The sequence below is a fragment of the Cetorhinus maximus genome, chromosome 34, assembly GCF_964194155.1.
Source record: "Cetorhinus maximus chromosome 34, sCetMax3.hap1.1, whole genome shotgun sequence".
Classification (NCBI taxonomy): Eukaryota; Metazoa; Chordata; class Chondrichthyes; order Lamniformes; family Cetorhinidae; genus Cetorhinus; species Cetorhinus maximus.
In genome coordinates, this window is record NC_135912.1 from 1,180,229 (window position 1) to 1,251,457 (window position 71,229).

At 46.5% G+C, this 71,229-nt stretch overlaps 2 protein-coding genes and 1 non-coding gene across 4 annotated transcripts in view; all 3 read left to right on the forward strand.

Moving 5' to 3' along the window:
• The first annotated feature begins 6,080 nt into the window (after positions 1–6,080).
• Positions 6,081–57,463, forward strand: LOC144671774 (uncharacterized). Of its 2 annotated transcripts, none has more exons than XM_078533806.1 (11): positions 6,081–6,137; positions 15,810–17,234; positions 32,331–32,678; positions 33,247–33,358; positions 34,055–34,202; positions 38,545–38,592; positions 39,472–39,549; positions 40,129–40,266; positions 44,563–44,646; positions 48,514–48,564; positions 51,893–57,463. In XM_078533806.1, exons 2-11 carry the CDS (start codon positions 15,920–15,922, stop codon positions 52,001–52,003), a joined length of 2,433 nt encoding a protein of 810 aa, XP_078389932.1. In that variant the 5' UTR covers positions 6,081–6,137; positions 15,810–15,919; the 3' UTR covers positions 52,004–57,463. The 2 variants fall into 2 exon arrangements, with proteins under 2 accessions (XP_078389932.1, XP_078389933.1); XM_078533807.1 differs by lacking the exon at positions 6,081–6,137 and adding an exon at positions 14,720–14,815.
• Positions 57,464–64,394: 6,931 nt separating this feature from the next.
• LOC144671771 (eukaryotic initiation factor 4A-I-like) overlaps positions 64,395–71,229 on the forward strand; it is an 8,671-nt gene continuing 1,836 nt past the window's right edge. The window contains exons 1-9 of the mRNA XM_078533799.1: positions 64,395–64,506; positions 66,501–66,552; positions 67,401–67,533; positions 68,383–68,522; positions 68,827–68,995; positions 69,633–69,742; positions 70,287–70,430; positions 70,793–70,930; positions 71,148–71,229. The exon at positions 71,148–71,229 is cut by the window's right edge and continues 8 nt beyond it. Coding sequence (XP_078389925.1) covers positions 64,481–64,506; positions 66,501–66,552; positions 67,401–67,533; positions 68,383–68,522; positions 68,827–68,995; positions 69,633–69,742; positions 70,287–70,430; positions 70,793–70,930; positions 71,148–71,229 — 994 coding nt within the window. The 5' untranslated portion in view covers positions 64,395–64,480. The remainder of the gene's footprint in view (positions 64,507–66,500; positions 66,553–67,400; positions 67,534–68,382; positions 68,523–68,826; positions 68,996–69,632; positions 69,743–70,286; positions 70,431–70,792; positions 70,931–71,147) is intronic.
• On the forward strand, positions 70,036–70,211 carry LOC144671862 (small nucleolar RNA SNORA81). Its single transcript, XR_013574033.1, has one exon. It is a non-coding gene; the product is annotated as a small nucleolar RNA SNORA81 (small nucleolar RNA).

The window sequence follows — 71,229 nt, forward strand, 5'->3', positions numbered from 1 at the left end:
CTCTCTCCGAGGGTCATTAGTCTGTGGAATTCTCTTCCCCAGAGAGCAGTAGAAGCTGGCTCATTGAATATATTCAAGGCTGAGTTAAATGGGTTCCCGATTGACAAGGGAGTCAATGGGTATTGGGAGCTGAGGCCACAATCAGATCAGCCATGATCTTATCGAACAGTGGAGCAGGCTCGAGAAGCCAAATGGCCTGCTCCTGCTCCCAATTCATATGTTCGTATGAAGAAGAACATCTTCCCGGTGTCCACCCTGTCAAGACCCCTCAGGATCTGAAAAGCAAAATACCGCGGACGCTGACGATCTGAAATAAAAACAGAAAGTGCTAGAAAAACTCAGCAAGTCTGACAGAATCTGTGCAGAGAGAAACAGAGTTAACATTTCGAGTCCAATGTGACACTTCTTCGGATACCCTCAGAATCTTACACGTTTCAATAAGATCACCTCTTGTTCTTTGAAACTCCAGTGAGTACAGGCAAAACCTGCTCAACCTTACCTCATAAGATAAACTCTTAATCCTAGGAATCAGCCAAGTGAACTACCTCTACACTTCCTACAAGTAAATCCATCCTTACGTAATAAAGAGAGCAGAACTGTACAGAGCCATGCCTGGCCATTCTCTCCTTGACCATTCTCTCCCTGACCATTCTCTCCCTGACCATTCTCTCCTGACCATTCTCTCCTTGACCATCCTCTCCCTGACCATTCTCTCCCTGACCATTCTCTCCTGACCATTCTCTTCCTGACCATTCTCTTCCTGACCATTCTCTCCTGACCATTCTCTTCCTGACCATTCTCTCCTGACCATTCTCTCCTTGACCATTCTCTCCTTGACCATCCTCTCCCTGACTATTCTCTCCTGACCATTCTCTCCTTGACCATCCTCTCCCTGACCATCCTCTCCCTGACCATTCTCTCCTGACGATCCCTTCTTGATCATTCCTTCCTGGCCATTCCCTCTTGACCATTCCTTCCTTGACCATTCCCTCCTGACCATTCGTTCCTGGCAATTCTGGAAAAATCAGATGGGCAAAGGTAGCCTAGATGAGGGATTCATGGAATGTTTTTGGGATTGTTTCTTAGGAAAGCATGTTCTGGAGCCAACCAGAGAGCAGACTATTCTAGACCTGGTATTGTGCAATAAGATAGGTTTAATTAATGACTTCATAGTGAAGGCGCCCCGAGGTAGCAGCGATCATAATATGATTGAGTTTTACATTCAGTTTGAGGGACAGAAGAGTGGGTCCAAGACTAGTATTTTAAACTTAAATAAGGGTCATTATGAGAGCACAAAAGCAGAGCTAGCTAAAGTGAACAGGCAAATTAGGTTAAAGAATAGGTCAATAGAGATGTAGTGGCAGACATTTAAGGGGATATTTCAGAATACACAGGATAGACACATTCCAACGAAAAAGAAAAATTCCAAGGGGAGAACCAATCACCTGTGATTAACTAAAAAAAGTTAAAGATAGTATCAAACTTAAAGAAAAAGCATATAATTGTGCAAAGATGAGTGGCAGGTCAAAAGATTGGATAGAATATAAAAAACAGCAAAGAATGACCAAAAGAGCGATAAGGAAGGAAAAACTAGAGTATGAGAGAAAGCTAGATAGAAATATAAAAACACATAGTAAGAGTTTCTATAGATATTTAAAAAATGAAGAGTTAACAAAGTGAGTATTGGCCCTATAGAAAGTGAGTCTGGGGAATTAATAATGAAACATAAGGAGATGGCAGATGAATTGAACAGGTATTTTGCATCAGTCTTCACTATAGAGGATATAAGTAACATCCCAGAAATAGCTGTAAACCAGCAAATGGAAGGGAGGGAGGAACTCAAGAAAATAACAATCACCAGGGAAGTGGTACAGAGCAAATTGTTGGAGCTGCGGGGCTGACAAATCCTCGGGTCCTGGTGGACTTCATCCTAGGGTCTTAAAAGAAGTGACTCGAGAGATAGTTGATGCGTTGGTTTTAATTTTGCAGAATTCCCCAGATTTAGGGAAGGTTCCACTAGATTGGAAAACAGCAAAAATGTAATTTCTTTATTCAAAAAGGGTGCGGTGGGGAGTAGCAGGGAAAACAGAAAGCAGGAAACTACAGGCCGGTTAGCTTAACATCTGTCATAGGGAAAATGTTAAAAGCTATTATTAGAGATTTTATAGCAGGTGTTACAATCCCAGCTGATGTTACTACTGGACAAGTCAGGTCCCAGGGGGGAGCCTGCCTTGATAGATCCTAACTTTTGTTCCGTTTAGATACATGGAGAGTGGCTACTGAACAGAGTCACATGAGTCAGCTGATGAACTTTTAACGAAAGAATAAAACATTTATGAAAGAAGAAAAAAATGAACTTATTACAATACTCCTTCCCTCACAAATATACCTTCACACATATACACAGATTTGTAAGGATAACACAAGTTACAAAAGCTTTCTTATACTCTAATGTTCACAGTGAGTACCCAGTTTATGTAAACCAATAGATGACCTGTGGTCATACAGACCACACTATAAAACAAGTGACAGGTGCCACCCCAAACAGATGCTATGGATCTCTCGTCAACTCCCCCGCGAGTCAACCGGTCTCACTGAACTTCATCTTTTACACGAGGGTTTCCAATCTTCACGCTCGAAGAACTTGCTTTGGTATCTTCTCCCAATCCGACGCTTTCTCTCCGATGCCTTCCGCAAGGGTCCACCTCTAGGGTTTTGAACTCTCCTTCTGATGTTCCTCTCCCCTGGATCGCCACATGCCTTCAAATTTTTTACCACACACCCTTTCTCACTGACTCAGCCATCAACAGTACACACCATTGCTTCACATGCCCAGTGAAGAGTTACAGAGCTTCAGCTGTCACCATGAACCTTCCAGTTTCTCGCACACCCATATCGCTTTAAATCTGCTTCTTGTAGATTTCTCCCTTTACGCTTGAAACTTGGGAGCCTTCCTCTCTGATCCTTACTGTCACTTCCACAGAACAGGACCTTTTTCTGACTCCTGCTCTTCCTTTGACTAGGTCTTCTTGGGACCTTTCAGTTCTTTTGGGCAATTTGCTCTCTCTGCAGTTCCTTCTCCCAGTATCCAGTCCCTCTGGAATCCTGGCTTCCACTTCAGTTTGGGACTTGCTATCTGTCCCTCTGCTGTCCAGTCCCTTCCAACTTCCAACTGAACTCAAACTGCTTTGACGAAGGGTCATACGGACTCGAAACGATAACTCTGTTTCTCTCTCCACAGATGCTGCTAGACCTGCTGAGTTTTTTCCAGCATTTTCTGTTTTTGAACTCAAACCGATTTCAGTTTGTGTGTGTGTGTGTGTGTGTGTGTGTGGGTGGGTGGGTAGGTGGGTGGATGGGGCCTCCCTCTCTGTGCCCCTGCTGCTAGGCAACAACACAGTTTTTTTTTTCTCTACTCTGTTAGCTTTAACTCTCTTTCAAGAGCCATAAAAATGTCGTTGGAATTTCAGGTGTACAAAAACAGAGCTTTAGACCCATTGTCTCCACTCAAAAATGAAACTAGATCTCAGGTTTCGCCTTTTAACCCACAAATAGAAAAAATATATAAATTAAACTTAAGGATATACCTTGTTCTTAACACACCCAAATACAACTTACTCAAACCATCTCTATTTCCTATCACAGGCCACTTGGAAAAATTGAAGTAATCAGGCAGAGTCAACATGGTTTTGTGAAAGGGAAATCATGTTTAACCAATTTATTGGAGTTCTTTGAAGAAGTAACAAATGCTGTGGATAAAGGTGAACTGGTGGATGTACTGTACTTAGATTTCCAGGAGGCATTTGATAAGGTGCCACACCAAAGGTTATTGTGAAAAATAAAAGCTCATGGTGTAGGGGGTAACATATTGGCATGGATAGAGGATTGGCTGGCTGGCAGAAAACAGAGAGTAGGCATAAATGGGTCTTTATCTGGTTGGCAAAATGTAACGAGTGGAGTGCCACAGGGACCAGTGCCAGGGCCTCAAGTTTTTACAATTTATGTAAATGACTTGGATGAAGGGACCAGAGGTATGGTTGTTAAATTTGCTGATGACACAAAGATAGGTAGGAAAGAAAGATGTGAGGAGGACATAAGGAAGCTACAAAGGGGATATAGAGAGGTGAGGTGAATGGGCAAAGATCTGACAAATGGAGTATAATTTGGGAAAATGTAAAGTTGTCCATTTTGGCAGGAAAAATAAAAAAGAAGCATATATCTAATTGGTGAGAGATTACAGAGCCCTGAGATGGAGAGGGATCTGGGTGTCCTAGTGCATGAATCACAAAAGGTTAGTATGCAGGTCCAGCAAGTAGTTAGGAAAGTTAATAGAATGTTATTGCTTATTGTGAGCGGAATTGAATACAAAAGTAGGGATGCTTCAGTTGTACAAGGCATTAGTGAGACCACATCTGGAGTATTAGTAGAGTATTAGTCTCTTTATTTAAGGAAGGATGTAAGTGCATTGGAAGCAGTTCAGAGAAGGTTTACCAGACTAATACCTGGAATGGGTGGGTTGTCTTATGAGGAAAGGTTGGACAGATTAGACTTTTATCCGCTGGAGTTTAGAAGAGTAAGAGGTGCCTTGATTGAAACATATAAGATCCTGAGGGGTCTTGACAGGGTGGATGTGGAGAGGATGTTTCCTCTTGTGGGGGAATCTAGAACTAGGGGGTTACTGTTTAAAAATAAGGGGTCGGCCATTTAAGACAGTTTTAGGAGAAATTTTTCTCTCAGGTGGTGGTGAGCCTTTGGAACTCTCTTCCTTATAAGGCGGTGGAAGCAGAGTCTTTGAACATTTTTAAGGCAGAGCTAGATAGATTCTTGATTAACAAGGGGTGAAAGGTTATAGGGGTAGGTAACAATATGGGGTTGAGGTTACAATCAGATGAACCATGATCTTATTAAATAGCTGAGCAGGCTCGAGGGGCCGAGTGGCCTACTCCTGCTCCTAATTCATTTGTTTGTATTCCTTGATCATTCTTTCCTGGTCATTCCCTCTTGACCATTCCCTCCTGACCACTCCATCTTGACCATTTCCTCCTTGCCATTCCCTCTTGACCATTCCCTCTTGACCACTCCATCTTGACCATTCCCTCCTGACCACTCCATCTTGACCATTTCCTCCTGGCCACTCCGACCAGACCATTCCCTCCAGACCAATCCATCTGGCTCCTGACCATTACCTCTTTGACCATTCTTTCCTGCTCCAGACCATTCCCCCCTTGACCATTCCTTCCTGATCCTGATCATTCCCTCCCGCTCCTGACAATTACCTCCTTGACCATTCCCTCCTGATCTGGACCATCCCTCCTTGGCCATTTCCTTGGGCTCCAGACCATTCCCTCCTTCACCATTCCATCCTGCTCCAGACCATTCCCTCCTTGACCGCTCCATCCTGCTCCAGACCATTCCCTCCTTGACCGCTCCATTCTGCTCCAGACTATTCCCTCCTTGACCGCCCCATACTGCTCCAGACCATTCCCTCCTTGGCCGCTCCATCCTGCTCCAGACCATTCCCTCCTTGACCGCCCCATCCTGCTCCAGACCATTCCCTCATTGACCGCTCCATCCTGCTCCAGACCATTCCCTCCCTTGACCGCTCCATCCTGCTCCAGACCATTCCCTCCTTGACCGCTCCATTCTGCTCCAGACTATTCCCTCCTTGACCGCCCCATACTGCTCCAGACCATTCCCTCCTTGACCGCTCCATCCTGCTCCAGACCATTCCCTCCTTGACCGCTCCATCCTGCTCCAGACCATTCCCTCCCTGACCGCTCCATCCTGCTCCAGACCATTCCCTCCTTGACCGCTCCATCCTGCTCCAGACCATTCCCTCCTTGACCGCTCCATCCTGCTCCAGACCATTCCCTCCTTGAACATTTCCACCTCACTATTGGTTGTTCCCCAGTGTCCGGCTGCGCCACGTGGTCAGGAGGGTGGGGGGAGGGGGGCGCTCGCTCGCGCTCGCGCTCAGGCAGCCGCACCAGGCGCTCGCGCGCGTTGTGCACAGGAAGCGACGAGCAGAGACGGGGACGCGCAACGCTGGACGCTGCGTCGTGACGTCAGAGGGAGCGCGCCGGTGACGTAGGGGAGAGCGCGACCGAGAGAAGGAGAGAGAGAGAGAAACCATGATGGTGAGGAGATAAATAGAGAGAAAGAGGGTGGGGGGCAGCGGAGAGGGAGGGGGGACGTGAGTGGGGGGAGGGGGAGGGGGAGGGGGGACGTGAGTGGGGGAGGGGGGACGTGAGTGGGGGAGGGGGGACGTGAGTGGGGGAGGGGGGACGTGAGTGGGGGGAGGGGGAGGGGGAGGGGGAGGGGGAGGGGGAGGGGGAGGGGGGACGTGAGTGGGGGGAGGGGGAGGGGGAGGGGGAGGGGGGACGTGAGTGGGGGGAGGGGGAGGGGGAGGGGGAGGGGGAGGGGGAGGGGGAGGGGGGACGTGAGTGGGGGGAGGGGGAGGGGGGACGTGAGTGGGGGGAGGGGGAGGGGGGACGTGAGTGGGGGGAGGGGGAGGGGGAGGGGGAGGGGGAGGGGGGACGTGAGTGGGGGGAGGGGGAGGGGGAGGGGGACGTGAGTGGGGGGAGGGGGAGGGGGAGGGGGGACGTGAGTGGGGGGAGGGGGAGGGGGAGGGGGAGGGGGGACGTGAGTGGGGGGAGGGGGAGGGGGGACGTGAGTGGGGGGAGGGGGAGGGGGGACGTGAGTGGGGGGAGGGGGAGGGGGGACGTGAGTGGGGGAGGGGGAGGGGGGACGTGAGTGGGGGGAGGGGGAGGGGGGACGTGAGTGGGGGGAGGGGGAGGGGGGACGTGAGTGGGGGGAGGGGGGAGGGGGGACGTGAGTGGGGGGAGGGGGAGGGGGGACGTGAGTGGGGGGAGGGGGAGGGGGGACGTGAGTGGGGGGAGGGGGAGGGGGGACGTGAGTGGGGGGAGGGGGAGGGGGAGGGGGGACGTGAGTGGGGGGAGGGGGAGGGGGAGGGGGGACGTGAGTGGGGGGAGGGGGAGGGGGAGGGGGGACGTGAGTGGGGGGAGGGGGAGGGGGAGGGGGGACGTGAGTGGGGGGAGGGGGAGGGGGGACGTGAGTGGGGGGAGGGGGAGGGGGGACGTGAGTGGGGGGAGGGGGAGGGGGGACGTGAGTGGGGGGACGTGAGTGGGGGGAGGGGGAGGGGGGACGTGAGTGGGGGGAGGGGGAGGGGGGACGTGAGTGGGGGGAGGGGGAGGGGGGACGTGAGTGGGGGGAGGGGGAGGGGGGACGTGAGTGGGGGGAGGGGGAGGGGGAGGGGGGACGTGAGTGGGGGGAGGGGGAGGGGGAGGGGGGACGTGAGTGGGGGGAGGGGGAGGGGGGACGTGAGTGGGGGGAGGGGGAGGTGGGACGTGAGTGGGGGGAGGGGGAGGGGGGACGTGAGTGGGGGGAGGGGGAGGGGGGACGTGAGTGGGGGGAGGGGGAGGGGGACGTGAGTGGGGGGAGGGGGAGGGGGACGTGAGTGGGGGAGGGGGAGGGGGGACGTGAGTGGGGGGAGGGGGAGGGGGGACGTGAGGGGGAGGGGGAGGGGGGACGTGAGGGGGAGGGGGGACGTGAGGGGAGGGGGGACATGAGGGGGGGGGGAGGGGGGACGTGAGTGGGGGGAGGGGGAGGGGGGACGTGAGTGGGGGAGGGGAGGGGGACGTGAGTGGGGGGAGGGGGAGGGGGGACGTGAGTGGGGGGAGGGGGAGGGGGGACGTGAGTGGGGGGAGGGGGAGGGGGGACGTGAGTGGGGGGAGGGGGGGGAGGGGGAGGGGGGACGTGAGTGGGGGGAGGGGGAGGGGGGACGTGAGTGGGGGGAGGGGGAGGGGGGACGTGAGTGGGGGGAGGGGGAGGGGGGACGTGAGTGGGGGAGGGGGAGGGGGACGTGAGTGGGGGGAGGGGGAGGGGGACGTGAGTGGGGGGAGGGGGAGGGGGACGTGAGTGGGGGGAGGGGGAGGGGGACGTGAGTGGGGGGAGGGGGAGGGGGGACGTGAGTGGGGGGAGGGGGAGGGGGGACGTGAGGGGGAGGGGGAGGGGGGACGTGAGGGGGGGGAGGGGGGACGTGAGGGGGAGGGGGAGGGGGGACATGAGGGGGAGGGGGAGGGGGGGACGTGAGTGGGGGGAGGGGGGAGGTGAGTGGGGGGGAGGGGGAGGTGAGACGTGAGGGGGGTTGGGGGGAGGTGAGACGTGAGGGGGGGTTGGGGGGAGGTGAGGGGGGGTTGGGGGGAGGGGGGACGTGAGTGGGGGGAGGGGGGACGTGAGTGGGGGAGGGGGACGTGAGTGGGGGGAGGGGGGACGTGAGTGGGGGGAGGGGGGACGTGAGGGGGGAGGTGGGACGTGAGGGGGGAGGTGGGACGTGGGGGGGAGGGGGACGTGAGGGGGAGGGGGACGTGAGGGGGGGTTGGGGGGAGGTGAGGGGGGTTGGGGGGACGTGAGACGTGAGGGGGGGGTTGGGGGGAGGTGAGGGGGGGTTGGGGGGAGGGGGGACGTGAGGGGGGAGGGGAGACATGGTGGGGGTTGGGGGGAGGGATGAGGGGAGGTTGGGGGAGGGGGGACGTTGGGGGGTTGGGGGGACGTGATGGGGGAACGGGGAACATGTGGGGGGTTTGGGGGGAGGGGTGACGTGAGGGGGTGGGGGGGACGTGAGGGGAGTTGGTGTGAGGGGAGAGGGGGACGTGAGGGGGGTTTGGGGGGAGGGGGGACGTGAGCGGGGGTTGGGAGGTGACGTGAGGGGGGGTTTTGGTGGGGGGGACGTGAGGGGGGTTTTGGGGGGAGGGGGACGTGGGGGGGGGTGTTGTGGGGAGGGGGGACATGAGTGGGGGTTGTGGGGAGGGGGATGTGAGGCGGGAGGGGGCACGTGAGGGGAGTGGGGGGGAGGGGGACGTGAGGGGGGGTTGGAGGGAGGGGGGACGTGAGGGGAGTTGGGGGGAGGGGGACGTTAGGGGGGGTTGGAGGGAGGGGGACGTGAGTTGGGGTTGGGGGGAGGGTGGTACGTGAGTGGGGGTTGGGGGGAGGGGGACGTGGGGGGGAGGGGGGACGTAAGGGGGGGTTGGGAGGAGGGGGGACGTGGGGGTAGTGCGGGGGGTTTGCGGGAGGGGGACATGGGGGTGGTTGGGGCGAGGGGGGACGGTTGGGGGGAGGGGGGACGTGGGGCGGGTGGGGGGGAGGGGGCTGTGGGCGGGTTGGGGAGGGGGGACTTGGGGGAGGGGGGACGTGGGGGGGATTTGGGGGGAGGGGGAAGTGTGGGGGGGTTTGAGGGGAGGGGGGACTTCAGGGGGGGTTGGGGCCAACCGGGGAGGGGGGACTTCAGGCGGGGGAGGGGGGACGTAGGCGGGGACGAGGGGTTGTGGGGACGGGGGGATGGGGGGACGGTGGGGGAGGGGGGACGGGGACGGCGTGGGGGGGCGACCTGGGTGGGAGGGGGACGTTGGGGGAGGGGGGACAGGGAGACGACGTGGGTGGGGCGACTTGGCTGGGAGGGGGATGTGGGGGAGACGACTTGGTGGGCAGGGGGACGTGTGGGTTTTTTTTGGGGGTTGGGGGATGTGTGGGAGGTGACTTGGTGGGCAGGGGGACGTGTGGGTTTTTTTTTGGGGGTTGGGGGATGTGGGAGAGGTGACTTGGTGGGCAGGGGGAACGTGGGGTTTTTTCTTGGGGGTTGGGGGATGTGGGAGAGGCGACTTGGTGGGCAGGGGGACGTGGGGTTTTTTTTTTGGGGGGGTTGGGGGGATGTGGGGTTGGTGGACGTGGGGGTTGTTGGGGGGAGGGGGTACGTGGGAGGGTGTGGGGGAAAAGGGGATTGGCGACAGGGTAATGGAGGCGTGGGAAAGGGGTGATGGTGAGAGGGTAATGGAGGCGTGGGAGAGGGGTGATGGTGAGAGGGATGCTTGGGGAGAGGAGAGAGAGGGAGGGTGGGGTAGAAGGTGGGTGGGTTGGAAATGGAGGGAGGGTGGGGTAGAAGGTGGGTGGGTTGAAAATGGATGGTGGAGAGGAAGCGGAATGAGTTGGGAAGAGAGAGGGAGGACGGGAGAGTGGGAAGGGTGAGGGGAGGGGTGACGGGAAAGGAGGTGTGGAGGGAGTGAGAGTGGGGAAGAGGGGAGGGGGAGGGAGGGTGGTGGGGGGTGTTCTGATAATGTACCCCACTGCGCCCTGGTCAGGACACCAACACGCCCACCCCGTCCGCCGCCAACCCCACCCCCTGTATTCCCCACCCCTGGTATTCCCCTCCCCCGGTATCTCCCCTCCCTCCCCCGGTATCCCCCCCCCTGCAAAGAGTTGGGGAAATTGCACTATACTTTGTTCGCTGGACAGATTAGGCTTCATGTGGAAACGTTTAAACATAACCTCAAAAAATAACTGTTTCCAGCTGCAATATATTTTGGGGGAAAACTGAAATTAAAATGTGTAACTGATGCCATTCTGGTTGAGTGTAAGTTCAGATTTTGCAGGTTTTCGATTCCAGCAAACTAACCAAGAGGCTGGGCTGGGCGATTCTTTCCTGTCAGGATTAATGATGTTTTCATTTTGTGATTAAGGTGCTTTGTATCCTGTTGATTTGAAGCAGTGTTTTTGGTGGTTTACTTGTTCACGGGATCTCTTCAGGTTCTGTGTTATGTAAGGGTGAGTCTGTTTAGAGAACCTGAGAAGCTCACAACAGCCAGTGTGGCATTGCACTGATCCAGGTAGATCAACAAGGTCTGAGATTTGATTGCAGGCTGCTTTCAGTTGGAGTGGCAGAGAGGGTATCTGAATTGGCTTCTGCCCCTCTGAGGTAGGGAGTGGGCAAATGGTTGGAAGAACTCCATTCCTGGCAGCACAGTGGGTGTTTTTTTAATTCATTCATGGGATGTGGGCGTCAATGGCTGGGCCCAGCATTTATTGCCCATTCCGAGTTGCCCTTGAGAAGGTGGTGGTGGTGAGCTGCTGCCTTCTTGAGCCGCTGCAGTCCATGTGCTGTAGGTACTCCCACCGTGCTGTTAGGGAGAGAGTTCCAGGATTTTGACCCAGTGACAGTGAAGGAACGGCCGATATATTTCCAAGTCAGGATGGTGTGGAGGGGAACTTGCAGGTGGTGGTGTCCCCATGTGTCTGCTGCCCTTGTCCTTCTAGATGGTAGTGGTCGTGGGTTTGGAAGGTGCTGCCTAAGGAGCCTTGGTGAGTTGCTGCAGTGCACCTTGTAGATGGTACACACACTGCTGCTACTGTGTGTCAGTGGTGGAGGGAGTGAATGTTGAAGATGGTGGGTGGGGTGCCAATCAAGCGGGGCTGCTTTATCCTGGACGATGTCAAGCTTCTTGAGTGTTGTGGGAGCTGCACTCTTCCAAGCAAGTGGGGAGTATTCCATCACACTCCTGGCTTGTGCCTTGTCGATGGTGGACAGGCTTTGGGGAGTCAGGAGGTGAGTTACTCACTGCAGGATTCCCAGCCTCTGACCTGCTCTTGTAGCCACAATATTTATATGGCTGGTCCAGTTCAGTTTCTGGTCAATGGTAAACCCCAGGACATTGATGGTGGCCCTGCACCACACGGACTGAGGCAGCTCACCACCATCTTCTCGTGAGCAATTAGGGGTGGACAATAAATGGCCGTCTAGCCAGTGACATCCCATGAATGAAAAAAGAAAAAAGTATAAACACTGGAGAAAGCTACAAGTTTGAATATGCCTGTTCCTGTTCCTCAGCCGTCTCTAACTCACAGTCACTCATGATAAAACATTCCATACTCACATAGCCCAGTTTGGAATAAATCTTCTATCTCCCTTAAATCTCTTTCACTTGGTTACCACTTCATCAACCAGTGAAAGCAAACTTTCTTTGTTCAGCTTTCCAAAGTGCTTCATTTAGACCATCTCCACTTTCTCAGTGTAAGTGTGGGTAGAGGAAGCACTCCGGTTTCCTGAGCTTTCCTTCAAGATGATAACCTCGAGTGACTCTTCACGTCCACCTTCTATGTAAATGGACAGGGAAGAGGATCTTGTGATCGCATATCACACAGAATTTCCAGCACCGAAACAGGCCATTCGGCCCATCTGCTCCGTGCTGGTGTTTCTGCTGCATTCGCGCCTCCTCCCACCCCCTCTTCCATCTCGCCCTAACAGTATATCATTCCATTCTGTTCCCCCTCATGTTTATCAAACTTCCCCCCGCGCAAACGTCTCTGTACTATTCATCTCAACCACTCCCTGTGGTTGGTAACGAGCTCCACATTCTCCCCATTCTCTGGGTAAAGAAGTTTTTCCTGAATTCCCCATTGGATTTATTAATAATTATCTTATATCTATGGCCTCTGGTTCTAGTTTCACCAGGAAGTGGAAACATCTTCCCTAAGTTCAGCCTTCCATATGTGTGTAAATTTGTGTGACTGCTGTAATAGTGTCCCCAATATTGTAGGGCTGATGGTCTGAAACGGTTGCTTTGCTCTGCATCCTCTCAGCGTTACTCCTGGTTGTGTGTTGAGAAGCTTGTCAATCTGTCTCAATGATGAGGATGCACGTATAATTACAGTTAAAAGTGATTGAATGTTGCTCCTGTAGCTGATTGCCCCTCGGCCATGTTTTAGTGGGTAGCACAACCCCTCACGTCTGAATCGGACGGCCATGAGTTCAAATCCCACTCCAGAGACTAGGGCGTAAAATCCATGCCAACATTCCCAGTGCAGTACTGAGTGAGTGCTGCATTGTCGGAGGTGCTGTCTTTTGGATGAGGCATTAAACCGAAGCACCATCTTCTAATCTTGGGCAAACATAAAAGGCCCCACTGCACTATTTTGGAGAAGAGCAGGAAGCCTTCTCCTGAGAGAATATTTACCCCTCAGCTAATGTTGCTGAAAAAGACTGTCCTGAGGAGACGAGAGGTGCTGCAGAAACACAGGTTATTCTTTATAAAACTGTGGAGAATCCTCGTCTGTACAGGTTGATATATTGGAGCTCGGTTGATACTGTGGTTTTGGTCCCTGTTCTTAACGCATGCTGTAAAGAGCTAGTAGCGTTGTACTGTGTAATACCGTACTCAGCCATGCAGGCAATAAGTTGCTGAGTTTTATCTCTGGCCTGCGCAGAAGTAGTTGGTGTCAGTTAGATGGAAAGAAAGTCTGTCATCTATACAGGGCTTCTCACCAGCCCCAGGATGTCCCAAAGCACATTGCAGCAAATTAAGTACTTTTAGCATTTAGTCACTGTTGTAAGGTAGGAAACATGGCAGCCAATCTGTGCACAGCAAGTTGCCGTGAACCGATAATCTGACCAGATGACCTTTTTTTGTTGGTGTTGTTGGAGGGATCAATATTAGCCCAGGGCTCTGGTGAGAACTGTCCTGGGCCATTTCCTGTAAATGCTACCTAAGGGTCAGTGCGTAGTTTTCAGCAAGAAACCCCAATTGCAGAGCCATGTTCATTGGAGATGGCATGGATTCCTGCCTCTTCCAAAAAAAAAAGTGGAAAATTGGCAGACTGATGGAATAGGCTAAACCCACTGAAGTCAGATTTATTTATGCATTGGTTAATACACGGTAATCAAATCTTACAACAAGATACGGGAGCTGCAAATTCTCAAAAGCATAAAATTAGAATCGTTCTACACTGGGTGAGTTTAGAACGTTCGGATCTCAGTATGCCAGTCGTTTAGATGAAAGACAGATGTGTCTCTTGGTAGACTGTCCAGAGGTGACATTGTACACGGATGATGTGAATCCAGTTCGTCCACAAAAGTTTGGAACTTGTTGCAGAATTGAAGCTGAGCTACCTGAAATGGAATTATGCCATGGCTGGTTTGTAACACTCTCGCCGTTCCTTTAATGTAAACAGGCTGAGGGTTTAATGGATCTCATATTCTGCCAGACGTTAATGACTGGACCCTCGCTATTACCTCCATGAATTGAGAAGCCTCTTCAACTATCCATCAGTTAACATTTCAAATAACTATTCCAGTCACTAAGCAATTGTTGATATAATTGGCTTCTGAACAAGGAATTGAAAGACAAGAAACCTATTGAGGACAGGCAGTTTGCATTGTATATGCTAAATAGGTTTTTGATTCATTCAGGCCCTTTAGTGTATTGCTTAGGACTGCCGCAGAACATTAACTCCAGAGACACTGTTGACTGAAGCCAGTATTACAGTCAGATTGATCTTAGAATCGTATCTTAGAATCACAGAATAGTTACAATACAGTAGGCCATTCAGCCCATTGTGTCTGTGCTGGCCCTCTGAAGGGGCAGTTCACCTGGTGCCACTGCCCTGCTTTTTCACCTGCAAATGGTTTCATTTCAGATAATGATCTAGTTCCCTTTAGAAAGCCTCAATTGACCCCACCTCGACCACACTCTTAGGCAGCGCATTCCAGATGCATTCCACTCGCTGCGTGAGAAAGTTTTTCCACATGTCGCCATTACTTCTTTTGCCAATTACATTAAACCTGTGCCCTCTGGTTCTCAATCCTTCCACCAATGGGAACAGTTTCTCCCCATCTGTCCAGACCCCTCGTGATTTTGAATGTTGTTATCAAATCTCCTCAGGAGAACAGTTCCAGCCTCTCCACAGAACTTATTTGATATCACATTGTATACAGGAATTTCCTTAATAAAGCACTTGTACCCAGCATCCAAGAGCGTTTGGTGCAAGTAAGGTAGTGATAATTAATGGCCGCATCTTGTAAGCATTTTATTGGCTGACTCGGGCAGCTTTGGCAGAGGCTTGAAGAGTGATTGGTTCCCCGCTGATTTTGGCAGAAGAGTAATATGGAACAGGCGTTGGAGAGCAACACAACTACAACTTGTGTTTATACACAAGCTTCACAGGAATATATTTTCAGACAAAAACTGACGTAAGGTATTAGGACAGGTGCACGAAAGCTTGGTCAAAGTGGTGGGCCTTAAGGAGGAGAGTGTGTGGTCAGGAGAGGTGAGTTTAGTACTAGGGGTCGTAGTCTCAGTGTAAGGGGTTAGCCTGAGCTGAGAACTTGTTCACCCAGAGGGTTGTGAATCCTTAGAGCTGTAGATGTTGAGTCATTGAGTGTATTCAAGACTGAGTTGGATAGATTCTTCGACACTGAAGGACATGGCGATAGGGCAGGAAAGTGGATTTGATGGTCGTAGATCAGCCAGGATCTGATTGAAAAGGACGGGTTTGAGGCGCCGAATGGCCTACTCCTGCTCCTATTTCTTATGTTCCTTTAAGAGGTTTAGGGAGGGAATTCCAGAGCTCGGGACCTAGGCAGATGAAGGCATAGTCACCAATGGCAAAGCGGTATAAATCAGGGATGTGTAAGAGGCTCGAAATGGAGGAGAGCTGAGCTCTCGGAGAGAGGGGGGTTAGGAGGGGAGTGCATGTTCTGTAAGGCTGGAGGAGGTTACAGAGATGGCAAGGAGGAGCGACCATTAGAGTATGGTAGAAATAAACTCTGGAATCATGTCAAGGCCATGGCTGAATTTTGATGTGGTTAGAGGTTCAAAACTGATTCAAACTCCGGTCTGTCGCATGAGTTTCTGGGTTTGGGTTAAAGGGTGGCTCCTCTACTCATGTTCAGCTGCTTTTAATTCTAAATGATCAGAATGGGCTACCGCTTGTAGGTGACATTCCTGGTACTCTATTCGGTGAGCTCTGCCGGAAAGCTAGGAACGTGATCGGACTGGGCTGTGATGCCATGCACAGTCAAGTTGCCTGCTGGCACAAGCTGTCTAGGGTGACACAGGAAGGATGGCCACCTGAGGGTTAGTGGCACCTTTAGAATTGTACCCAATATGCCAATACTCTTAGAGGAATGAGGGAGGTGGGGGAGAATGAAATCTGTACTAAAAACCACAATTTCTCACCTTCAGGTAGCTATAAAGTATGCGAGATAACATCCAAGGAAGGAAACACTGTGAGCAGGCTTCAACCTGACACCCCATCATTCATAAAGTAAGAGCAACTTTGATCCAGGAGGAAAATGGACTTCACAGGGAGAAGGGCGAAGACTCGATCGGCTGAGGGCTGGTTCCAGGGACACAAAGGATACGGTGCCTCAGACTTGATGGCAGGGCGGCTGCAGAAAAATGGAAGCCACTTCTTGGCAAATCACTCCACCTGGAACAATCTGTCGAGGAAGAGGAAAGCAGCCTTTGAAGAGCTGTCTGGAAAAGCTACGAGCGACTGGGGTGCGGCACCTGAATGGGAAATGCCAGAATGCAGTGTCCCGTGTGAGGAGGTCTCGGACACTAGGGTTAGTTCCAAGCAAATGGAGAGCAATTGTAACTCTTCCAGCAACCGTGCAAGGTGCAGCCGCTATGCTCTGGGCGGAGGCGTGGATCACCAAGGGACCCTGCTGAGGAATCAAAGCGGGTGCAAGATTGCGTCGGCCACTAAATCTTGTAGAAGCCTGAAGCGAAGGCGATTTCGGAAGAGGTGGAAGCTGATGCAGGCTTTCCACATGCTCCTCTATCGCCGGATTTCTCCCCTGACGTTCCACTGGAGGATCTGGAACTTGTTCAGGAAGCGGCGAGCGCCTCGGCTTTACGGGGGCAAACACGGGCAGCCCGATGCTTGCCGGTCGGCTGATGAAGGATCCGAGAGTGTAGGGAACGCTCGACCGCAGGATTGGGAAGCCCGGCCAAAGTATCAGGAGGAAGGTGAGGTGTTGCGGACTGGGATGGTTTCCGGCTTTCGCCTGGGTGCCTCCAGCCCGTGCTCGGAAAGCCACAAAGCCGCCCATTCCCTGGAGGGAAGCAACAACCTGTGGCTGAAACCTGGAAGCAAAAGCCCAAACGTGAGGCTGCAGGGCCTGTCTATCACCAATTGTCAATCCTTGCCCAAGGACTTCAGACTCTTAAATCAAAGGAGCACCTTGGAAAATGCCAGCAACCCGACTGCAGCGCCCATCTCGTTCAGGGGAAGCATTCCAGCTGATTTTTCAGAGAAACCAAAGGAGGGCTTGAATACTTTAATGCAGACCAACAGCCACGGTCTTTCTGGGCCCAGCCGAACATTGGGTGGCATGGACCACGGAGAAAGTGCTCACCAGACCCACGGTGCGAGGCTGTTGGCAAAGCTGCCCATGGACCGAGAGCACCCCTTGTATTCCCGGTACGTGGCACGGCAGAAGGACATGCTGCAGGTTTGTCGAGATGAAGCCGGTGGCGACACTTTGACCCACAGTTCGATTCACCTCAGCGCTCAGGAGCAGGCGAGAGGACTTTTGCCCAGTCGCTCGAAGCCAGCAGAGGCGGGCATCTCCGTTGGCCAAATGCCATTCGGTGGCGTTGGAGGTAACTGTTGAGTTCAATGTGCTTGTTTAGGAAAAGATTCAGGGCAGCTGTTTAAACGTCCCTATTGGCTGAGTAGGATTAATGCACTGTATGTGGAGGCATGTGCCACACTGATCAGAAGGACGGTGCATGGAGATACAAACACCAAGGTATATTGGCTGCCTTCAATTCATTCCCATTGACACTTGAGATTGAAGATGGAATATAATTTACAGCACAGAAACAGGCCTTTCAGCCCATCTGGTCCATGCCAGCATTCAGACCCCACGTGAATCTCCTCCCACCCCTCTATCTCACCCCATCAACATAATCCTTCAGTTACTTTCTCCCTTCTCCAACTTCCCCTTAAACGTATTTGTGCTATATCCTCAAGTACCCCACGTCGAATCATAGACTGGTTACAACACAAAAGGAAGCCATTCAGCCCGTCGTATTTGTGCAAGCTCTCACTGCCCTGTAGTCCTGTCAATATTTTTTTCAGGTATTTATCCGATACCCTTTTTCAAGCCTCAGTTAAATCTGCCTCCGCCACACTTTCAGGCAGTGCATTCCACCTTCTCAAGGAAGGACAGTTGGGGCTGGGCAACAAATACTGGTTCCTCATGTGCCTCTGGTTCTTCTGCCAATCACCTGAATCTGTGCCCTCTGAACCTTCCACCAATGGGAACAGTTCCTCCCTATCGACTCGTGTCCTGACCTGTCATGGTTTTGAACAGCTCTATCAAATCTGCTCTCAACCGTGTCTTCCCTCAGGAGAGCAACCCCCCCAGCTTCTCCAGTCTGCCCTTGTAACTCAAGCTCCTCATCCCTGGGACCATGCTGGTAAATCTTTACTGGACCCTCTCTAATGCCTTCACATCCACCCTTAAAGGGGGCCCAGAATTGTACACAATAGTCCAGTGGAGGCCGAACATGTGTTTTATAAAGCCTCACCATAACCTGCCTGCTTTTGTGCGCACAGTCTCTATTTATAAAGCCCAGGATCCTGTATGCCTTATTAAACGCTTTCTTAACCTGCCCTGTCACCTGCACTAGAGCCCCCACCATTGCATTCACCAGAGTCCTGGTTTTATAGTCACAACAGTCCTCCCCGCAATCTCCTCAAAGCTCCCACTATTTACACCATTCACAACCTCAAACATTAAAAGCCACTGTAGCCCCACCCTTTCCAGTTACCAGAAACACCGCTATTTATATTAGCACCAGAACTTTAACCATTTTAAACTCAGTACGGTTCCTACGATTTTCAGTTACCACAAACCCCAGCCCCTATTATAGTCACGTGGATGGTGCGCTGCTTTCTCACGGATCAGTAAAGGCCCGGTTTGTCATCTAATTAATCCAGGCCAGAGTGCTTGGGACCGGGATCACACCATGAGGTGGTACGTGAGCTTGAATCTGCTGTCTCCGCTGTCAGGGTCTGAGATGAAATGAGCTCTCAACCTACTGCAGAATGTTGCTCCTGGTACTCCAGTGGTGTACCGCAGGGTTCGGTGCTACGACCCTCGCTGTTTGTAGTGTACATTAATGATTTAGACATGAATATAGGAGGGGTGATCAGTAAGCTCGCAGATGGCACGAAAATTGGTGGTGCCGTAAATAGAATGGAGGAAAGCCTTAGATTACAGGACGATAGAGATGGGCTGGTAAGATGGGCAGAGCTGCGGCAAATGGAATTTAATCCTGAGCAGTGTGAGGTGATGCATTTTGGGGGGGACTAACATGGCAAGGGAGTACACAATGAATGGTGGGACCCTAGGAAGTACAGAGGATCAGAGGGACCTTGGTGTACATGTCCATAGATCACTGAAGGCAGCAGCACAGGTAGATAAGGTGGTTAAGAAGGCATATGGGATACTTGCCTTTATTAGCTGAGGCATAGGATACAAGAGCAGGGAGGTTATGTTGGAGCTGTATAAAACACTAGTTAGGCCACAGCTGGAGTACTGTGTGCAGTTCTGGTTGCCGCACTATAGGAAGGATGTGATTGCACTGGAGAGGGTGTAGAGGAGATTTACCAGGATGTTGCCTGGGCTGGAGCGTTTCAGCTATGAAGAGAGACTGGATAGGCTGAGGTTGTTTTCCTTAGAGCAGAGAAGGCTGAAGGGGGACCTGATAGAGGTATTCAAAATTATGAGAGGCATAGATAGGATAGACAGGAAGAAACTTTTCCCCTTAGCGGAGGGGTCAATAACCAGGGGGCACAGATTTAAGGTAAGGGGCAGGAGGTTTAGAGGGGATGTGAAGAAACTTTTTTTCACCCAGAGGGTGGTTGGAATCTGGAACACGCTGCCTAAGGGGGTGGTAGAGGCAGGAACCCTCACAACATTTAAAGAAGTATTTAGATGAGCACTTGAAACGCCACAGCATACAGGGCTACGGGCCAAGTGCTGGAAAATGGGATTAGAATAGATAGGGGCTTGATGGCCGGCATGGACACGATGGGCCGAAGGGCCTGTTTCTGTGCTGTATAACTCTATAACTTGTACTATACTGTAGCTTTATTGAGTGGTAGTCTGAAGTTAGATCCTAGGATATAGTAGCGTTGGGCTGATTATATTTGAAATATTGCAATCGGAAGTCAGTGGGGAATCATTTCTTCATCCTATTGTTAGACACCCGAAGGAGATGAAGGTTGGCACTCGGGAATGGAAAATCTCTCCTTTCTGACACCGAGTGTCAGCCCCACGAGCAAGTGATACAGGCTCATCCTGGCAAGAAACGTGATTCTGAGTGAGGACACAGCGGCTGAATCAGATCAGGAGCTTGAGGCAGCGGAGGGGGTGGGCACATTGAGAAATAGAGGAAGCTGGGATCGTGGAACTGAAAATTTGGATGGGCGAAGGGCATTCAGGCTGGTTTTTGAAAGGAGGGAGTGAGCAGGCCTGCTGAGCAGAGGAAGCTGTGAGGTTAGTGGCAGGGTAGGATTGGAGTGTCTGACTCCAGTGTTCACCTGAAGACAGGAAAATATAGCTGAATGCAATCAGATTCAGAGTAAAGCATTCCATCAGGTATAATTTAATAGTTAAGTTCAGATAAAACACTCCATTATGTAGAGTTTAATACAGTTCTATTCAGAATAAAGCACTCCATCAGGTATAGTATAATACAACTAGATTCAGAATGAAGCACTCCATTAGGTATAGTTTAATACAGTTATTTTCAGAGTAAAACACTCCATCAGATATAGTTAATGCAGTTAGATTCAGAGCAAAGCTCTCCATCTATCAGGTATAGCTGAATACAGTTAGATTCTGGGTAAAGCACTCCATTTGGTATAATTCAATACAGTTAATTCAGAGTGAAACACTACATAGGGTATATTTTAATACAGTCACATTCAGAGTAAAGAACTCCACCAGGTGTAGTTCAACACAGTTCGATTCAGAGTGAAACACGCCAGGCATAGTTTAATGCAGTTAGATTCAGAGTAAAGCCCTGCATCTATCAAGTATAGTTTAGTACAGGTAATTTCAGAATGAAGCACTCCCTTTGGTATAGTTTAATACAGTTAAATTCAGAGTAAAGCACTCCAGATGTGGTTTAATACAGTTAGATTCAGAGGAAAATGCTGCAGGTATGGTTTAATAGAGATAGATTCAGAGTAAAGCACTGCATTAGGTGTAGTTTAAAACTGTATAGATTCAGAATAAAGCGCTTCATCTGGTATAGTTTAATACAATTAGATTCAGAGTAAAACACTCCATTACATAGAATTTAATACATTTAGATTCAGAGGAAGACACTTCAGATATCGCTTAGACAGTTAGATTCAGAGTAAGAACGCCAGGTATCTTTTAATACAGTTAGATTGAGAGTTCAGCACCCCATCAGATATAGTGTAATACAGTTAGATTGAGAGTTCAGCACCCCATCAGATATAGTGTAATACAGTTAGATTGAGAGTTCAGCACCCCATCAGATATAGTGTAATACAGTTAGATTGAGAGTGAAACACTCCATCAGGAATAGTTTAAAGCAGTTAGATTCAGAATAAAGTACTCCATCGGGTACCATTAAATACAGTTACATTCAGAGTGAAGCACCCCATCAGGAATAGTTTAATACAGTTAGATTCAGAGTAAAACACTCTGGATATGGTTTAATACAGTTAGATTCAGGGAATAGAACTCAATCAGGTATAATTTAATTCAAGTTGCAGACACTTCCTCCTACCTCCCCCTGGACCATGACCCCACCACTGTTTCCAGGACTGTTACCGACCTCATCTCCTCTGGAGATTTTCCTTCCACAGCTTCCAACCTGATAGTCTCCCAACCTCGGACGGCCCGCTTCGACCTCCTACCCAAAATCCACAAACAGGACTGTCCCGGCAGACCGATCGTGTCAGCCTGTTCCTGCCCCACGGAACTCATTTCTCGCTATCTTGACTCCATTCTCTCTCCCCTTGTCCAGTCCCTTCCCACCTACATCCGCGATTCCTCTGACACCCTACATCATATCAACAATTTCCAGTTCCCTGGCTCCAACCGCCTCCTCTTCACCATGGACGTCCAATCCCTCTATACCTCCATCCCCCACCAGGATGGTCTGAGGGCTCTCCGCTTCTTCCTCGAACAGAGGCCCGAACAATCCCTATCCACCACCACTCTCCTCCGTCTGGCTGAACTTGTTTTCACACTGAACAATTTCTCCTTAAACTCCTCTCACTTGCTCCAAATAAAAGGTGTGGCTATGGGTACCTGCATGGGCCCCAGCTATGCCTGTCTCTTTATGGGGTATGTGGAACATTCCTTGTTCCAGTCCTACTCCGGCCCCCTCCCACATCGATGACTGCTTCGGTGCTGCTTCATGCTCTCGTCTGGACCTGGAAAAATTTATTAATTTTGCTTCCAATTTCCACCCCTCCATCATTTTCACATGGTTCATCTCTGACACTTCCCTTCCCTTCCTTGACCTCTCTGTCTCAATTTCTGGTGATAGACTGTCCACCAATATCCATTACAAGCCTACCAACTCCCACAGCTACCTCGACTACAGCTCCTCACACCCCGCTTCCTGTAAGGACTCCATCCCATTCTCTCAGTTCCTTCGCCTCCGTCTGTTCTGATGATGCCACTTTCAAAAACAGTTCCTCTGACATGTCTTCCTTCTTCCTTAACCGAGGTTTTCCACCCACGGTGGTTGACAGGGCCCTCAACCGTGTCCAGCCCATCTCCCGCGCATCTGCCCTCACACCTTCCTTTCCCTCCCAGAGCCATGATAGGGTCCCGCTTGTCCTCACCTATCACCCCACAAGCCTCCGCATTCAAAGGATCATCCTCCTCCATTTCCGCCAACTCCATCATGATGCCACCACCAAACACATTTTCCCTTCACCCCCCCGGCGGCATTCCGCAAGGATCATTACCTCTGGGACACCCTGGTCCACTCCTCCATCACCCCCTACACCTCAGCCCCCTCCCACAGCACCTTCCCATGCAACCGCAGAAGGTGCAACACCTGCCCCTTTACTTCCCCCCTCCTCACCGTCCAAGGGCCCAAAAACTCCTTTCAAGTGAAGCAGCATTTCACTTGCACTTCCCTCAATTTAGTCTACTGCATTCGCTGCTCCCAATGCGTTTTCCTCTACATTGGAGAGACCAAACGCAGACTGGGTGACCGCTTTGCGGAACACCTTCTCTCAGTCTGCAAGCATGACCCAGACCTCCCTGTCGCTTGCCATTTTAACACTCCACCCTGCTCTCATGCCCACATGTCCGTCCTTGGCCTGCTGCAGTGTTCCAGTGAAGCTCAACGCAAACTGGAGGAACAGCACCTCATCTTCCGATGAGGCACTTTACAGCCTTCTGGACTGAATATTGAGTTCAACAATTTTAGATCATGAACTCTCTCCTCCATCCCCAGCCCCTTTCCGATCCCCCTTTTTTCCAATAATTTTTATACATTTTTCTTTTCCCACCTGTTTCCATTATTTTTAAATGTATTTCCATCCATTGTTTTATCTCTACCTTTTAGCCTATTTCGATCCCTTCCCCCCACCCCCACTAGGGCTATCTGTACCTTGCTCGTCCTGCTTTCTATCCTTAATGTCACCTATTAGCACGTTTCTTAGCTAATATCACCACAGTTTGTCCTTTTGTCTGTGACATCTTTTGGCAATCTCCACCTATCACTGACCCTCTATCCAGCTGTACCTGTTCCACCCCCCCTTAAACCAGCTTATATTTCACCTTTCTTCTATTTTCCCTTAGTTCTGTAGGAGAGTCATACGGACTCGAAACATTAACTGTGTTCCTCTCCGCAGATGCTGCCAGACCTGCTGAGTTTTTCCAGGTATTTTTATTTTTGTTTTTGTTCTGGATTTCCAGCATCCGCAGTTTTTTGCTTTTATCTATAATTTAATGCAGTTGGATTCAGACTAAGAAAACTACGAAGGTATAGTTTAATACAGTTCGATTCAGAATAAAGCACTCCATCCATCAGATATAGTTTAATACAGAAACATTCAGAGTAAAGCAGTCCATCAGGAATAGTTTAATATTTAGATTCAGAGTAAAACATTTCATTACGTCAAGGTTAATAAAGTTCGATTTGGAGTGAAGCACTCCATCCGGTATAGTTTAATAGAGTTAGATTCAGAGTAAAGCACGCCATTAGGTCTGGATTAAAACTGTATAGATTCACGGTAAAGTGCTCCAGGTATGGTTTAATACAGTTAGATTCAGATTGACATATTCCATCAGGTATAGTCTAGTACAGTTAGATTCAGAGTGAAGCACTCCATCAGGTATATTTTAACATGGTTACATTCAGGGTAAAGCACTCCAGGTATATTTTAATACATTTACATTCAGAGTTAAACACTCCATTGCGTATAGTTTAGTACAGTTAGATTCAGAGTAAAACACTCCCATCAGGTATAGTTTAATACAGTTAGATTCAGAGTAAAACACTCCATCAGGTATAGTTTAATGCAGTTAGATTGAGAATCAAGCACTGGATCAGGTATAGGTTAATACAGTTAGATTCAGAGTGAAGCACCCCAACAAGAATAGTTTAATACAGTTAGATTCAGGGTGAAACACTCCATCAGGTATTGTTTAATACAATTAGATACAGAGTAAAGCGCTCCAGGTATTGTTTGATACAGTTAGATTCAGAGTAAAACACTCCAGATAGGGTTTAATGGAGTTAGATTCAGGGAATAGAACTCAATCAGGTATAATTTAATACTGTTGGATTCAGACTAAGAAAATTCCATAAGATATAGTTTAATACGGTTCGATTCAGAATAAAGCACTCCATCCATCAGATATAGTTTAATACAGAAACATTCAGAGTAAAACACTCCATCAGGTATAGTTTAATACAGAAACATTCAGAATTAAACACTCCATCAGGTATAGTTTAATACGTTAGATTCAGAATTAAACACTCCATCAGGTATAGTTTAATACGTTAGATTCAGAATTAAACACTCCATCAGGTATAGTTTAATACGTTAGATTCAGAGTAAAACACTCCATCAGGTATAGTTTAATACAGTTAGATTCAGAGTAAAACACTCCATCAGGTATAGTTTAATACGTTAGATTCAGAATTAAACACTCCATCAGGTATAGTTTAATACAGTTAGATTCAGAGTAAAACACTCCATCAGGTATAGTTTAATACAGTTAGATTCAGAGTAAAACACTCCATCAGGTATAGTTTAATACGTTAGATTCAGAATTAAACACTCCATCAGGTATAGTTTAATACAGTTAGATTCAGAGTAAAACACTCCATCAGGTATAGTTTAATACAGAAACATTCAGAATTAAACACTCCATCAGGTATAGTTTAATACGTTAGATTCAGAGTAAAACACTCCATCAGGTATAGTTTAATACGTTAGATTCAGAATTAAACACTCCATCAGGTATAGTTTAATACAGTTAGATTCAGAATTAAACACTCCATCAGGTATAGTTTAATACGTTAGATTCAGAGTAAAACACTCCATCAGGTATAGTTTAATACGTTAGATTCAGAGTAAAACACTCCATCAGGTATAGTTTAATACGTTAGATTCAGAGTAAAACACTCCATCAGGTATAGTTTAATACAGAAACATTCAGAGTAAAACACTCCATCAGGTATAGTTTAATACGTTAGATTCAGAGTAAAACACTCCATCAGGTATAGTTTAATACGTTAGATTCAGAGTAAAACACTCCATCAGGTATAGTTTAATACAGAAACATTCAGAGTAAAACACTCCATCAGGTATAGATTAATACAGTTAGATTCAGAGTAAAACACTCCATCAGGTATAGTTTAATACAGTTAGATTCAGAATTAAACACTCCATCAGGTATAGTTTAATACAGTTAGATTCAGAATTAAACACTCCATCAGGTATATAGTAATACAATTCTATTCAGAATGGAGCAGCCCATTAGGTATGGTTTAGAAGTTAGTTTGAGTAAAGCTCTCCAGGTATAGTTTAATATAATTAGCTTCAGCTTAACGCACTCCATCAGGTATAGTTTAATTCAGTTAGATTCAGAGTTAAGCACTCCATCAGGTATAGATTAATACAGTTATGTCCAGATTAAAGCACTCCATCAGGTATAGTTTAGTACAGTTGGATTCAGATTGACTTACTCCATCAGATATAGCTTAACACAGTTAGGTTCAGAGTGAAACGCTCCAGGTATGGTTTAATAGATTTATGTTCAGAATAAAACACTCCATTATGTATAGTTTAATACGGTTAGATTGAGAGTAAAGCACTCCAGGTATAGTTTAATATGGTTAGATTCAGAGTAAAATTCAGAGTATAATTTATAATTTAAATTATATTTTAATCCATTTACATTCAGAATGAAACATTCCATCAGGAATAGTTCAATACAGTTAGATTCAGTGTAATACACTACATAAGGTATAGATTAATACAATTAGATTCAGAATGAAACACTCCATTAGGTAAAAGCAAAGAACTGCGGATGCTGGAAATGCAAAACAAAAATAAAAACAGAAATACCTGGAAAAACTCAGCAGGTCTGGCAGCATCGGCGGAGAAGAGCACAGTTGATGTTTCGAGTCCTCATGACCCTTCAACAGAACTAAGTAAAAATAGGAAAGGGGTGAAATAAAAGCTGGTTTAAAAGGGTGGGTGTTGGGACAAGAAGAGCTAGGTAAAGGGCCAGTGATAGGTGGAGATAACCAAAAGATGTCACAGACAAAAGGACAAAGAGGTGTTGAAGGTGGTGATATTATCTAAAGGAATATGCTAATTAAGGGTAGAAAGTAGGACGAGCAAGGTACAGATAGCCCTAGTGGGGGTGGGGTGAAGAAATACTAAAAAGGCTAAAAGGTAGAGATAAAACAATAGATGGAAATACATTTAAAAATAATGGAAATAGGTGGGAAAAGGAAAAATCTATATAAATTATTGGAAAAAACAAAAAGGAGGGGAAAAAATGGAAAGGGGGTGGGGATGGAGGAGAGAGTTCATGATCTAAAATTGTTGAACTCAATATTCAGTCCAGAAGGCTGTAAAGTGCCTAGTCGGAAGATGAGGTACTGTTCCTCCAGTTTGCGTTGAGCTTCACTGGAACAATGCAGCAAGCCAAGGACGGATATGTGGGCATGAGAGCAGGATGGAGTGTTGAAATGGCAAGTGACAGAGAGGTCTGGGTAATGCTTGCGGACAGACCGAAGGTGTTCTGCAAAGCGGTCACCCAGTCTGCGTTTGGTCTCTCCAATGTAGAGGAAACCGCATTGGGAGCAACGAATGCAGTAGACAAAGTTGAGGGAAGTGCAAGTGAAATGCTGCTTCACTTGAAAAGAGTGTTTGGGCCCTTGGACAGTGAGGAGAGGGGAAGTGAAGGGGCAGGTGTTGCACCTTCTGCGGTTGCATGGGAAGGTGCCGTGGGAGGGGGTTGAGGAGTAGGTGGTGATCGAGGAGTGGACCAGGGTGTCATGGAGGGAACGATCCCTACAGAATGCCGCCGGGGGTGGGGTGAAGGGAAGATGTGTTTGGTGGTGGCATCATGATGGAGTTGGCGGAAATGGCGGAGGATGATCCTTTGAATGCGGAGGCTTGTGGGGTGATAAGTGAGGACAAGGGGGACCCTATCATGTTTCTGGGAGGGAGGAGAAAGTGTGAGGGCGGATGCGTGGGAGATGGACCGGACACAGTTGAGGGCCCTGTCAACCACCGTGGGTGGAAAAGCTCGGTTTAGGAAGAAGGAGGACATGTCAGAGGAACTGTTTTTGAAAGTGGCATCATCAGAACAGACGGAGGCGAAGGAACTGAGAGAATGGGATGGAGTCCTTACAGGAAGCGGGGTGTGAGGAGCTGTAGTCGAGGTAGCTGTGGGAGTTGGTAGGCTTGTAATGGATATTGGTGGACAGTCTATCACCAGAAATTGAGACAGAGAGGTCAAGGAAGGGAAGGGAAGTGTCAGAGATGGACCATGTGAAAATGATGGAGGGGTGGAAATTGGAAGCAAAATTAATAAATTTTTCCAGGTCCCGACAAGAGCACGAAGCAGCACCGAAGTAATCATCGATGTATCGGAGAAAGAGTTGTGGTAGGAGGCCGGAGTAGGACTGGAACAAGGAATATTCCACATACCCCATAAAGAGACAGACATAACTGGGGCCCATGCAGGTACCCATAGCCACACCTTTTATTTGGAGGAAGTGAGAGGAGTTAAAGAAGAAATTGTTCAGTGTGAGAACAAGTTCAGCCAGATGGAGGAGAGTAGTGGTGGATGGGGATTGTTCGGGCCTCTGTTCGAGGAAGAAGCGGAGAGCCCTCAGACCATCCCGGTGGGGGATGGAGGTGTAGAGGGATTGGACGTCCATGGTGAAGAGGGGGCGGTTGGAGCCAGGGAACTGGAAATTGTTGATGTGACGTAAGGTGTCAGAGGAATCACGGATGTAGGTGGGAAGGGACTGGACAAGGGGAGAGAGAAGGGAGTCAAGATAACAAGAAATGAGTTCCGTGGGGCAGGAACAGGCTGACACGATCGGTCTGCCAGGACAGTCCTGTTTGTGGATTTTGGGTAGGAGGTAGAAGCGGGCCGTCCGAGGTTGGGTGACTATCAGGTTGGAAGCTGTGGAAGGAAGATCTTCAGAGGAGATGAGGTCAGTGACAGTCCTGGAAACAATGGCTTGATGTTCAGTGGTGGGGTCATGGTCCAGGGAGAGGTAGGAGGAAGTATCTGTGAGTTGACGCTCAGCCTCTGCGAGGTAGAGGTGAGTGCGCCAGACAACAACAGCACCACCCTTGTCAGCGGGTTTGATGACAATGTCAGGGTTGGACCATTAGGCATGGCTTAGTACGGTTAGATTCAGAGTAAAACACTCCATCAAGTATAGTTTAATACAGTTAGAATCAGAGTAAAGCAGTCAATCAGGTATGGCTGAATACAATGAGATTCAGAGTAAAGCACTGCATCTGGTATAGTTTAATACAGTTAGATTCAGAATGAAGCACTGCACTCGGTATAGTTCAGTACAGTTGCATTCAGATTGACTTATTCCATTAGGTATAGCTTAACACAGATTCAGAGTGAAACACTGCAGGCATGGTTTAATAGAGTTAGATTCAGAGTAAAACACCCACTACATAGAGTTTAATTCAGTTCGATTCAGAGTAAAGCACCCCATCAGATATAGTTTAATACAGTTAGATTCAGAGTAAAATATTCCATCAGGAATAGTTTAATACAGTTAGATTCAGAGTGAAGCACTCCATCAGGTATATTCCAATGTGGTTACATTCAGGGGGAAGTACTCCAGGTAGATTTTAATACAGTTAGATTCAGTGTAAAGCACTCCATTAGGTATGGTTTAGTATGGTTAGATTCAGAGGGAAACACTCTACCAGGTGTAGTTTTAAACCATATAGATTCAGAGTAAAGCACTCCATCAGGTATAGTTTAATACAGTTAGATTCAGAGTAAAGCTCTCCATCAGGTATAGTTTAATACAGTTAGATTCAGAGTAAAGCTCTCCATCAGGTATAGTCTAATACAGTTAGATTCAGAGTAAAGCTCTCCATCAGGTATAGTTTAATACAGTTAGATTCAGAGTAAAACACTCCATCAGGTATAGTTTAATACAGTTAGATTCAGATTAAAGCTCTCCAGGTATAGTTTAATACAGTTAGATTCAGAGTAAAGCTCTCCATCAGGTATAGTTTAATACAGTTAGATTCAGAGTAAAGCTCTCCATCAGGTATAGTTTAATACAGTTAGATTCAGAGTAAAGCTCTCCATCAGGTATAGTTTAATACAGTTAGATTCAGAGTAAAGCTCTCCATCAGGTATAGTTTAATACAGTTAGATTCAGAGTAAAACACTCCATCAGGTATAGTTTAATACAGTTAGATTCAGATTAAAGCTCTCCAGGTATAGTTTAATACAGTTAGATTCAGAGTAAAGCTCTCCATCAGGTATAGTTTAATACAGTTAGATTCAGAGTAAAACACTCCATCAGGTATAGTTTAATACAGTTAGATTCAGATTAAAGCTCTCCAGGTATAGTTTAATACAGTTAGATTCAGAGTAAAGCTCTCCATCAGGTATAGTTTAATACAGTTAGATTCAGAGTAAAACACTCCATCAGGTATAGTTTAATACAGTTAGATTCAGAGTAAAGCACTCCATCAGGTATAGTTTAATACAGTTAGATTCAGATTAAAGCTCTCCAGGTATAGTTTAATACAGTTAGATTCAGATTAAAGCTCTCCAGGTATAGTTTAATACAGTTAGATTCAGATTAAAGCTGTCCAGGTATAGTTTAATACAGTTAGATTCAGAGTAAAACACTCCATCAGGTATAGTTTAATACAGTTAGATTCAGAGTAAAACACTCCATCAGGTATAGTTTAATACAGTTAGATTCAGATTAAAGCTCTCCAGGTATAGTTTAATACAGTTAGATTCAGAGTAAAACACTCCATCAGGTATAGTTTAATACAGTTAGATTCAGATTAAAGCTCTCCATCAGGTATAGTTTAATACAGTTAGATTCAGAGTAAAGCTCTCCATCAGGTATAGTTTAATACAGTTAGATTCAGATTAAAGCTCTCCAGGTATAGTTTAATACAGTTAGATTCAGATTAAAGCTCTCCAGGTATAGTTTAATACAGTTAGATTCAGATTAAGGCTCTCCAGGTATAGTTTAATATAGTTAGATTCAGAGTAAAGCTCTCCAGGTATAGTTTAATACAGTTAGATTCGGATTAAAGCTCTCCAGGTATAGTTTAATATAGTTAGATTCAGAGTAAAGCTCTCCAGGTATAGTTTAATACAGTTAGATTCAGATTAAAGCTCTCCAGGTATAGTTTAATATAGTTAGATTCAGATTAAAGCTCTCCAGGTATAGTTTAATATAGTTAGATTCAGATTAAAGCTCTCCAGGTATAGTTTAATACAGTTAGATTCAGATTAAAGCTCTCCAGGTATAGTTTAATACAGTTAGATTCAGATTAAAGCTCTCCAGGTATAGTTTAATACAGTTAGATTCAGATTAAAGCTCTCCAGGTATAGTTTAATACAGTTAGATTCAGATTAAAGCTCTCCAGGTATAGTTTAATATAGTTAGATTCAGATTAAAGCTCTCCAGGTATAGTTTAATACAGTTAGATTCATATTAAAGCTCTCCAGGTATAGTTTAATACAGTTAGATTCAGATTAAAGCTCTCCAGATATAGTTTAATACAGTTAGATTCAGATTAAAGCTCTCCAGGTATAGTTTAATATAGTTAGATTCAGATTAAAGCTCTCCAGGTATAGTTTAATATAGTTAGATTCAGATTAAAGCTCTCCAGGTATAGTTTAATACAGTTAGATTCAGATTAAAGCTCTCCAGGTATAGTTTAATATAGTTAGATTCAGATTAAAGCTCTCCAGGTATAGTTTAATATAGTTAGATTCAGAGTAAAGCTCTCTAGGTAATGTTTAATACAGTTCGATCTATTATTTCGATCTATTGTTTCATCTCCACCTTTTAGCCCATTCCGATCCCTTCCCCCCACCCCACCCGCACTAGGGCCATCTGCCACTAGCCTGCTTCTCTTAATGTCCCCACTAGCACACCTTTTAGATAACATCACCACCGTCAACACCCCTTTGTCCTTTTGCCTATGACATCTTTGGCAGTCTCTTCTTGGCCTCCACCTATCACTGGCCCCCTATCAAGCTTTCCTGTCCCACCCCCTTCTACAAGGTTATATTTCATCCCATTTCTATATGTCTTAGCTCTGATGAAGGGTCATACGGACTCGAAATGTCACCTGTATCCCTCTCCGCAGATGCTGTCAGAGCTGCTGAGTTTTTCCAGCTATTTTTGTTTTTGTTCTAGATTTTAATACAGTTAGATTCAGAGTAGAACATTCCATCAGGTAAAGTTTTTAATACAGTTAAATTGAGAATGAAGGACTCCATCGAGTATAGTTTAATTGAGTTACTTTCAGAGTACACCAGTCCATCCATCAGGTATATTTTAATACAGTTAGATTCAGAGTAAAGCTCTCCATCAGGTATAGTTTAATACAGTTAGATTCAGAGTAAAACACTCCATCAGGTATAGTTGAATACAGTTAGATTCAGAGTAAAACACTCCATCAGGTATAGTTTAATACAGTTAGATTCAGATTAAAGCTCTCCAGGTATAGTTTAATACAGTTAGATTCAGAGTAAAGCTCTCCAGGTATAGTTTAATACAGTTAGATTCAGAGTAAAACACTCCATCAGGTATAGTTTAAGACAGTTAGATTCAGAGTAAAGCACTTCAGGTGTGATTTATTGCATTTGGATTCAGAGTAAAGCGCTCCATCCATCAGGTATAGTTTAATGGAGTTAGATTCACAATAATACTTTCACTATCCTTTACCTCATCATGTTCCTGATATGGTTGTCCCTCTGGTACAAATGTGACATTTTTCTGTTTCCTGCTTACGGCAAGCTGTGGAAGTGCCACACTTTCCACTGTTAGAGTTTACTACATTTAAACTCTATTTCTGGAGGGAAATTGCCAGTGTTTAATCTAATGCATGCCCTAGCCTGTGTGATTGTTTTATTGCAGCTGACCTTGCTTTTTCTGTCCTTCGGAATAACGTTGCAGATATGCTCGGAGTAAATGGGCACCCACTAAGCGACCCTGATGAAGCTCCGCCCTCGGACGTCAGCGCTCAATGCCAGCGCACCGTTGGAGATGACAACGGCATTGTCATCAGTCACGTGTGCAGCATTGGCTCCCAGATGGCGGAGCAGCTGTTTGGCGACGAGGAGGACAGCGGAGAGGGCAGCTCGGCAAGCGGTAGCAAGCACAAGCACGAGTCCGACGGCCAAGCAAGTGGTGTCGGAGAATCGGTGACTGAAGGAGCTGCTACCGGGCAGTCAAAGACCAGCGATCGACCCAGCACCAGCCACGTGTCGACCTTGAGCAATGAGCATATAGCTTGCATTCATGGTAAGGACTCTTCACAGTTAATCGGAGCGTGTAACCTTGCTGTGGCCTGACCACACTGCCACCTGCCAACATCGGTGGGCACTCCCTGGGGTGTTTTGGCCATTGTTTTCGGGATTTGAGAAAATTCATTCCCATTTGGGGAGTCTGCTTCCCCGGGTACTAAGGATTGGGTTGGTGAGAGGAGAGGTGAGGGATGGGGATGTGGGATCGCCATTTCCGTCTTCACCTCCAACTGTTTTGCAAACCACCCTTGAAGTCCAGGAGGGTTTACAGTTCAGCCCAGTGTGTGCTGGTCTGGTTGACCTGGGCCTGAAGTCATTGTTCCCTTCCCTCAACCCAATCCAGCTGCCCCACCCTTACTGCCAAGTGCGGACATGAAGGGAGGATAGGATTGGGCTTGACTTTCACACACTTGATGCTAAGTGGCCTGCCGACACTCACTGTCTTAGGTTGCACTGGTCGCTTGGATGTTAAACACAACCCCCAGGAGAGGGCGAAATTAAGCCACAGGCCTCAACCTTTTATGGCTGGACCTTTCATCCACACTAATGGTGATCTTCCTTTTCAGGCCTCCTGGATGAGTATATCCAAACCTATGGCAGCTTAATACCCCTGAACACCGACGAGGTCATTGAGAAACTACAGGATGTTTTTGAAGAAGATTTCTCCACCTCGCACAGGTACACATTGCTTCCATGTCAGGCTGGAGATAACTATTATTGTGTGGTGTGAAGTTTAACCTTCCTGTTCAATACAGAATGGAGATTTACCACAATGACTTTGTTATCCCTCCCCATGTTTATTTTTAGGAGCCCTCTCCCGTACCGCCTCTGTGTTTTTTTGGCTCCCCCTTCACCCCATGAGTCCCTGTTTCTCTGCTGCTTTGCCTCTCTCACTGACTTTCCACCCACCCTTCACTTCCCTTCCCACCCCTAGTTCAATGGACTGAGCCGTGGCTGAGATTTCCCCATGGGTGGGTTAAAAGGAGGGACCAGAAATAATTGCCTGACTTGCTTCGATTTGCTGAAGGGTTAACACAGGGCCTAATGGAGGCATAGAGATCTAGAAAGTGCTGGGTATGATTCCCTGTCTATTGAGTTAGCTATTCTCAGACAGGCAGTAGAATTGTCCACAATGCCCTGGCACTGGGTCTGCAGGGAAGAGCTTTATGAACATTGGTGAGGACAGGACTGGACTCTGTGGGATCACGTGGTCTGGCAAGTTCGTCACCTAGTTTGCTTAAAGCGTAAGCCACTGTGTCACTGTACCTCAGAGTAACTCTGGGGAGCAAGGTAAGGAGGCGAAACTTTTTAACTTGGGGCCAGAATTGTTTAGTTTTGAGTTTTGACTGTGATTTCTTCCGGCTCTGCACACAGGAAGAACATGATTCAGCACGTGATGCAGTCATACCACCGAATGATCGGGAACAATGCTGTCCGAAACTTTCGCGTCACGTACAAGAGGCATGTGCTCACCATGGATGACCTCTCCACTTTGTATGGGCAAAACTGGCTTAATGACCAGGTTATATTTCTTTTGTTGTTGACTATTTGGAATTGGTGGGTTATGATTGTTCATGCACTTAATACCTGTCCGGGGCAGTATAATGGTAATACTGGACTTGTAATCCGGAGGGCTGGACTAACAATTCAGAGACATGAGTTCAAATCCCACCATGGCAGCTGTGGAGTTTAAATTCAAATAACTAAATGAAACCTGGAATAGAAAGGCCGACGTAATGGCGGCCGTGACACTATTGGATTGTTGTTAAAAACCCTTCTGTCATTTAGGCAACAAAATGTGCCACCCTTAGCTGGTCTGGCCTGTACATGTCTCCAGATCTACAACAATGTGGTTCACCCTAACTCTCCACTGCAATGGCCTAGCAAACCACTCAGTTGTATTCAAGCAAGTGGCTCACCCACTGCCTTCTCAAGAGCAGTTATGAATGGGTAATGAGTCCAGTCTTGCCATTCACGCCTACACCCTGTGATTGAATTAAAACTGTATCATTAACATTATTTTCTTCTTCTCTTCTCCTCCCTACTGACCGTCCATCATCTAGTCACTGGAAAACATCAATTCCAGCTGTTGGATGGTTTCATGGTCCTGCCAAATGGCCGACCTCCCTTTGTGAACCTGGGCAGTGAGGCATTTTAACTATGGAGAGCCACCACAACTCAGTCTGTCCTCCTCAGCTGGCGTTGCCACCTGGCTCCCTCAGGATCAGGGTCCCTGAGCCTTGAGCAGTTTGCTCTAATTGTCTTTACTCCTTGACTAAAATCAGTCAGGGGCTGGATTGGGATGGACACTGGCTTCTAGTTGCCAGCTGTGTGGTGTGGTACATTTACCAGAGAGCCTGTGGTTTTGCTGATCACTCAGGAAATACCACCTCCTCTAGAAAGATGGAAGAGATTTTCCCCAACTTTGCAGTTTTTGTATCTGTTGTGATCACTTCCCTGTGTCGTGTGTTAGTTGCGAATAACGTGGAGATTGCCTGGTCTGCTCTTCGCTTGTTGAATTTGGAACTGTGCTGTACAGCATCAGACATTTAATACTGCTTTGCTCCTTTTAAATGGTTTAACAGTTCCATTAAAATTCTCAATGTAAAACCATGAAAATGTTGGATATCTTTAGTGGGTCAGGCAGCATCTGTGGATGGAGAGAAGCAGTTAAAGTTTTAGGTCGATGACCTTTCTTCAGAACTGGGAGAAGTTTGGAGGTTTAACAGTTGATGAGCAACTAAGGAGTCAATTATTAAAGTATACCCAGGCTCTAGAATCTTTTGTGTAGGAATTTCAGAGCTCTGCTTGTGTGCTGTTTCCCTGGGATGGTGCCATTTTAGGGAAGAGAGTGACAAACAATGGTGTACTTCTTAATTGGCAGCTTGGGGAAACTTAGCGATAACAGTTTGCAGCATCGTAGATCTGTACACATGAAGAAAGGAGTCTCAAAACACTTTACACTGAGGGCGGCAAAGACAATGGAAGAGTGTTGGGCTAGTAAAATGAAAAGATTGAGTAGGTTTTGAAGACGAGAGTTGGCGGTGAATGCAGAGGGAACTGGCAGGGCATTCTGGAGGACAGGAATACAGGGACAGAAGGAGTGGCCACAAATGGGGAAGTAAAGAGAAAGGGGAAGGGAAGCAATGGGATGTAGGGCAGGGGAGCTTCATGGCGGTAAAGTTGAGGCAATGCCATGGAGAGATTTGAAAGGCAAGAACTTTGAAGCCAGTTCATTGAAGAACAGGGATGAAATGGATGCCCAGACTTGGTTTTCCACCATTTGGATAAGTTGAAACCTGAGAGTTAAAGTAGGAAGGCTGGCTAGGAGAGGGTTAATAGAAGTGCCTCCACACGACAAGGCTGTGTGCTAGTATTCTGGCGGAGGGGTAGGAGCTGAGGTTGGCAAAATTGAGGGGGTGAAAGAGAGCAGTCTGGGGAATGCAAGCTAAGCTTGGGAATCAAGCAGTACATCAACAGTCTGCACCTCCTGAGTCAGCCTGAGTCAAAGCCAGCGGTAGGTATGAGGCTAGTGGGTTCCAAAGGGGGACCTTTAGTTTTGCCAGTATGAATATCTTAAGTCCTGCTAGTGGTAATAGTTGGAAAGTATGGTAATGGCCTTTGGATCAATGAAAGAGAGAAGGGGACGGATAGAGTGTCATCAACATACAGGTAATTAACCTTTGGATAATTAAACAACTCACTGGAGGAGGAGACTCCACAAATATCCCATCCTCAATGATGGAGGAGCCCAGCACATCAGTGTAAAAGATAAAGCTGAAGCATTTACGACAATCTTCAGCCAGAAGTGCCGAGTGGATGATCCATCTCGGCCTCCTCCAGAGGTCCCCGGCATCACAGATGCCTGTCTTCAGCCAATTCGATTCACTCCACGTGATATCAAGAAACGGCTGAAGGCACTGGATACTGCAGAGGCCATGGGCCCTGACAATATTCCGGCAATAGTACTGAAGACTTGTGCTCCAGAACTTGCTGTGCCCCTAGTTAAGCTGTTCCAGTACAGCTACAACACTGGCATCTACCCAGCAATGTGGAAAATTGCCCAGGTATGTCCTGTACACAAAAAGCAGAACAAGTCCAAACCTCCCCATCAGTCTGCTCTCGATCATCAGTAAAGTAATGGAAGGGGTCATCAACAGTGCTATCAAGCAGCACTTGCTTAGCAATAACCTGCTCCCTGATGCCCAGTTTGGGTTCTGCCAGGACCACTCAGCTCCTGACTTCATTACAGCCTTGGTTCAAACATGGACAAAAGAGCTGAACTCCCGCGGTAAGGTGAGAGTGACTGCCCTTAACATCAAGGCAGCATTTGACCGAGTGTGGCATCAAGGAGCCCTAGCAAAACTGGAGTCAATGGGAATCATGGAAAACTCTCCGCTGGTTGGAGTCATGCCTAGCACAAAGGAAGATGGTTGTGGTTGTTGGAGGTCAGTCATCTCAGCTCCATGACATCACTGCAGGAGTTCCTCAGGGTAGTGTCCTCAGCCCAACCATCTTCAGCTGCTTCATCAATGACCTTCCTTCCATCAGAAGGTCAGAAGTGGGGATGTTCGCTGATGATTGCACAATGTTCAGCACCATTCGCGACTCCTCAGATACTGAAGCAGTCCATGTCCAAATACAGCAAGACCTGGACAATATCCAGGCTTGGGCTGACAAGTGGCAAGTAACATTTGCGCCACACAAGTGCCAGGCAATGACCATCTCCAACAAGAGAGAATCTAACCATCGCCCCTTGACTGTCAATGGCATTACCATCACTGAATCTCTCACTATCGATATCCTGGGGGTTACCATTGACCAGAAACTGAACTGGACTAGCCATATAAATATTGTGGTTACAAGAGCAGGTCAGAGGCTAGGAATCCTGCGACGAGTAACTCACCTCGTGACCCCTCAAAGCCTGTCCACCATCTGCAAGGCACAAGTCAGGAGTGTGATGGAATACTCTCCATTTGCCTGGACGAGTGCAGCTCCAACAACACTCAAAAAGCTCGACACCATCCAGGAAAAAGCAGCCGCTTGATTGTCACCCCATCTACAAACATTCACTCCCTCCACCACCGACGCACAGTAGCAGTAGTGTGTGTACCATCTACAAGATGCACTGCAAAGAATTCACCAAGGCTCCTTAGACAGTACCTTCCAAACCCACGATCGCTACCATCTAGAAGGACAAGGGCAGCAGATAGATAGGAACACCACCACATGGACGTTCCCCTCCAAACCACTCACCATCCTGATATCACCATTTTTTTTTTTACTGTCACTGGGTCAAAATCCTGGAACTCCCTCCCTAACAGCACTGTGGGTGTACCTACACCACAGGGACTGCAGCGGTTCAAGAAGGCAGCAGCTCATCACCACCACCTTGAGGGCAACTAGGGATGGGCAATAAATGCTGGCCCAGCCAGCAAAGCCCACATCCTATGAATGAATAAAAAAAACCCCTTTTGCTTGTGGATGTTTTTGCCAAGCGCGGAGGCAGGGGTGGTGATAGTATTAGACAATGAAGGCAACAGCTCCAAGGGGGAATCACTGAAGTCAGAATAGTTCACTCCACAGCCTGCACATTGAGGTTTACTTCAGACAGGACCAGGTGACTGTTTTGATCTTTGGCGGAGCCTGAATGGAAGTTGCTTTGCCCCCATCCCAACAGACAATGGAAAGGAATTAGCTGCGGCTTTGGAAGCAGGAGTTCCACATAAAATAGAACAGGGACCTATTTTGGGGTGGAGAGAGAGAGAGAGAGAGAGTGAATTGAGTGTTATAAAGTAGATGCTGAGGCTGTCCTTGGTGTTAGTGATGAGAGATGAAGTACTTTTTCTTATGCTGCACTGCAGGTCATGAACATGTATGGAGACCTGGTTATGGACACCGTCCCTGATAAGGTAAGTCCACTCACTCAAGTGACTCAGGCTGCCTGTAATGGGGGCGGGTGTGTGTGTGTTTTCAGTAATCTGAACACATGCTACTGAATGCTTGCAATAACAATGGAAAATGCTGCTAATAGGCTAAAGTTCTTGCTCTGTACTCTGATCTCCTGAAGAGGATGAGATGGAGGAGGAAACACGGAGGGAAAGCTTGATTTTACAAAGCAGCTCAGTCAAGTTGGCGAAGCCTGCTTGCACAGGAGGTTGGCACAAACTTGGAAAAGCAGTTGCCTTTTCTCGTTGGGAATTATCTAGTTTTGCAACCAATTAAAGTGAATGTGTTTAGAATCAAAGCCGAAATCAAAATATCCTTTTCAAGGCATTTTCCTGAACATAGTCGGCCATCTTTGTCTCTAAATTGCGATATTAAGATGTTCTACTAATCGCTTCTTTTGCCAAACATCTTAAACCTGTGTCCTCTGCTTAACGACCCTCCTACCAGTGGAAACAGCTTCCCCCTTTCTTGCCTATCGAAGCCCCTTATGAGATTCCTTTAGTCTTTCCTGCTCTAAGGAGAACGATCCGAGCTTCTGCAGTCTCTCCACATAACTGAAGCCCCTCATCCCTGGTACCATTCTGGTAAATCTCCTCTGCACCCATATTCTTAGTCTGAATGTCATGCCAGAATGCTTCGTTAAGGAAGAGTGCAGACTCATTGGGGAGAGGAGTGAAAGAGAAGATTGGTTTAGAGGCTGTAGATTTGTAAGGGTTGGCGGGTTGTGGAGGGCGGGGAATGTTACGAGTGATGGATTAGTAAGGTGGGTTTGGTACTGCAGGGTGATACCATCACAAGGTGAAACTGTCTTTAAGAATTTCACGTCTGTTTTCTGTACCCAGGTTCACTTCTTCAACAGCTTTTTTTATGACAAGCTGAGAACCAAGGGCTACGATGGGGTGAAGAGATGGACTAAAAATGTAAGATTTCTCACCTAATGTGAGCCTCAGGTACAACATGGATTGAATGTAGAGCAAAGTTCCCTCTGACCTGTCCCTGAACTGCCAGGCCAGATAACTACAAGGAGGAATGTCGAATGAACTATCCTTTATGAACTATCACAGCACGTTCAGGCAAAGTGCCTCCAAGGAATGGGTGCAATGTTTGAACCTTCAGAAGGGTTCCCACTGCACCAGTGTAAAATTCCTTCTTAATTTTGTTTGGGGTGAAGCTCTTCCTAAACTCCTGTCCCCTCTTTTCCGCCCCTCCTCGTTTTCCCTTGTAATCTTCTAAAGGCATTGCAGGGTATGATTACAGTGATTCTGATACTCCACTGACGTGCTCATTCTTTTTGTGTAAGAGCAGGCTATTCAGCTTGGGAGGGGAATGCTGTAGGATGAACCCAATCTGGTCCTTGCCTGTTATCTGCATTCACTCTTTCCAGAAGGGGTCACTGGGGTGGGGTTAGAGAATTGTTGGCTCCTTATCCTTTGCTTGAGGACACTGGGTCTAATCGTTATCTAGCTTGTTACGCTATTTATTGTATTTTCTTTTTGTAGGTTGACATTTTTAACAAAGATCTGCTCTTGATTCCCATCCACTTGGAGGTTCACTGGTCTCTGATCTCCGTTGATGTCCGTGAAAAGACAATAACGTACTTTGACTCCCAGCGCACCCTGAACAGGAGGTGCCCCAAGGTACTGGGACAGGGACCTGGTTCCTGCCATTCACCTCAGCAATTGCCCTTATTGCGTCGTGTGCAAAAGGAAAAGTAAGGTTTACTGGCAATGTCTTTATTCTCCCAATAGGAACATAGGAAATAGGAGCAGGAGTAGGCCCTTCAGTCCCTCAAATCTGCTCTGCCTTTCAACTAGATCATGGCTAATCTTCTACCTCAACAACTATCCCCATAGCCCTTGATATCTTTACTAACTGGAAACCCATCAATCTCTGCCTTGATTGTGCTCCAAACATTCACCACCCTGTGAGTGAAGAAATTCCTCGTCTCAGTCTGAAATGGCCTATTCCTTACTCTGAGATGGTGTTCCCTGTTTCTAGACCAGGAGAAGAAAAACAGTCAAATATCTATTTTTTAAGTCTTCAAGCTTGCTGTAAAATAGAGGCCCATCATTTTGATCCCCTCCTCTTCAGAGCAGGAGTGTCCAAACGTTTTACTCTGTTGGCCATATCGTTCCATACCATGGAGCCCCACGTGAAATCATAGAGCTCCCCAAATTCAAGGAATATACACAAACAGTTATTTTCCCCTCCACTCATTCACTCTCCCCACCACCCCCATTCACTCCCCCCACCCTTCTCCCCCATTCACTCTATCCCCCAGACCACATCTAAGTCACAAGCTGCTCATTAGAGAAGGAAGAAGGTGATTGACTGGCGCTCACAGGTAGTGTGAGGCCCTGGTCCCAATTTAGACAGTTCGAATCCAGTGATCACTGGGACCGGAACCAGTTGACCATAGAAAGTGACAGACCTGTACCCACCATTACTGTACCCCAGTATCAGACTGCTACCCACCAGTACTGTACCCCAGTATCAGACTGCTACCCACCAGTACTGTACCCCAGTATCAGACTGCTACCCACCAGTACTGTACCCCAGTATCAGACTGCTACCCACCAGTACTGTACCCCAGTATCAGACTGCTACCCACCAGTACTGTACCCCAGTATCAGACTGCTACCCACCAGTATGTACCCCAGTATCAGACTGCTACCCACCAGTACTGTACCCCAGTATCAGACTGCTACCCACCATTACTGTACCCCAGTATCAGACTGCTACCCACCAGTACTGTGTCCCAGTATCAGACTGCTACCCACCAGTACTGTACCCCAGTATCAGACTGCTACCCACCAGTACTGTACCCCAGTATCAGACTGCTACCCACCAGTACTGTACCCCAGTATCAGACTGCTACCCACCAGTACTGTACCCCAGTATCAGACTGCTACCCACCAGTACTGTGTCCCAGTATCAGACTGCTACCCACCAGTACTGTACCCAAGTATCAGACTGCTACCCACCAGTATGTACCCCAGTATCAGACTGCTACCCACCAGTACTGTACCCCAGTATCAGACTGCTACCCACCAGTACTGTACCCCAGTATCAGACTGCTACCCACCAGTACTGTACCCCAGTATCAGACTGCTACCCACGAGTACTGTACCCCAGTATCAGACTGCTACCCACCATTACTGTACCCCAGTATCAGACTGCTACCCACCAGTACTGTGTCCCAGTATCAGACTGCTACCCACCAGTACTGTACCCCAGTATCAGACTGCTACCCACCAGTACTGTACCCCAGTATCAGACTGCTACCCACCAGTACTGTACCCCAGTATCAGACTGCTACCCACCAGTACTGTACCCCAGTATCAGACTGCTACCCACCAGTACTGTACCCCAGTATCAGACTGCTACCCACCAGTACTGTACCCCAGTATCAGACTGCTACCCACCAGTACTGTACCCCAGTATCAGACTGCTACCCACCATTACTGTACCCCAGTATCAGACTGCTACCCACCAGTACTGTGTCCCAGTATCAGACTGCTACCCACCAGTACTGTACCCCAGTATCAGACTGCTACCCACCAGTACTGTACCCCAGTATCAGACTGCTACCCACCAGTACTGTACCCCAGTATCAGACTGCTACCCACCAGTACTGTGTCCCAGTATCAGACTGCTACCCACCAGTACTGTACCCCAGTATCAGACTGCTACCCACCAGTACTGTACCCCAGTATCAGACTGCTACCCACCAGTACTGTACCCCAGTATCAGACTGCTACCCACCAGTACTGTACCCCAGTATCAGACTGCTACCCACCAGTACTGTGTCCCAGTATCAGACTGCTACCCACCAGTACTGTACCCCAGTATCAGACTGCTACCCACCAGTACTGTACCCCAGTATCAGACTGCTACCCACCAGTACTGTACCCCAGTATCAGACTGCTACCCACCAGTACTGTGTCCCAGTATCAGACTGCTACCCACCAGTACTGTACCCCAGTATCAGACTGCTACCCACCAGTACTGTACCCCAGTATCAGACTGCTACCCACCAGTACTGTACCCCAGTATCAGACTGCTACCCACCAGTACTGTACCCCAGTATCAGACTGCTACCCACCAGTACTGTGTCCCAGTATCAGACTGCTACCCACCAGTACTGTACCCCAGTATCAGACTGCTACCCACCAGTACTGTACCCCAGTATCAGACTGCTACCCACCAGTACTGTACCCCAGTATCAGACTGCTACCCACCAGTACTGTACCCCAGTATCAGACTGCTACCCACCAGTACTGTGTCCCAGTATCAGACTGCTACCCACCAGTACTGTACCCCAGTATCAGACTGCTACCCACCAGTACTGTACCCCAGTATCAGACTGCTACCCACCAGTACTGTACCCCAGTATCAGACTGCTACCCACCAGTACTGTACCCCAGTATCAGACTGCTACCCACCAGTACTGTACCCCAGTATCAGACTGCTACCCACCAGTACTGTACCCCAGTATCAGACTGCTACCCACCAGTACTGTGTCCCAGTATCAGACTGCTACCCACCAGTACTGTACCCCAGTATCAGACTGCTACCCACCAGTACTGTACCCCAGTATCAGACTGCTACCCACCAGTACTGTACCCCAGTATCAGACTGCTACCCACCAGTACTGTACCCCAGTATCAGACTGCTACCCACCAGTACTGTACCCCAGTATCAGACTGCTACCCACCAGTACTGTACCCCAGTATCAGACTGCTACCCACCAGTACTGTGTCCCAGTATCAGACTGCTACCCACCAGTACTGTACCCCAGTATCAGACTGCTACCCACCAGTACTGTGTCCCAGTATCAGACTGCTACCCACCAGTACTGTGTCCCAGTATCAGACTGCTACCCACGAGTACTGTACCCCAGTATCAGACTGCTACCCACCAGTACTGTACCCCAGTATCAGACTGCTACCCACCAGTACTGTACCCCAGTATCAGACTGCTACCCACCAGTACTGTACCCCAGTATCAGACTGCTACCCACCAGTACTGTACCCCAGTATCAGACTGCTACCCACCAGTACTGTGTCCCAGTATCAGACTGCTACCCACCAGTACTGTACCCCAGTATCAGACTGCTACCCACCAGTACTGTGTCCCAGTATCAGACTGCTACCCACCAGTACTGTACCCCAGTATCAGACTGCTACCCACCAGTACTGTACCCCAGTATCAGACTGCTACCCACCAGTACTGTACCCCAGTATCAGACTGCTACCCACCATTACTGTACCCCAGTATCAGACTGCTACCCACCAGTACTGTACCCCAATGTCAGATCTGTACCCTCCAGCACCTTCCCCCAATGTCAGACTTGTACCCACCAGTACTGTACCCCAATGTCAGACCTGTACCCTCCAGTACTGTACCCCAATGTCAGACCTGTACCCTCCAGTACTGTACCCCAATGTCAGACCTGTACCCTCCAGTACTGTACCCCAATGTCAGATCTGTCCCCACCAGTACTGTACCCCAATGTCAGACCTGTCCCCACCAGTACTGTACCCCAATGTCAGACCTGTACCCTCCAGTACTGTACCCCAATGTCAGACCTGTACCCTCCAGTACTGTACCCCAGTGTTATACAGTGACAGACCCATCCCCACCAGTACTGTACCCCAGTGTTATACAGTGACAGACCCATCCCCACCAGTACTGTACCCCAGTGTTATACAGTGACAGACCTATACCCATCAGTGCAGTACTCCAGTCAGATGCAGTGACAAGACTGTGACCCAATGACTGGGAGTTTTGCACAGTTCAAACAAAAACAATATAAATATCCAACAAATAGCTGCCTCAGTGTGATGGCAACCGTGGACTGGGGAGAGGTTGACAATGTAGAAACTAAAGCATCTATTTTGAAGCAATGTGAAATTGCGTTTTGCTTTCAGCATATTGGGAAGTACCTGCAGGCTGAGGCCATCAAGAAGAATCGTCAGGATTTCTACGATGACTGGAAGGGATATTTCAAAATGGTGGGTAGCCTGAAAATTCATTTTCATGGATTGTGCGTAGCTAAGTCTTAGGATTAGTTAGAGAAGAGTTACCTGAACGATTATTGTACAGAGCACCCAGGAGAAATGACTATTTATTTTAAACTGTTAACTGAAATAAGAATGTTAATATTTTTATTTTCTGACACACGGTGGCAGCATTAAGCATTCCCAACTGAGGTACAGCACGGGGTTAGATACAGAGTAAAGCTCCCTTTACACTGTTCCCATCAAACACTCCCAGGACAGGTACAGCACGGGGTTAGATACAGAGTAAAGCTCCCTTTACACTGTTCCCATCAAACACTCCCAGGACAGGTACAGCACGGGGTTAGATACAGAGTAAAGCTCCCTCTACACTGTCCCCATCAAACACTCCCAGGACAGGTACAGCACGGGGTTAGATACAGAGTAAAGCTCCCTCTACACCGTCCCCATCAAACACTCCCAGGGCAGGTACAGCACGGGGTTAGATACAGAGTAAAGCTCCCTCCACACTGTCCCCATCAAACACTCCCAGGGCAGGTACAGCACGGGGTTAGATACAGAGTAAAGCTCCCTCTACACTGTCCCCATCAAACACTGCCAGGACAGGTACAGCACGGGTTTACATACAGAGTAAAGCTCCCTCTACACTGTCCCCATCAAACACTCCCAGGACAGGTACAGCACGGGGTTAGATACAGAGTAAAGCTCCCTCTACACTGTCCCCATCAAACACTCCCAGGACAGGTACAGCACGGGGTTAGGTACAGAGTAAAGCTCCCTCTACACCGTCCCCATCAAACACTCCCAGGACAGGTACAGCACGGGGTTAGATACAGAGTAAAGCTCCCTCTACACTATCCCTGTCAAACACTCCCAGGACAGGTACAGCACGGGGTTAGATACAGTGTAAAGCTCCTTCCACACTGTCCCCATCAAACACTCCCAGGACAGGTACAGCACGGGGTTAGATACAGAGTAAAGCCCCCTCTACACTGTCCCCATCAAACACTCCCAGGGCAGGTACAGCACGGGGTTAGATACAGAGTAAAGCTCCCTCTACACTGTTCCCCATCAAACACTCCCAGGGCAGGTACAGCAGCGGGTTAGATACAGAGTAAAGCTCCCTCTACACCGTCCCCATCAAACACCCCCAGGACAGGGACAGCACGGGTTTAGATACAGAGTAAAGCTCCCTCTACACTGTCCTCATCAAACACTCCCAGGACAGGTACAGCATGGGTTTAGGTACAGAGTAAAGCTCCCTCTACACTGTCCCCATCAAACACTCCCAGGACAGGTACAGCACAGGTTTAGATACAGAGTAAAGCTCCCTCTACACCGTCCCCATCAAACACTCCCAGGACAGGTACAGCACGGGGTTAGATACAGAGTGAAGCTCCCTCTACACTGTCCCCATCAAACACTCCCAGGACAGGTACAGCATAGGTTTAGGTACAGAGTAAAGCTCCCTCTACACTGTCCCCATCAAATACTCCCAGGACAGGTACAGAAGATTAGATGTAGAGTAAATCTCCCTCTAGTATCCCTTTAATGTTCCTTTATCTTAACCTTTCTATGGTGTACTTTTCTGCATCTTTCAGACATTTTTCTGTCTTCCACCAGCCAGCCTCCTGTGATCCCTGAAAAAGATTTACTGACCAGTTAGGAGTGGTGTTGTGTTGTAGGTACTGGCAGGCCATGGACACTTTCATCAGCCTTGGACTTAGGGATGCAATGGTGTGGGCTGCAAGGGAGGCCCAATTTGCATCATTTTGTGGCTTGATCCATTTCTAAGATGGAAACTTCTCATTCCCTGCAAAGAGCCGATTTAACCAACATCTGTTGGATATCCGGTCCTTTAGTACTTAGTGCTGTATCGGGGTAAAGGGCTGATCTGCTTGGGGTATGTGACCAAGAGAGAAGATGGAAATTAAATTTCAAACTTTAAGAAATTGACCATCTGTTTTAATGTAGTTAATCGGCTGTACTGGCCTAATTCTCTCTCATGTTTAGAACAGTGGGTATTCAAAGGAGCTGTATACCATAATGTAAATGCCTCCAACTTATTAGTCAGCTTGTTGAAATATCGCTTACAGTAGTTCAATTTTTTTTTATTATTTATTCCTGGGTTACGGGTATCGCTGGGTAGACAGAATTTATTGTCCATCCCTAATTGCCCTTGAGAAGGTGGTGATGAGCCGCTGCAGTCCATGTGGTGTAGGTACACCCACAGTGCTGTTAGGGAGGGAGTTCCAGGATTTTGACCCAGTAACGATGAAGAAATGGCGATATATTTCTAAGTCAGGATCTTTAACACTGCCGAATCCAGGCTAAACAACATCAGGTGACTTTATTTAATGTAGCACAGGGTGCTCAATATTATAAAAATCATGGTTTAAAATGATTGGCAAAAGAAGCAGATGCAACATGAAAAAACACTTTCTTCTGCAGAAAGTTGTGACCTGGAAGACACTGCCTGAAAGGGCGGTGGAAGCAGATTCAGCAGGAATTTTCAAAAGGGAATTGGATAAATACTTGAGTGGGGGAACATTTAAGAGCTGTGGGGAATGGGATTAATTGGACAGCTCTTTCAAAGAGCCAGCACTGGCACAGTGGGCAGAATCACCTTCCTCCAGTGCGGTATCATTGTTCGATAGTTTATGATTAATGAAATCCTGTTGGACTATGATATAGGGCAAGTCTTGCACCATTTCACTTTCATTAAAAGTTCTTTGCCCAAAATGAAAGTATCAGCTACTTAACTATTTTGTTCTCCTTCGGTGTGGGCAGTGCTATTACTGGTAGACCTAGGGTGAGAGATTGAATCTGGTATCACCCTCAGAGGATTTAAGAAATGACGTGGGCCAGCTGTGTATTACTTTCATGTGATGGAACTCTGAGCACCCAGTAATTGCCGCCTTAAATAGTGTGGTATTTTCTCCAGCCTATATCGTGTATTTAATTAGTTCTGCTGAAAGTACTGTGGCTGCTCCCTTCACCTCCCTCCACATCTCTTCAGACAAAAAGAGTAATAGGGCACAAGTGGTCAGCCTTTAAAACAGCCACAAGTTCATGGTTTCCTGGATATTGAAATCTTGGTTTGGGTGCCAGGATAGTTACATACAGTGTATATAGGAGGGCAGAAGGAAGCATTGTTAAAGTCTTGGGTTCAGATGATGTCCTAAATGAATGGTACTTGTATTGCACACAGTGGCTCCCCTTGGTCGTTCATTCCCATATATTCATCATCCTTTTACATAATTAAAATATAACTCTCTTTCCAACCTTCTGAGATTGTGGCACATTTGCAGCTCCAGCTACCCAGCTATCTTTTTTTTAATGAAGGCTATCCTACCTTTTTAATTTTCTTTAGTAAAGGAAACCCAGGGAAAAGCAGGGTTATCCCAGTCTCTCTTCAGCCAGTGAAAGGGCCTTCCCTGTTGAAATAAATGTGTACTTGGGCGATTGGTATCTTCTCTAGTCTCGTGGGAAGTTCCATTTGGCAGCTGCCCATAGTGATATGAGGTCAGGATGTGGAGGGTTGCAGCTGTAGACCCGGGGTCCATCCCTCCATGATGTCTGAGTAATGCCTGAGAGTCCTTTGTGAGAACAATATTGGGTAGGATTCTGGCCAATGCCAAAGCTGCCGATGTTTATGAAAACCCAATATGGAATACATTCATTTGAAGCAAGTAATATTTTTTTTTAAAAAACTATTTTGCTTGTTAATCTGTTCTCTTTTGGTCAGTTTATGTAATCTGTGATCTCCGCTTGAGAGTAATATGCCCTGTGTGTATTGTAAAGTTACCTTGGACTTTGGGATTGGAACTATAAGCTAATTTTATTCATTTCCCTTTGCAGAATGTTGCAAGGCAAAACAACGACAGTGATTGCGGAGCCTTCGTATTGCAGGTGTGTGAAACAGGCCTTTGTCAAGAACAGCTCAGTTACTACTCCAAATGAGAATTGCTGGCCTGGTCTCTCCTTGCCTGCTCTTTTCACCCTCTGTAGTATACCTTCTCTGCTTCTACTGGCTGTGCTGCCCAACCTCATAATATTATTTCAAACATACAAAAAAAAGGACAGGTACACAGGAACAGGAGGAGGCCATTCAGCCCCTTGAGCCTGTTCATGGCTGCTCTGTATCTTGACTCCATTTACCTACCTTGGTTCCATAACCCTTAATCCCCCTCACCCAACAAAAATCTCAGTCTCGATTTTTGAAATTTCCAATTGACCCCACCCCCACCCACCCAGCCCCAACAGATTTTGGGGGAGAGAGTTCCAGATTTCCATTCCCCTCTAGGTGAAGAAGTGCTTCCTGACATCACCCTGAACAGCCTGGCTTTAATTTTAAGGTTAGGTCCCCTTGTTCTGGACTCTTCTACCAGAGAAAATAGTTCCTATCCTATCAAATCCTTTCATCATTTTAAACATCTCAAATAGCTCACCTCTTAACTTTGTATATTCAAGGGAGTGCAAGCCTAGTCCATGCAACCTGCCCTCATAGTATCATACAATATGTGTTATATAATATTCCCCCTCAGCCAGTCACACTCATCTCAATCCCCTGAAGTCCCAGGAAATTGCTCTCCGATCCCTGAAGGTGAAACCCAGGTGATCAGTGAATTGGCGACCCATTTACCTTGACGTGGATGGGTTGGCCAATCTCAGGAACTTATCCAGCTCCCTGTTGCTTGCTGGCATTGAACCTGCACTGTCTACACATGCTGACAATTTGTTCCAGGGCTCAATAACTCTGAAAATATGAACGTCCCAATATCTAACTTTGTTATGTGCTTCTGCATCTTATACTTATATCTCTTGATTCTCCCTAACCTATCTAGTGCAAATAGCTTATCCACTTGGGGAAGAATTTTCATGTCTTAAAGACCTCAGTTAAATTTCCTCTCCACCCGTGCTTTGACTAAAATACCAAGGCTCTCTAAGCCTGTTATGCTAACTGAAGGCCTTTAAAATCGGTATCAGTTTAATGATATACCATTGTATCTTTTTAAAGTTCGTTATATCATCTAACATGTAAAGGGGACCAAGGCTGAACGAGTATTCTGAATGAAGCCAAATCGAGGCCTTCTACACATACCACAATTTTGTGTTTAACTACATTTATCAACACTGAAAGACATCTGCCCTGTGCAGGCCCGTTTTCCCCATTGCATCTAGATCTTCCTGAGATCGAAGACCATTACACCCACATGTATCTTTGCATCTTGCGGTTAGTTCCCTTGACATCTTCATCTAGACCATTGATACAGATGGTGAAGATGGCCACTGCCGGTGACTGGTTCTCCTGCTGTATCACTGCCATTGATAAGTATCTTCCGTCTACCAGACTGTAACCAGTTTGTTGTCCAACCCAAAATCTGTTCACCAATCTCACAGGACCCAATTTTTGTTTGGCACCTTGCCAAAGGGTTTTTGAAAATTAAGATACACAGTGTCGAACGGGCCATTCAAGCCCACCCAATCACTAATGCCCTCAAAAAAAGAAACAACTAGACAGGTCCTTCTTTTGTTGAGACTCCATAATATAAGCCCTTCTCTGTTGAGGTTCACATGACCCCGTCAAGCAACTTGCTTGTACCCAAAGTCAAACTAATGAGCCTGTGATTTTCCAGTTCTGACTGAGATCTGTTTTGAGATCACTTATTTTGGAGGACTATTGACGCTGAATTATAGAATCAACCTGAGATGTATCATTGATAACCAAAATCATCTTACGTACTGAAGACTGATGCAAAGTAGCCAATGAAAAACCTGGGAATCCACTAGATTCTGCCCTGGTGAATCTTTCAGTGGCCTTTCAAGTTCTTGATGAGCTTCTGACTTCCTAACGTGGCTGAAAATTACTTTGATGTTACCAGCATGCCTAACTGTCATTCTTTCCCATCTCCTTTCGGCTGTTCTAGTTGCAGGCTTTTGATGCCTTCAGCTGCATTTGATACATAGCCCTGTCTTTTTGAGGGGAATTTGCTTTAAGCCAGTAAAAATATTTCTGCTTAAGTCTTGATTTGTCTGTTGTTATGGGCTTTGGGCCAGTTTGGTTTGGTTTTACCATGTATTCTTTTTACTCTAGGGGCATGCTTAACTTCCTTTTGCATTTTGGAGGCATTCCATTTTTCTTTAATGTTTCCATTAACCCTGCCTGATAAAACCTTTGAACTAATCTTTAACTAATCCACCATCTTTGCAAATGTACTGGCAGCCATATCAAAAATCTAGTGGTTGCATTGGATTTGCATTACCTTGCTTTGACTGATCCAAGTTAAATCTAATAATATTATGATCACTTTTGTAAGACCTGTAATGACTGATTCTTCACTATTCTTTTAATGGAAGCAAGTCCTGCACATTGCAGGAACCTGTCTCTGTTGGGCCTGGGGAACCACATACCTGGTTTTTAAAAAGGTGTCATGGTGACGTGTGCCCCTTTATAAAGATGGACAAGGAACTCCTCAGTTCATCTTGACCTATGACTGTAGCATCCAACTGGTTAATACCCTTTCACCCTACATAGAAAATGCCTTCTCCCTCAGCATTTGAAGCATGTTGAATGGCAATTGTTTTAGTTGAAGGAAACCTTACTGAGTTAGGTTCTTTATGTCCTTCATTCCATTTGTTTTCACTCCAAATGATGCCAATCCACCAGGCTAGCCTGTGAAACCCTTTATACAATGATACGATAATGAAATCTGTCACCACACTCATTGTTTAAGTTCACTCAATTTTGATAGAGCGGATACAGAGATAATGCTTTTAGTTGTGGGGAAGAGCATTAACTAGAGGCCATCAATATAAGATAGTCAACAAGAAATCTTATAGGAAATTTAGGAGAAACTTCCTTACTCAAAGCGTCATGAGAATGTGGAACTCACTACCACAGGGAGTGGTTGAAGTGAATGGTACGGATGATTTAAGACAAGCATATGAGGGAGAAGGAGACAAAGGGTTGTGATGATAAATTTAAATCAGAGAAGTTGGGAGGAGGCTCAAATGGAGCATAAACACTGGCATGGACTGGTTGGACCAAATGGCCTCCTTCTGTGTCATACATCCTATGTAATGTAATCAATGCCTGTGGAAATGCCTCCCTAAAATGATTCAGTACCTGGAGTAGAGAAAGTTGGGTGGGGAGAGAGAGGGAGAACACTAAGATGTTAAAAATGTTTCAACTCCTGAATGTGAAGTTTAGCCAACAGTTATGTCTGTGTTGTTTCAGTTCTGTAAATGTCTGGCTCTGGGTCAACCGTTCAGCTTCACCCAGCAGGACATGCCCAAGCTCCGGCGCCAGATCTACAAGGAACTTTGCAACTGCAAGCTCACTGTGTGAGGAGCCCCGCTTCCGGAGGATGGCCAACACAAACCTAGCATTGGGTGATCGACCAGACAAACGCACCCTTTTGTGAACATTACAAGGACGGTGCAAGTTAAGAAGACTTGATTAAACAATCCTGGTCTTCAAATGTGTTGAAACGTGAAACTTTTTTTCTTTTTTTTAAAAAAAAACAAACTTTTTTTTCTATGCCATATTTTTTCAGTTATTTAAGTGTTGTTCGATTTTGAAATTCTGGTTAGCTGTATTGTATTATCACACCAGGATTACAGGACTAAAGGCAGCAACAGATATACGTGAAGGCTTTGGGTTATTTAGTATCTTTAAAGCTGTCTAATGGCTGGGTTGTAAACTGGCGGAGGAAGTGATTATGCAGGATCGGTGACTTTCCATATGGACCATCAGTTTTAATTCGAGGCTTACTTGTCACTTGGGATTATTTTCCACAAGCTGTCGGTCAGCCCTTTCAGTGAAATGGCTTGGTGCAGTGAATCCTTCCATCTTTGGGATGGGTAGGGGAGCAAGCATGATGCTGCCCATCTTGTATGGTTATGGTGTCATCTCAATTGGTCAACAAGCATTGCTCACAATGGTCATGGAGAGGCTGCGGCCTTGTGCGGTGGGGGAACGGAAGAGGATACCTGTGAGGATTTTAAATAAAGGAAAGTTGCACCTATTGACGTACGGTCAAATTAATGTGAAAGTGGTGGTTAGTCACTTTCCAAATCCACCAAATCCTCTTAAAGATGTTGTTTGGTGTTTTGTTCTCTTTGGTGTCTTTTTCAGTTTATATGTTTAAAAAAAAAAGCTGGGATTTAATATTGTGACCAAAATGTGGATTTGTTAAAGCCTTTAGGTTTGCTTTTGAATGGAGAAGGAAGATGCAGTAGCCTGTCAGCATTAACCACGCGTACCTCACCAACTGAGTCAGTGTGGTACCATCTCCCTTCAGTACTACACTCGTAGTAAAAGTTTTGATCGGGCATATTGTTATACTTGTAACACTCACCAAGCATCGCTCTTAAGTGTCCACACAGTTTGGTAGTACCCTGTAAGTAAGTGTTTCTGTATGAAGAAAATGGGGTTTTGGTGGGTGGGGGCGGGCAGGGATTACGGGGAGGGTGCAGAAGACCACTGAATATCAGTTTTGCTTTGTGAAATCTTTGTTATAAAAAATTTCAACACATGCAGCATTAAGTGAGCTATCTTCTGCCCGCTCCCCAATCACACACTATGGCTTTAAAAAATAAAATATTGGATAGCAATTTTTTTTCTTTTATTTTAAGTTCTTGGTGGAAATTCAAAATGAAACTGTGGCATTTGAGCTGCGTTTTGAGTAGTCCCTGAGACACTTAGCTATGTTTTCAGTGTACAGTAATGGATAGCTGAAAGGTACTCTCCAAAACAAATTTCTTTAGCTTTGATTTATGAAATGTGTTTTGCTGCTGCCTTCCTTGCTAAATCTGAACACTAGCTTCATGAGCAGTCCTTGCTAGCACCTGCTGCTTCTGTGGCTCCCAAAGGCTGAGCTGCAGAGAAAGTATTAAATACTGAGATTGCTTTGCTCAATTCACCTTTTCATCACCGGGGCTGAAGTTCAAATCCAGCGCAGACCAAGACCATGAAGGACTCTTCTGTCTGCTGCATGTAAAGGTCCTGTCTTAAGCAAAGCAGGGCTTAGTGAGCATGGATCACAAATTACTATTGAAGTGGCAGCCTCACTCAAACTGCAACAGTGACAGTTATAAGAAATAGAACTGTCACTAGGGATTGTTGTTCCGAGTTCAGGATGAAGGGACTTCTGTTGGGACAGAGGGAGTTTTACTTGGTATCAGTCCATGCTGTACCTAATTTTGGAGGGCTCGATGTTGACAATGGGAAAGTATTCCATCTCTCAGTGCTGCTAAGTTCCATCATCGGTGTTTAAAGTTGCAGAGGCGGTGTCTGCTATACTTGGACGATGTTCAATGTGTGCATTTTAAATTCTGTGGTTGTAATTCTTATACGCCCCCTCTGTGCAATAGCTGTCCTAACTGGCTGCTTCATGGTGGGGGTTTAAAAGGCATAAGTGTGGAACAGTGTTTGAACTTCAGTTGATCTTGAAACCCTGTTTTATGTAAAGGTGGAAAGGTGCTGGATTAATAAGTGAGGTTATTGGATCTATTCAAAGGCATAAGATTTTGTTGTGTATTTTTTGCTCTGTTCTGGGAAGGGAAAGCTCCACTGAAGCATTTTGTTTGTGCCAAAACTGAGATTTACACCCTCCAATACTCTTTCAATTGCAACCTATTAATGAGCTCAGTTTTTGCTTGGAGGAGGAATCCATCAGTAAATATTGTCCATTTTTAGGGGTTTCTGTGGGCCAGTCTTAATTTTCCTACATGTTTAAGTGCAATCATTCTGTGGCCAGAACCTTAGAGCCTGGCAATGTTTCCTGAATCTCTCAAACTGCATGTTCTACAGTTCCAGTCTGAAAATAGCAATCTTGCAGCTAAGTAGACAGAAGCAACAGTTGGATGGATGCAAACGTTTAAGTCTGTTTCCTTCGTTATACATTTTTTTAGGGGTGCAAGCTTTCCCATTACAAAGACAAAGTTTTATATTTTGGAGTAAACACTAATTGGGGGTTTGGGGTTGCTGAAACCTTGTGTGTCTCAGTTGGGTTGCTTAATCTTAATGATTTTAGTGTAAAGGAGTGAGCAACTCATTTTGGAGCTCATGGAATATGATGTGTGAAACTGATTTCTCTTGGTCTTCCTCCCCCTCCCTCTGTCTTGGAAATAGATTGCATTTGTACAACGCCTTATCGTGTCACAAAGTGTGTCACTAAAATGTTTGGTGATTCTTATTATATAGGTAAATACATAACCTGCAGAAGAGAATCCATAAAATGAAATGTTTAAAATCTCTACTAGATTATTGGGGAGTAGACTTTGACAATTGCATGCTTCCTCCTGCTATTGTATTTCCATCTGTCTCTTACTCTGGTCAACTTTGTCAAGCTTCTGGTCTTGGAGTTGTGTCTCCTGGAGCTGCAAGGTGAAACCTGGACCCTGTTGAAAGAGATCTCACAATGGAGCGGCATCTTCATTTGTCGGGATGTGTTGAATTGCTCACAAAAGTGAGTTAATTCCCAGCTGGTGTGTCAGCTGGAACTGGAACTGATTGTTAAGTGACAATTTGGTTGTGAAACAAAACTTGGAAACTATTTAAGGCAAGAGGAATTTCCAGCACATGCTTTACTAAGCAGAGATTTGGTCCATGTTAAACCTGACTTGCCTGATTTTTTTTTCTAAACAAATAGCGTAACTTGTACCTGGTTTACATCTATAGCAATCGTACTTTAGTGAAGTTGAAATAAATCCAGCTCTGCAGTGGTTGCATCCACATTAGATGCTGCTGGGATTGATGTGTTTGTGGATCCAATCAATGGCAAAAGTGAGAAAATATGGCCAAGGATTATACCACTTGATCTTAGGTTTGCCTTTTAAACCTAGAAGGGTGATAACCATTTGTACCGTTTTAGCCCGTTCACCATATCTCTGTCTGAATAAAAGCAAAAAAATATTGCAAGATAGGGGGTGTCCACAAGTCTGGGCAGAGAGCTAAGCCTTCAATCATTGATATGAAGCCACTTGTACGAGAGCTTACAGCTGATATGGCCTTTGAAAGTGGAGTCTGCAATACCACATCTTCACATCTCGGGTTTTGTTGTGACCATTGTGCAATCACAGTTACGTGCCATTTCTGTTAGATTTGTAACACTTGTCGAGGTTATGACACAGCTGTAGATTGTGAAGTGTCAGCAAGGCGCTTGCCTGCAATTTGCATTCTGCCTGATGATAGAGAATTCTGTGCGTACATACTGCACCTGGCTGGTCAATATTTAATGTTTGAAAGTGCAGGCAGGTGCAGCTGCTCTCTCAACCTTCAGAGAAACTGCACTGAGTTTCTAAAGTGCTTGGAAGATCCATCAGAGCACTGATTTTAAAACCCAGCTGCTCTCTCACAACTGGAATTATTTTAAAACAGAAAACGCTGGAAATTCTCAGCAGGTCATACAGCATTTATGCAGAGAGGAAAAGAGTTAATATTTCAGGTCAATACCTTCAGGTTAACTGTTTCTCTCTCCACAGATGCCTGTCTTGCTCAGTTTCCAGCATTTTCTGTTTTATTTCAGATTTCCATATCTGCAGAATTTTGCTTTTGTATTGGAGTTACGCTTTACTATGTTGAGCTCTCAGAGGTGCCTTGGCTTTAATGCCAGGAATGGAACCTTGGTCTGAAATATTGTGCCATTATTGTATTGATGTATTTACATTGATGCAAATGTGGCAGAATAAATGCATCCTAATCCCAGAATTGAATTGACTCACTTCTGGGGGAGTGAGGGAGGAGAAAGAGGAAGGCTGGAAGGTGAAGGCTCTCCATCCGGAGAAAAGCAACCATGGAAACAATGGTCAAACTTCCATTTGTGTTACATGGAATTCTAGGGTTTTTAACCAGTATTTTCAGGATGACATTTCACGCTTTATTCCCCAAAACTACAAACCCATGGCCTTGCTCCTTTTTTTCTGAAGTGGGGTTAGGGAGGAGAGGATTAATGGGAATGAAGAAAATGGATACAGCCAAAAGACAGTGAAGGACCAGAGGTGTAAGTGCACCAAGTATTACTTTTCTGAGCCATTGTTTTAGGGAAGCTGAAAAATAGAAGCTAAAAGTAAGGGGGAGAATTCTAGTTCCCCTGTGAATAATAGACCCTCGTCAGCCCCACTATATTTCCCATCAACGCCTCCCTCCCCATTAATACATCGGGTCTTTGCTTCGCTCATCCTGATTGCAGCTGGCTAGAATTGAACCTGATCTGGATGGATCTCATGATAGTGGAAGCCTTGAGAGCAGACTTGGGAACTTTTCTAAAGCCAAAAGATGTACCCTCAGGCCCAGCAGCCAGTGCATAAGTCATACTCCAAACTGTTGGTCACAAGGTGGTGAAAATGGAGGGCTGGGGTGGGATGAGTCATCTGGCATTGTGCTGCATGGGGAGTACACTTACCTGCTTCTAGCCTTCTTCACCTGTTCTGGACCCTTCAGCATCACTCTGCTCTCAGTCGACCCTCTCCCATTGCCCTGTTTCAAGCTCCATGAATTCTGTGCCCCTCTCTTGGGCTGCAGCTTCCATCGGTGCACAGCAGTGGCAATGTGTGATTATCAGTTACATTTCATGCTGTTTGGGAGCTGAGAGGGATAGATGTGGAAAGTATGGTGGGGGTGGGTTCAACTTGTACATGGGTTGTTTTACATTTGAGCATATCTGATATAATACAGACATGAAGGTTTATTGTGATTAATCCTCCTGTTCCCAATATTCTTCTTGTATGAATATCACTGTTGTACTGAATTGAATTTTCCTATCCCTTGTATTGACACAATAAAGATCTGAGTCTTGAGCATCTAGCAGAGAATCTGAAATGTGGTTTCTGTCATGAGATCTAGTAACAGAGTGCTTCAATATAACAGAGGGAAGGGTATCCTCGTTGATGGAATTGTACGCTCTTTCCCCTACATCCCAAAAAAACTGTTTTTACTCAATCATTTTACCTTCCAGTCCCCTCTCCAAGACACTGACTCTCATAGGAATGCTGATCCACAAGCACTGGCAATGTACAAAGACCTCACCCAAGTAGCCGTTATCATGAATGTTGGCAGGCTATTTGGCTGTGATATCCCTCACAGTAAATCAATTCCTCACTTCAAGCCATCTCTATCCACGTGCTTTTTCCCAAAGGTCTCACTGGATAGTGATCAAGAGTTCCGGCTGACTTTCTCTCTCTCTCCCCGCCCCTTACCACCGCCTGACTCGAAGACCCAGGAGTGCTGAAGCCATCGTCAGTGCTTCTGCTGCTGCCCTGGTTGAAATCCGTTAACAAGGAAGGACAAGAGTTCGATCTTCCTTGTCTGTATGGCTTTTACCAAAACAACTGGTGTATTTATCAAGAAGCCCATTGAGGGACCATCCCAGCACCTTGTTAGTGGCTTGCCAATATTCTCCCATGAGAAATCACTATTGTTGGGACATAGGGAGAAGAAAGGGAGCAATTGGCCTCAGCACCTGAGTCGTGTGTCAGCTGTGGCTTAGATGACCATATTCACTCCTCTGAAGTCTGTGGGCTCAAGTCCCTCTCTAGAGTCTTGACCGTAAAAATCTACACTGACACTCCAGTGCAATACTGATGGAGCAATACATTGTCAAGGTGCCGTCTTTTGAGACAATAAACAAGACCCCGTTGGCCCCCTCAGGTGGATGTAAAAAATCCCGTGAAACTATATCTAAGAAGAGCGGGAGAGTTCTACCTGGTGTCCTGGACAATATTTATCTCTCAACCAGCATCACTAAAATCAGATTATTTAATCATTATCACATTGCTGTTTGTGGGAGCTTGCTGTGTACAAATTGGCTGCTGTATTTCTTACATGATAATGGTGACTGTATTTAAAAAGATGTTAAGATATCATTGTGTAAAGCACTGTGGGATGTCCTGCAGGTAATGAGAAGTGTGGATTTTCTTGCCCTTCTGGAGGTATTGCCTCTGAGCTGGAGTATGTGGGCATTTTACACTTGCATTTTGCAATGAGGGGAAAAAACATTGTTCGGTAATCACCTGTCAGTGTACTTGCCTCTTTTCCTACTGACATACCTAATTTCTGTTCTCCTGGCTCCCTTTAAAGCTCAGTTTGTTATGGCAAAGGATACCATGAATCATCAGAATTAACCCACATTTAATGACTCACTGGCCCATGTGTCAACATATTGACATGCTGCCAAGAGAATTTTCAATTTAGAGAGACTAAAAGGCTTATCTTTATTCCGCCCTGCCTTCAAAGGCTGAGCCTTTACTAGACTTTTCCTACTACAGTTATAATAGTTACACAAAGTTATCTAATATATTGAATGAACTTCCCATTTCAAAGGCTTGGAATCTCTAAAGAGACTGATGGATGCCGTGATGAGGGGTTGCTGATATCAGAGTACATATTTCACTCCACAAAATGACACAGCTGAACTGAGTCCAAATAGCTTAAGGACAAACAGATCGACAAGAGCTGAGACTGAAGTGTGTACAATGCAAGTCCCCATTAATTAGTGAACGTCCCTATCTCATCAATGAGGCACATCAGTTACTCATTACTCTGCCTTGGGAATCAATGCACTTGCCCAGCTCCTGTATCGTCTGAAGAGGGTTGATTCGGTTGCAATTTTTAATTACCATCTTAGAAGCTTAGCTCCCTCACCTCTATATTGGATAGTCACTCACTGATCATTAGTTGACTAACCAACACAAATGTAAGTGCTTGCTATCTGAATAGGAATAACACAGTAAACAGCACAACTCACTCTAAGATGTGTGAATGCATTACCACCATCTTTCTGACCGTATGATACATACCTGGTCCATCAAACTGAGCTTCTATGGGTTACAGACGAAGGCCTTCAACAACAGCTTGTCTCTCTGTACCTAATCATAGCAGGTACCAAACCCTGGTTACACAAGGTGTTCTCAAACCCTGCTTCCAGCCATTATCATCTTCAATTCCCTCATCAACCATAGAACAAACATGCTTTTAGTGTGGTGGGAGGATTTAGGCAGCATAGGTTGTGATTTTTAAAAATTTATTCTTTCGTGGGATGTGGACATCACTGGCAAGGCCAGCATTTTACTGTCTATCCCTAATTGCCCTTGAACTGAGTGGCTTGCTAGGCTATTTCAGAGGGTAGTTAAGAGTCAACCACACTGCTGTGGATCTGGAGTCACATGTAGGCCAGACTCTGTAAGGTAGGCAGATTTCCTTCTCTAAAGAACATTAGTGAACCAGATGGAATGTGCCAGCACCATGATATGCCAGGTGTTTAATGACAGATACTCAGCTCACTCATCAATTGTTTAAACCAGATCCTTATGAGGCCAACTTTATTTTCAGGGTCTTCAGTCAAGGGCTGCTGTAGGCCAGAGTTCTGCCTTCTTGCAATTGCTTCCCCTATTTTCCTATCAACCTCACAGCTTGGTCCTGGATCTTGCATACAGATCAAAGAAGCATACCTAAGAGTGCTGCACCACAAAAGGAAGGTATTTGGACATGTAATGTACACCACAGGTACACACAGCTGTCACTGAAGAAACTTTAAATAGCCCATTATATTTTGTTCCTTCTTCAAGCAGTCCTGAAGGAATGTCAAAATTACAGTTGGTGTCCAACAAAACCCCCAGGTACTGATATTAACCAACAATTAGGAAAGATGATCTTTGTAATCAAATTGTTGCATACAAGATGTTCAGGAAAGATGGGAAAGGAAGAAAAGGGGGAGGAGTGGTGGTATTGATTCAGGAGACCATTGCAGTGCTGGAGAAAGAGGATGTTCCAGGGTGGGGTCAAGGACAGAGCTAAAGAACAAAAATTATACAGTTACATTGCCCGGTGTAGTCAATAGGCCACCAATTAGTGGGAAGAATGTAAAGGGACAAATTTGCAAGGAAATTACAGAGCGGTGCAAGAATTATAGTGTAGTTATAATGGAGGACTTTAATTATCTGAATGCATACTGGGTTAGTATTCGTGTAAAGGGTAGAGAAGGGCATTCTAGATTGTCTTCAGGAAAAATTTTTACAGCAGTATGTTTCCAGGCCAATGAGAGGGGAGGCACTGCTGGACCTGGTTCTTGGGAATGAGGTGGTGTAAGTGGATCAACTATCAAGGGGACAGTGATCATTGTAGATTCAGGTTGGCTATGGAAAAGGTCAAAGAACAATCTATAATAATAATAACTGGGGAAAAGCCAACTTCAAAGGGCTAAGAACAGATCTGGGCCGAATAAATTGGAATCAAAAGTTGGCAGGAAAAACAGTAGCTGAGCAATGGGCTATCTTCAAAGAAGAGAGAATTTGGGCACAGTCAAGGTATCTTCCCTCGAAAGGTAAGGCAAAGAAATCCAGAGCTCCCTGGATGACAAAAAAGGTAGAGATTAAGATGAAGAAGAAAAAGTGTGCTGATGACAGATGACTGGTTCTCAATACAACTTAGAACTAGGTTGAATAGAGAAGGTTCAGAGAGGAAGTGAAAAAGCAAATAAGAGAAGTGAAGAGGGAGTATGAAAAGAGACTGGCAGTGAACATAAAAGGGGATCCCAAAGTCTTCTATAGGCATAAATAGTAAAAGGGTGGTAAAAGGAGTAGTACTGATTAGGGACCAAAAAGGGGATTTACACATGGAGACAGGGGGAATAGTTCAGGTACTAAATTAATACTTTGCCTCTGTCTTTACCAAGGAAGGAGATGCTACCAAGGCCACAGTGAAAGAGGAGGTAACTAATACACCATAAGGATTTAAAATTGATAAGGAGGAGATATTAGAAAAGCTGTCCATACTTAAAAGTTGATAAAGCACAGGACCGGATGAGATCCATCCAAAGGTACTGAGGGAAGTGAGAGTGGAAATTACAGGCATGGCCCATAATTTTCCAGTCTTCCTTAGACTCAGCAGTGATGCCAGAGGACCGGAGAATTGAAAAAGTTACAACCTTGTTCAAAAAAAGGTGTAAAGATAAGACCAGTAACTACAGGCCAGTCAATTTAACTTTGGTGGTGGGGAAACTTCTAGAAACAATAATTCGGGATAAAATTAATAGTCACCATGGACAAATGTGGGTGGAAAGCCAGCATGGATTTGTTAAGGGGGAAAATTTTTTGAACAGGTAACAGAGAGGGTTGATGAGGGCAATGCTCTTGATGTGGTGTACATGGACTTGCAAACAGCATTTGATAAAGTGCCGCACAACAAACTTGTGAGCAAAGTTATAGCTCATGGAATAAAAGGCACAGCAGCAACATGGAGACGGAATTGGCTGAGTGACAGGAAGCAGAGAGTAGTGGTTTTCATGCTGGAGAAAGATTTCAAGTTGAGTTCCCCAGGGGTCAGTGTTGGGACCCTTGCTCTTATGAATATTAATGACCTAGACCATGGTGTATCAAAATTTGCAGATGATATAAACTTGAAAGCATTGTGAACTGTGAGGAGATTAATGTAGAACTTCAAAAGGACATAGTCAAAATGGTGGAAAGGCTGGACAAGTGACAGATGAAGTTCAATGCAGTGTGCTTCTGAACTGCAAATCTCCTCGTCAAGCTCCTTAAGATGTGAAATGTTCCAATTAAATCACTAAACTGTATGGAATGTAGTCTACTCCTGGGACAATCACCTGCCCCCAGCCCCCACCTCAGAAATCTGTCTAGTGAACATTCATTGCACTCCCTCTAAGACAAGTATATCCTTTAGGGTTGTCAACTGTGATTAAATGTATCCCCGGAGGTTTCATCACATAACTTTCCTCCACGCTTTTTCCATTAGTCGGCCAACACATCCATCCTTGTGATGCACTGCCTTCCCAAGCCAATTGGAAAGTAAAAAGACTCATTATCCAACTGTTATGATGCTTGGCTGTCAGTCAAAGAGATTTCCCCACCCCCCCCTCCCCATTTTCAATATTTTTATATATCTGGCAAAGAAAAATTTCATAAAAAATGAGTGAGGTGGCAGACATAGGTCAGCGTCAGAGTGGGTGCTTTGCACGTGTAAGATCCCGGGTTCGTTTCCCAGTATCCCCACCGGAATTTTCATGGGGCAGGCTCAGCAGGCCGAATGGCCTCCTCCTGCTCCTCAAGGCCTCCTCCTGCTCCTCAAGTCCTATGTTCCAAAAAGGGCAATCTATTCAGGGTCCTTCTGTTTTTTTTTCTCTCTCTCCCTCTCTCCCCAGAGTTGCACAGAGCGGTGTCCTGGGGATTGATCTCCATTCAATTCCTGGACACCCCCCAGACCCATCCTGGAGGGGTTGGCCACCCTCAGACCCTTAAAAACAAAAAGCTAAAAGCTACTGCGGATGCTGGAAATCCAAAACAAAAACAGAATTACCTGGAAAAACTCAGCAGGTCTGGCAGCATCGGCGGAGAAGAAATCAGTTAACGTTTCGAGCCTTCATGGCCCTTCGGTAGAACTGAAGCATAGTTAGGAGAAAGGAGAAATATAAACTGGTTTAAGGTGGGGGGGGGGGGGGTGGGGGGGGGGAAGAGAGAAGTTGAGGGTGTGGTGATTGTGGAGATAAGCAAGCCGTGATAGGAGCAGATAATTAAAAGATGTCACAGACAAAAGGATCAAAGAGATGTTGAAGATGGTGATATTTGTCTAAGAAAAGTGCTAATTAAGAATGGAAGACAGGACACTCAAAGTACAGCTCTAGTGGGGGTGGGGTGGAAAAGACTAACAAGGTTTTAGTTTTAGATTTAAAAATAATGGAAATAGGTGGGGAAAGAAGAATCTATATAAATTATTGAAAAAAAAAGGGGGAGAAACGGGGTGGGGATGGGGGGAGGGGGAGTTTAAGATCTAAAGTTGTTGAATTCAATATTCAGCCCGGAAGGCTGTAAAGTGCCTAATCGGAAGATGAGGTGCTGTTCCTCCAGTTTGCGTTGGGCTTCACTGGAACAATGCAGCAAGCCAAGGACAGACATGTGGGCAAGAGAACAGGGTGGTGTGTTAAAATGGCAAGCGACAGGGAGGTTTGGGTCTTTCTTGCGGACAGACCGCAGGTGTTCCGCAAAACGGTCGCCCAGTTTGCGTTTGGTCTCTCCAATGTAGAGGAGACCGCATTGGGAGCAACGATATGCCCTCATACCCTTCCCTGGGCCAAGGAGACCCAGAACTGTACCCGAATTGTGCACGCAAATGCTTTCTGACATGCTGAGCATTTGCAGCATGTTCTGTTCCTTATTTAATCAAATTGGGCCTTGGATGTTGGCTGGCACTCCTTTGTCTGATAATGAATGGGACTTTGTGAGAGATCTACCAGACACGTGGTCTCTTGGAGTGAGAATACCCATTTATTCCTCCAGCTCTTTTTTTCCATCACGTGCTAAACGCGGGGAGGGGGAGGGGGGAGAATGACCCCCCCAAAAAAAAAGGTTCTCCACCAAAAATGAGCGAAATACGTGAACTCCCCCCCCACCCACCCACCCCCAAAAATTAAAGATAAAAAAAAATCGCATCCAATTAATTTTTGAGACCGGAAGCGATCGTTGGGGGGTGGGGGTGGGGGGGGGGTGATGACGTCTCAATCTAGCTGAGGACGCGGTGACGTAACGGGAGGGCGGTGGGTAGCTAACGGGGCCGGGCAGCCAATAGGGAGCGGAATACCCCTGAGCGACGGGGGGCGACGGCCAATGGGCGTGAGAGGGGCGGGGCGGGGCAAGCACCCTCCCCCCCCAACCCCCCCCACCCCCAACCAGCAGGTTTGTCTGCGCCTGCCGGCCGCCTATAAGAAGGAGCGCAAGCGGCACAGCGAGTCTCTCTCGGCTGTGCAACGCTCCGAGCATCTCGTATAGAGGCGTCTATATAAAAAAAAAATATATTTCTTAAAAAAACCGTATAATGTCCGAAGACGGTGCGGAATACAGGTAATAGGAGGGAGAAAAAAAGGAAATTAGGTTCCCAAGCGTAAAATATTATCTCGGTTACAAAGATTTCGGAGGGGGGGGGGGGGGTGAAAAAAAAATTGTGCCACAAAATGGCCGGTGCGGTGTGGAGGTTGGCGGAAAGAAAAGGCGGAGAGTTGTCTTTATATAACCGTCTCTTCGCGAGGGTGCAGTTAATAAATGCCATGATTGATTTTTTTTTTCCACCTCAGGAATCGCTTTAGCGATGGGAGGGGGGGGGGAGGGGGGAATGTTTTCTGCCGTTAGATGTCGGCCTTACCTTGGCGGCGGCGGCAGCAGCATCGGCGGGCGGGTGAGGAGGTGGTGGTGGTTGATAAGGGGTGTGGGGGGATGGGTGGGTGGGGGGGGCAGCCGAGTGTTTCTCGCAGGCTGCTGAGGAGAAGCGGCGGCCGCTCGCGAGCGACTGATTGACGGTTGGTCCGGCGCCAACGGCCGTTTTTTTTTTAAAAAAAAGAGGCGTTCGAAAATGGAACGTTGCCGCTCGCCGCGTTCGAACGGAGCTCGAGCGAGAGGAGATTGGGGGGGTAGGGAGACAAGAGGGGAATCGATCCATCTAAAATGGCGGCTTCCACATCCCCTTCCACCCTCCCGGTGAGGTAATTTGGGGAGGGGGAGGGGGGGGGGGCGGGTAGATTTTTTTTTTGTTCTTTCCCAATCCATGTTCACCGGCAATCGCACATGGCGGAGATTTTGTGTGTGTGTGTGAGAGAAAGAGAAAAATGAAAGGGGGGGGTAGTGGTTGGGGGCGGGGGAAGAGGGAGGTTTAAAAGGAAACGCCGGGCGGCTGGCCGGCTCGCGCGCGTGCGCCCGTCCCAGCCGCGCTGCCGCGAGGAGGGGCCATGTGACTCCATTGCGCAGGCGCCGGGCCACCGCCGCCACCATCTCCCCCCCTCCCCTCTACGCAGCCAGCTTTGCGCAGCTGGAGCCGCATGGCCCTGCGTTGTGCGCATGCGCGTCGCTTCTCGGCTTTTTTGGGGGGGGGGGTTGGTGGTGGGGGGGGAAGCGAGGAATTGAATGGGCCTGAAAGCATTAGGTGGCTGCAGTGGGATTTTATGGTGTGAGTTGGGGTTGTGAGGGTTCCTACTGGGATTTTATGGTGTGAGTTGGGGGTGTGAGGGTTCCTACTGGGATTTTATGGTGTGAGTTGGGGGTGTGAGGGTTCCTAGTGGGATTTTATGATGTGAGTTGGGGGTGTGAGGGTTCCTACTGGGATTTTATGGTGAGAGTTGGGGGTGTGAGGGTTCCTAGTGGGATTTTATGATGTGAGTTGGGGGTGTGAGGGTTCCTACTGGGATTTTATGGTGAGAGTTGGGGGTGTGAGGGTTCCTAGTGGGATTTTATGATGTGAGTTGGGGGTGTGAGGGTTCCTACTGGGATTTTATGGTGTGAGTTGGGGGTGTGAGGGTTCCCAGTGGGACTTTATGATGTGAGTTGGGGGTGTGAGGGTTCCTAGTGGGACTTTATGATGTTGGTTGGGGGTGTGAGGGTTCCTACTGGGATTTTATGGTGAGAGTTGGGGGTGTGAGGGTTCCTACTGGGATTTTATGGTGAGGATAGGGTTGTTTGGGCTGATGGAGCTGGGAGATAATTTTTCAAATCCCAGTTGCTTATCTTAAGACATTTTTTCTAGAAATAGAAGCAGGGGCGCCCCTTCTCTCTTTCCCCCTGCTCCCTGTCCTTATCTTTGCTCAGTAGCCCTTAATTCTTTGTGCCCGTTGTCACTGATGGGAATCATCTGCTCGTCTTGCGTAATATTTGCCAGCCTGTTTTGCAATAAAAAGGGGTGGGATTGAGCCGCTGATGAGTGTTGATGACTAATGTTGCTACATCACCTTTTGAACACCACAGCAAACCCTGATATCCTGCAATCATTTAGTAATCTGAATCTCACCTAGCTGCCCTGTCATTCAGCCAGCTTGTGTGTATTTCTAACCTTATTTTTCACTTTTTTTTAGATCTAATGATCATGGCTGTCCTGATGGAATGGAGCCTGAAGGGGTTATTGAGGTGAGTAAGATGAAGCCATGGCTGTGAGATGAACAGCTTTAAACTCCAGTTAGAAATGTTCCAACAATGTGCGTACTTGCTCTCCTCCAATATGCTCCTGTGATGATTGGGATATTCCATGCATCCATGCTAAGTATAAGCTGTGAGTAGACTGGCATCAGTGGGCATCACAGCAGCCTGTGGTTCTCTTATATGCTGCCATATTTCTATGTGTACTGTGTTGCCTAACACTTGGCTCTGTCCCCAGTCAATGGGCAAGGAGGTACCTTTGTGGTACTGTCTTTTAATCTGATTTGGGGTATAATAATTAACTCATGTTCATCCCAGTATGTTCCAACTGTGAATCAATACTGGTTCATGCAATGGGTACAAGAGATCTATTGATTTCATTATCAATCCACAGCCCCTGAGCTAGAGAATTCTGAAGATTCACAGCCCTCTGAAGAAATTTCTCATCTAAGTCTTAAATGACCTGTTTTTATCTTGTGGCTATGTCCTAGATTCTCCAGCCAGGGTGATCAGCCTTTCATAATTTTCTGTTATCCCTCTTGAACAAATTTCAAGGAGACACAGCACAGGAGGACGCCGTTCAGTGCATATTGTCTGCACTGGCTCCTTCGTATCCAATAAATCTCACTCCCCATAACTATAATGTAATCATGAGTGATGTTGTCATAGAAGAGCTAATCAGCATTCAAGAAACAGACATCTTGAAACACCAGACAATTGAATTGTTGTCTTTGCTCAGCAGCAATGTTGAGAGCTTGCAATTGTGCTAAAGTGAGTATTGAAGCTGGGAGCAGGTTCTGATATATTCCACTTGACATTTAGAATGTTTGCATTTGCAGAGCAACTGGACTGAGATTGTCGATAACTTTGATGACATGAACCTCCGGGAAAACCTCCTCCGTGGGATCTATGCCTATGGTTTTGAAAAGCCATCTGCCATCCAGCAGCGAGCCATTCTTCCCTGCATCAGGGGTAGGAATCACGCGGAATAATAACCACAAAACCTCCCACAAGGGCAAGTTTAGGAACAAGATGTTGAGCACAATTAAATAATGGTTAGCACAGCAATGTTTGAAAGTTTATTCATGGTTATACACACGTGAGCATTACTTCTCATACTGGGGTGGAATTTTGCAAGGGTGGGTTCTTAACACATGGGAAATCTTTACTATGTAGTGTTGACATATTTCCGTCAGTACTGAACTGCTTTGGGATAACCAAATTTTGAGTTTAGGCCCTGTCCCCAATCAGTAGGCAAGGAGGTACCTTTATTGTGGTACTATGTCTTAAATCTGATCTGGGGTATAGTAATTACCCCATATTCATCCCAGTATGTTCCATCAGTGAATCTATACTGGTTCATGCTATGGACACAAGATGTGTGAAAGCTTCAGCTTGTTGGTGCCCAGTTACAAGCTAATACAGTGGAGCCTCCCATTACGGCATTGTAATGTGGATGACAATCCTGTAATGATGAAAGAAATTGCCAGTGGTTTTGTATTGAGTCTGACTGTTTGTTTTCAAGGAGGAGTTAGATATAGCTCTTGGGGTGAAAGGGATCAAAGGATATAGGGAGAAAGTGGGAGCAGGCTATTGAATTGGATGATCAGCCATGATCATGATGAATGGTGGAGCAGGCTTGGAAGGGCCGAATGGCCTACTTCTCCTATTTTCTGTTTCTATGACTGAGGAGGGGTATTATGTACATATAATGGAGTTTATCCTGGGTTATGGAGCTGCTAGTTGATCAACAGCTATGATACTGGATTGGTCCTATTGAACAGCATGAACTAACTTGCAGTAATTGGTGACCTTTTCTAGAGTATGATGTCATTGCCCAGGCTCAGTCGGGGACGGGCAAAACTGCCACGTTTGCCATTTCTATCTTGCAACAGCTAGATGTGGGCCTAAAGGAGACACAGGCCTTGGTGTTGGCCCCAACTAGGGAGCTGGCTCTACAGGTAAGGGCACTTCGCTCTTTATTTTTTTTTTGTTTTCTGAAGGTGGCTTCTGCACTTAGTGGCTGTAAATTGGTAATGTCCAAAGTCAGTGGGTGCAGGGTTAATTTCTGTATGTAGTTTTCAGCCAGGTCACGTTCACTGATTTTGGATTTATAAAAGTGCTCTTTGCAGAGAGACTGGCCTGTTGCAGGCCAGTCTTGTAGCTTCAGATTGCTCAATATACAGAAAGCTTTGTTGGTTTGTTAATTCTGTCCTGGATTGTTAACATTGAGGATCCTGGGTAACGTTCTATTTTTGTTTTTAGATTCAGAAGGTTATTGTGGCTTTGGGAGACTACATGGGTGGGACCTGCTTCTCCTGCATTGGTGGAACCAGTATCCGATCGGACATGCAGAAGTTTCAGCTGGAGGCTCCACATATTGTGGTTGGGACCCCAGGCCGTGTATTTGATATGATGAACCGGCAGCATCTTTGTAAGTACATTGGAAGAAAGGGTTTGATTTTGGGAGTACGGACCACAGTCAGATGAATCTATTCCAGAGTCCAAGCTGTATATATAAAAAAAAAAAAATTCTGTGCTTTGCACATTCTGTAATACCATACAATCAACGTGGTACTTAATAAAAACTCTGGCTGCATCTGTGGAGGGAGAAAGAGTCCAGCATGCCTCTTAATGTTAACTCTGTTCCCCTCTCCACAAATGCTGCCAGACTTACTGAGTTTTTCTAGAATTTTTTTTTATTACAGATTTCCAGCATCTGCATATTTTGCTTTTAATGAGTACTTATATCTACACACAATACAGCCCCTCAAGCAGCTAATCAAAAAGTGGACAGTTGATCTGTTTTTATTTGGCTGCAGGATGAATGTTGGTTAGGAGCAGATGAGTCCCATGTGCTCAATGAAGGGCAGTATCTCATCTGAATGGTGGCACCCTTTTTAATAATATAACTCTTTCTCTATCTTGCACCTGGCTGGGTTGGCTGAGTTCTGTGCCAGTGAGTCCAGACTCTCAACTGGTTCAGGGATGTTAGCTAGGTTCCTTTGTTAAACAAATTTTGTTGCTAAGAAACAAACGTGGCATGTTTTAATACTTACTTTTTGTTTTAGCTACAAGGTACATCAAGATGTTTGTTTTGGATGAAGCAGATGAAATGTTGAGCAGAGGTTTCAAGGACCAGATCTATGAAATATTCCAGAAACTCAACACTTCAATTCAGGTACATCTGCTATATGCTAGAACAAGCATGACCCAGTTTGTCACATGTAGGTTTTAAATCAGTTTTACTAGTTGCAGACAGATCTTGGCATTCTTTATTAATGTGACAATCGATATAACCAACCCTCCAGATCTTGGTCAGTATGTTCAAAATGAAATCTTGTGCACATTGAGCTGAGTAGCTAGGGTTTTAGGGACAAATTTATCAGAAGTTGTGGATTGTGGGTTAGATCATAAGTATAAACTGTGATTAGGATTCACTCAGCTTGGTTCCAGGATAGTCCTGTCATAGACATTGTCCAGTGCAAGCATCCTACTGAAGCTGGGAACTTTGGTTAAATCTGATGTTCTCAGCAATGACAGTTGGATTTGTTGGGACATAAATTAATACCCCACCCACATTGATCTAGGAGAAGTGGACCTCTTTCTTAATGTCCGTTGCTTTTACCTGTAGATGTGGTGGTACAGTCTTGCTGATCACGACACTGTATTCAGACATTGTTCTGAATTCTGAAGCCCTCTAATCACTTCCCTTTTTTAAACAGGTGGTTTTGTTGTCTGCCACAATGCCTTCTGATGTGCTGGAAGTGACAAAGAAGTTCATGCGTGACCCAATTCGCATTCTTGTGAAGAAAGAGGAGTTGACACTGGAGGGAATCAGACAGTTCTACATTAATGTGGAGCGAGAGGTGAGTGGCAGTGGGATTTTCTTGCCAAATTTGCCACCACTTCACAGCCAGGTTGGGGAAGGAGATAATGTAACAACCTCCTGTTAAACTCAGTTAAGCTACATGTGTCCAGAGAGTGCTTTATTTCCATGTGGGCTTTGTGCCACATTGGGATGTTCTCTCTTTGGTAGAGAGACAACCTGCACTCCACTGTGGATTACAGCTTTCGGTGGTTTTACACAACTATTATGCAGTTGACAGATTTATCCAAATGGCATATTACAGGGTCTCAATTCTCAGTGTGGTAACATTGAATTACAGGAACATTTTGTAATGCTGCATCTGTTAGTGTTTAAAGCAGTTTGCCATCTGCTTCTCCCTAGGAGTGGAAGCTGGACACTTTGTGTGATCTGTATGAGACTCTCACCATCACTCAGGCTGTTATATTCATCAACACACGGAGAAAGGTGGATTGGCTGACGGAGAAAATGCTTGCGAGAGATTTCACAGTCTCTGCTCTGGTGAGGTTCAGTAAAATGTTGCAGTTTCTCTTTCTCCATGAATATTTTATTCTAGTGTTAACACAGCCAACTCTTCATAGCAATCTATCTGGTGGCATGACTAAATCTGGGTGTGATTGCTTCAATTAGGCCTTGACCAATGATTTATTGAGGGGAGTGGCTGCAGACCGTCACAATAGTTGTGGTGTGGAACTAATTGCTTCTGCATTTGTTACAGCATGGTGACATGGAACAGAAGGAGAGGGATCTCATTATGAGAGAATTCCGATCTGGATCCAGTCGTGTTCTCATTACTACTG

Excerpts from the sequence above, each read along its gene's own strand:
- LOC144671774 (XM_078533806.1), top strand. The coding sequence starts at position 15,920 with ATGGACTTCACAGGGAGAAGGGCGAAGACTCGATCGGCTGAGGGCTGG. Across the intron at positions 33,359-34,054 it reads GATTTCTCCACCTCGCACAG|GAAGAACATGATTCAGCACG; the intron begins GTACACATTGCT and ends CTCTGCACACAG. Across the intron at positions 44,647-48,513 it reads GGAAGGGATATTTCAAAATG|AATGTTGCAAGGCAAAACAA; the intron begins GTGGGTAGCCTG and ends TTCCCTTTGCAG.